Raw genomic sequence first — 70853 nt, forward strand, 5'->3', positions numbered from 1 at the left:
TTACTATGAAGGCACCAAACCAGCCAAACAGAGAGGACTTCGGTTTTACCCCACTGGCTAACCAGAAGTCATACAAGCAATTCCCTCAGATACTCCTGTTCCCTTTATCACCATCAGCACTGCTCCTTATGGGGATGAATGGTTATGAAAACCCAAGTAAAATACCCAAGTAAAAGAAAAGAAAGGGATCTCCTGATCCCAAGGGACCAAGTCCCAAACCCAGGTCAATATACAAGTCAGATCTTACCCATAAATCATGCTTATGCCAATCCTTTAAAATCTGAAGGTTTGTTCAAAAAAAGAAATATAGATGAGAGCTAAAATTGGTCAAAGTAATCAATTACATACAGCAATGGCAAAGTTCTCAGTTCAGGTTTGTAGCAGTGATGGAATAAACTGCAGGCTCAAATCAAGTCTCTGGAGTACATCCACAGCTTGGATGGGTCATTCAGTCCTTTGTTCAGAGGTTCAGTGTAGCAAAATTCCTCCAGAGGTAAGAAGCAGGACTGAAGACAAAATGGAGATGATGCAGCTGCCTTTTATAGTCCTTTTGCCATGTGGCTTGTGCTTCCTTTGTTCCAAGCACAAGCTACCCGGCACATGGCATGGAAAAACTTGAGTTCTGTCCATAGGCATGTCCCTGCATGCCTTGCTGAGTCACAAGGTGTATCTGCCTACTCTCAATAGGTCAGTTGTATAGCTGATGGTCCTTAATGGGCCATCAAGCAGGCTAGGCAGTGCTGATGCCAAATTGTCTGGGGTGTCACCCAGAAGCATAGCACAAGTTTGAAATACAGACAATATAGAGCCAATACTTATAACTTTAAATACAAAAATGATACATGCATAGAGATAGCATAATCATAACCAGAAAATCATAACCTTTTCATAGACACCTTACTTGACCTCTTTTGTACAAGATTTGGTGCAACTATATGACTTTGATTGCAACAATGATCTATACTGTCACAGTTCATGTCAATAATGTCACACGCCCCTTCAGGTAGTTGAAGGCTGCTATCAAATCTCCCCTCACTCATCTCTTCTGGAGACTAAGTAAGCCCAGTTCCCTCAGCCTCTCCTCTTAAGTCATGTGCCCCAGCCCCCTAATCATTTTCGTTGCCCTCCGCTGGACTCTTCAATTTGTCCACATCCTTTCTGTAGTGGGGGCCCAAAACTGGACATAATATTCCAGATGTGGCCTCACCAGTGCCAAATAGAGGGGAATAATCACTTCCCTCACGCTCCTACTTTTGTAGCCAGCATTGCAAGGTATTCACATGCCAGATATGCTAAACATTTGTTTGCCCCTTTGTGCTTTGGCCACCATTCCAGAGGTCATGCTTCCATGCTGATGACGCTCGTTAAAAAAATTGTGTGTTAATTAAATTTGTGACTGAACTCCTTGGGGGAGAATTGTATGTCCCCTGCTCTGTTTTATTCGCATTCTGCATATATTTCATGTTATAGCAGTCTCGGATGATGACCCAGCACATGTGGTTCATTTTAGGAACACTTTCACTGCATATTTGACAGAATGCAAAGAAGGTACCAATGTGAGATTTCTAAAGATAGATTTTGGAAGGCACTTGAGTGCTGTAGCTGAGAGGGACGAGGTGTGGAGTTTGCTTTCAGAAGTCTTAAAAGAGTAACACTCCAATGCAGAAACTACAGAAACAGCAAAACCACCAAAAAAGAAAAGCAACCTTCTGCTGGTGGCATCTGACTCAGATAATGAAAATGAACATGTGTCGGTGCACACTGCTTTGGATGTGATATATATCTACCAATGTGAAATATGCCATCATGTGCCAGCAATGCCCCTCTGCCATGTACATTGGCCAAACCGGACAGTCTCTACCCAAAAGAATTAATGGACACAAATCTGACATCAGGAATCATAACATTCAAAAACCAGTAGGAGAACACTTTAACCTGTCTGGTCACTCAATGACAGACCTGTGGGTGGCAATTTTGCTACAGAAAAGCTTCAAAAACAGACTCCAATGAGAAACTGCTGAGCTTGAATTGATATGCAAACTAGATACAATCAACTTAGGCTTGAATAGAGACTGGGAATGGCTGAGCCATTACAAACATTGAATCTATCTCCCCATGTAAGTATTCTCACACTTCTTATCAAACTGTCTGTACTGGGCTATCTTGATTATCACGTCAAAAGTTTTTTTCTCTTACTTAATTGGCCTCTCAGAGTTGGTAAGACAACTCCCACCTTTTCATGCTCTCTGTATGTGTATATATATATATATCCTCAATATATGTTCCATTCTATGCATCCGAAGAAGTGGGCTGAAGCCCACGAAAGCTTATGCTCAAATAAATTTGTTAGACTCTAAGGTGCCACAAGTACTCCTGTTCTTTTTGCTTTGGATTGTTATCAAGCAGAACCTGTCATCAGCATGGATGCATGTCCCCTGGAATGGTGGTTGAAGCATGAAGGGGCATATGAATCTTTAGCACATCTGGCACATAAATATCTTGCAATGCCAGCTACAACAGTGCCATGAGAATGCCTGTTCTCACTTTCAAGTGACACTGTAACCAAGAAGTGGGCAGCATTATATCCTAAAATAAACTTGTTTGTCTGAGCGATTGGCTGAACAAGAAGTAGGACTGAGTGGACTTTTGGGGTCTAAAATTTTACATTGTTTTATTTCTGAATGCAGTTTATTTTGTACATAATTCTACATTTGTAAGTTCAACTTTCATGATAAAGAGATTGCACTACAGTTGTTGTATTAGGTGAATTGCAAAATACTATTTTTTTTGTTTTTTTTACAGTGCAAATACTTGTAATAGGGTGACCAGATGTCCCGATTTTATAGGGACAGCCCCGATATTTGGGGCTTTTTCTTATATAGGCTCCTATTACCCACAACACCCTGTCCCGATTTTTCACACTTGCTATCTGGGCAGCCTAACTTGTAATCAAAAATAAATATTAAGTGAGCACTGTATACTTTGTATTCTGTATTGTAACTGAAATCAATATATTCGAAAATGTAGAAAACATCCAAAAATATTTAAATAAATGGTATTCTATTATTGTTTAAAAGTGCAATTAATCACGCAATTAATCACTATTAATTTTTTTAATCGCTTGACAGCCCTAATTTCTGTGAAACATTTTGGTTTCAATGAATTGTCATTTTCCAATGAAAACCTCAGAAAATTCCCAACCAGTTCTAGCTGCAAACTCCTTTTCCCTAGGGCTCTGGGAAACAACTTACTTCAGTTTAGAGTCAGATTTGCTGGCTCCCAACTGACCGTCAGTTTTCCTCTCTTTGACTGATTCCAGCTGTCACAGTCTTTTAGACTCCCCACCCTACTCCTGCCCCTATCTCTGGTCCTTCTGACATTACTCACTGTATTCCCCATTCCAGAAGCTTCTGTTCTCTCTAGAACATTGCTGCCAGTCTGCCTCTTATGGGGGAGTATTCAGTATCAAAGTCATTTATTCTCTTTCACTGATTATGAAGCCTAACGGCTTTAAATTGAACTGAGGGAAGAACTGGTCTCAGTGTATTGCTCACGAAAGCTCATATGTTCATTATGGCAAACCTAAAATATGTACTCCAGATATCTGAGGTGTAAGGTTACAAGAAGTGTAAGATTACCAGCACATGACCAGAGTAGTATAGTGACAGCTGTGCTCTACATGGCTAAGTTGCAGAGCTGAGCTGCAGTCCTGACACCCACAGAGAGAATGGTTTTCATTTGGTTTGGGGAGAAAAATAACAGAAGAAAACATACACCGAAGGCTGCATTTTCTTCGGAACTGTTACACTTGGATTTCCTGATATGGTGAACTGCATGCTGAGGTCATATTGAATGAGAATGGCCTTGGCTAAAGTGTCAATTCACTAAAACAGGGGTCAACAACTGGTTATGCCGCTTGATTACCAAATTGATTTGTATGGTTAGAGAGGCTGAAATGTTCTTCCACTGGTTTTTGAATGTTATGATTCCTGATGTCAGATTTGTGTCCATTTATTCTTTTGCATAGAGACTGTCCGGTTTAGCCAATGTACAAGGCAGAGGGGCATTGCTGGCACATGATGGTGTATATCACATTGGTAGATGTGCAGGTGAACCAGCCCCCAGTGGCCTTTGTGAAATGAGCTTGTGGTCTCCATAAATGTGCCAGGGGACAGGTATCCATGTCAGAAAAGGCATAACCAAACCTGGCACTAACTCCAGCATCATTCCTTGTGGAGCATCCAAGGACTGAATGGGCATTTAGAGTGAACTACCTGCTCTCCTCCAAAGGTGGGCTTAACACCTCCCATGTTGGTAGGGCTGTAAAAGAAGTTCGTACTGCTACTTTCTGTACTGTCTGTGGATAAATAAGTAGAACTTAAATCTCCAGGGCTCTCTCTTTAGTGGCCTTCACCAGCACTAAGTTCATGTTTAAAACCTAGTACAAAGAACAAAGGAACATGAAAAGTGAAAAAAAAGTGATGTGAAAAGAGGGAAAATATTTGGCACTGAGTTAGGAAAAGAAATCCCCATCCAGTTGTGAAATCCTCTCCTATCCCCTACACAGGGACCAGTTCCAGAGCTGCTTAGGCTGTTAATGATAGACAGACTATCTCAGCATGGAGCATGTGGCTGGAATGCGGAGCAGCTTAAAGCCAATTCTGCAGCAAGCCCCACTAGTCCCACCTCCCTGCAGAGCTGCTTGAGTGACAATTCAGTGCAGACAACAGTCCATGTATGTCAGACAGAAACCCAGAGGTAAGAGACTGACAATATATCAGTCTACCACTTAATGAAATCAAATGCTGATGGTGTGTAACAAAGGGCTGCTGGCTGGGTGGGTTTGGGGGGAGGGTTACTTGAAGAAAAGCTAGTTTAAATTAGAACTGTGTGAAACTTTTGTAATGAAACTTCCTATCTTTTGTTATAAACCAAAAGGTCAGGCAGAGTTTGCTAAAATGTCTGCCAAGTTCAAAAATCTCTCAGCAAACCTAGTCTGAATGTTGGCTGAATAGTTTCTAGTAAACCTGAGGTAATGTAAGGTTTTGGGTGGAAACAAGTTGGTTTTGATCCATAAATAGGTGCAACTTGGCAATTTCAGCTGATGTTTCACATTTGGTTTGCGGGCTTGTTTAAAACTGGAAACTCAGCTCAAAACTCGATACCCAACTATCTTCAAAGGAGTTGCACGAGGGCTGAATTTGGCCTGTGGGTGGCAGGCTCACACAACTCAAAACTAGAAAGTTTGTGCGAACCCTTGGGGATCCCAAACGGTTGGAGTTTTGCAGAGATCTAATAAAGAACACATATATAGAAGGGGGATTTTGCGCCCTATGGATCGTATCTGATTCCAAACATTTAATGAAATGGGGGGTTTGTTTTAGTAAGTACAGATTAAACAAGGAGTATGGACATCTGGGTTTGGCCCACTGTTTAGGTCAGGAGTGTCTCATCTTTCTTGGCAACTGCTGTTTGGTGGCTTGAGAGAGGATGTCTATAAGAACTATTCCCCCTCTTTATATTAAACAGACCAGACCCATCCCTCCCTTACAGGTAGATTTCTAAGATTCTAGCAAAAATCACCTGCTGAGTGTGTATATATTAATTATTACTATTATAGTAGTGCCTAGAGGTCCCAACTGAGAACAGGACCTCACTGTGCTAGGCACTGCATGAACCCATAGTAAAAGACACTTCCTGTCCTGAAGAATTTACAGTCTAACTGGACAAGACAGACAAAGGAAGTATTATCGCATTTCACAGCTGGAAAACTGAGACCCAGAGGGTTAAGAGACTTGCCCTGGGTCACACAGGAAGTCTGTGAGGGAGCCAAGAATTGCTCCAGACTCCCAGTCCATTGCCTTCACCACAAGCCCATCTCTTTCTATGGAGCTAGCTTTCTATTTAGATATATAATTTTTTTAGAATGAAGGAATAGTTTCACAAACATTAACAGAAGTTGTTCAGAGAAAAGAATAGCTTCTGGAGAAGGACTGAAGGAACTGTTGCTAGAGTTGAACTGAAACTCCCCATTTCCAGCCCTTTGTACCTTTTTACGTAGTGATTACATAAAGTAAGAGATTAGTCAGTCCTCTTGTTTCTGGGGAAGCTAATCTGTCTCTCTGTATTTACTATCTGCCATCTGGCTTTCTCTTTGTCTGCAGGTTTCTTTCTTTGCACATTTTACCATACTGCTTACCACTTTGTCTAAAGCACCCAAAACCCCAGTTCATCTATACATAGGATTTTTCCGTCTGTTAGCCCATCCTCTACAACACATACAACTTGTTTTCTCAATCTGGAGATCACAGGGAGCCGGGCTGCAGTTCATGATTAACCAGCGGTTTGGGAAATAATGTCACTGCCTTCTATACTACTTTCATTTGACATGGCATTGCTCTCCTGACAGTGCCATCCCTGCACACAGCATGATTGGAAATCTGGCCTGTACCTTGGGAAGACAAACAGCTGCTGTGGCTCCTAGGATCATCCAGATGAGAAGATTCCTGCATGGTGAGTAGTGTCCTCTGAAAAAGTCCCTGTGATTGGAACGCAACCGGGATCCTGAACTGGCAGTGTCTGGAAACAATGTAGAGGCAGCTCACTCAAGGTAGCCTGAGGCCTTTTAAAACTCATTTCACAGAGAGCTTCTGTTTTACGGTATTTATAGGAAAAAATATGGGGCAAGGGAACTTCAGTGCATGATACTGTAATATCTTGGCTGTGGTGCTATTTTTAGCACTGACAGTTCCACTCTTTTAATGTGCACACCCTTCTCAAATCATGACAGACTTGCAAAGCCCAATTCTCCTCACACTTACACCAGTGTAAATTGGGATTAGCTCCATTGAAGTCCCTGGAGTTACACAGCTGTAAAATTGATGGTAGAGGATAATGAGGCCCATAATGTTCAATATGAAATTGACTGACAATTGACCTCACAGTTCAGATTTCAGGAGCGGCGTGACTGGGACCCTTCGATGCTAGTTCAATACAAAAAATAATAAAGAATAATCCTAGGATTAAAAGGATCCTAATCACTCTTCAAGCTCTACATTATTCCTAATAAAATTGTTTGTCTAAATTTGATGGCACCTTGGGCATAGATCTGATCTTGGGCTATCTGAATTCCTACCTACGGTGAGTGTTGTAGGTGCTGAGCTGATATAGAATGAATTCATAGCATTCTCTTCTCAAAATTTCCCCTAAAATTGGTCTCAAAATGATTAATTCTTTTCTGGTTTGTGGCACTAAGTAGTATATTTACTTGAAAAGTCTGAATAATTTTAGTAAACCATTTATCTTTAAAAAAATCCTGTAAATTCCATACTGAATTACCATATATGCAAAACAATTCTACATTTGCTCTTTTTACAATCTGATGCCACTGAAAATATGGAATAAGACTCTCTTTTCAGCCCTTTTTGATTCTGTTGGGTTTTTGGTGTATTCAAGAGAGGCATAGGGTTCAGGATTGCAAATGCTGGTGTGTTACCACCTTTCCCATCTTGTTCTGCAGGAAGATAAAAACACCCTGATTGTGTGATGAAACTACGTTGTAAAGCATAGAAGGTTTTTTTTCTTACCCAAATGATTTAATCGTTTCAGTAGGTTTTGCTTCTTGCATGGCTTTGCAGGACACAGGACAGATTCACAAAAATTGGGATTGTCCCATAAAAATTAGGTTGTATGCTCATCCTAGTCTGATCCTTCAACTCCCTATACAGCTATTCCCACATTGCCTAATATAGATCAGTTTGATAAATCAAGAAGTCTATTGTCGCCTTAAAATATATATTATTTTCCTATATTTTATTCCTAGGAACTCATTTCAGGGTTTCATCTTCTGTGGAGGAAGCTCTGGCTGATGGGAGACCGATCATAGCCTTGGAGAGCACCATCATTACACATGGCATGCCTTATCCCCAGAATTTGAGGTTGTAGATTTGATGATTTGATGACCCTAGTGCAGCAAAACTGTACGGTTGTGTCTGATAATCTATGGGCCTGTTTCTGTATTTGTGGTTCACCCAAAGCTGCCACTAAAATTAGTGGGAACTGAGGGTGTGACAAGCGTGCAGAATATGACCTTGGTTACAAAACAGCTGCATCTGGGCTTTCAAAGATAGCAGAACTACATGACAAACCCCAGATTTACATGTACTATACATATCCATCTGTAGCATCAAATCCCTGGCTTTCTTCACAAAGTGGCAGCAAATGATGACATTGCCTTGTCTGGATAGAGATCTCAGGCATTTGTGGCTGGATGGCTTGTGGAGACCTTAAGTACTCATAAGTTTCTTTGGCTACATCTTTTATAATGTAAAAGTTACTGGAATACGGTGATGACCTCTGCTCATCTGTAAATTGACTGTAAATGCCACTACAATGTTCTCCTGGATTCTCTTGCTGGCCTATGCTAAGACAGCACTGTGCCAAGGAACCCCATCTCTGCAACCAACCCTTTACTTGTGGGTACCTTCTATATAAGTATTCCTCTGAGTGACAGTACCAAAAATGTAAGCAATCTCCCATACTTTTGCTTAGTTACTGAGCCACGGCAGAGGAAGGTTACTGTACTGAATTTTCTATTTGTTTCGTATACAGCCATTATTTTTCTCTGGTGCTCAGGGGTGAAAATAACTTAAAGGACTTACTGGTACGCCTTAGTCCTGAGCGGGGGCGGGGCCTCAACTGGAAGAGGCGGGGCCTTTCAAGATTTAACGGCCCTGGGGCTCTGGCTGTGGCTGTGAGCCCCAGGGCCTTTAAATCACCCTGGAGCTACCAGCTGCAGAGGCGGCTGGGAGCCCCAGGGCTCAGGGGCAAATTAAAGAGCCCAGGGCTCTGGCCGCCGCGCAGCTCCGGGCCCTTTAAATCACCCAACAGGGCTCCGGTGGGGATTTAAAAGGCCCTGTGCTCCTGCCACTGTGGGGAGCCCAGGGCTCTTTAAAGCACCGCCCGAGCCCCACTGCCAGAGCGCCGGCAGTGATTTAAAGGACCCGGGGCTCCCCGCAGCGGCTGGAGCCCTGGGCCCTTTAAATCACCGCTGGGGAAGCCGGTCCAGTCCGTCACGGCGCACCGGCTCTTGCTGGTACGCCATACCGGACCGGCTTACTTTCACCTCTGCTGGTGCTGTTCCTTAGAGATCAGAATGCAGTGAGTTCTGTTTTAGTGAGAAGGCAGCTTGAGGCTGTCTAGGGAAGGTACAGAAGCCCTGGGGACAGAAGGACCTGCCAAACCTGCCAACAAGAAATGAAGTGGTCTCACAAATTAGTAAATAAAAAGCCTGCAAAGATGAAGAAGCCCCAACTTGCAGCCCTTCAGTATCCCACGCCTCTCACTGTCCATATCCAAAGTCAGTATTATGAGAGGAGGAATCTGAGTGTCTAATGAAGACTTGGAATAGGCAGCTATCCAGTAAAGATGTACGAGCTGTGACTCATTAGCCAGTTATGCAAAATGTTTTATAAAAAACAATCCCATCCTTCAAGAGGATCATTTACACTAAATACCCTCACTTTTCAAGGAGCTGGCAGCACTTGGCCTACAATCTTCATGTCTTACAAAACATGGCGGGTATGGAGGTATCTAATATAAGCACATACCAGATTATGTGTAATTGCTTCCTTAACATACCAAATCATTACCCTTCATTTCTCCATGATATTCACCTTCCGCTGTTTGGTGGAGAGAAAAGCTGGCAGGGTACAGTAAATCAAGTTAATGGAAACAAATCCCATCCACACCTGTTTGCTTTGTGATGTGGAAAGCCACTTTTAAACAAATAATCTATGGCACAATTTAGGAAGAGTTCTCAGTGTCTTCCACCCACACCTGCTCTAGTTTACCTTTTAGGATGAAGTCAGACCTGATAAGTGACTCGGGACATATAGCACTTTTTTGTTCACTGGCCACAGAATAGACCTGGCTGCATATTAGGGAGGGAAGACTATAATTAAACACCCCGACCACAAATCATATCTCCTCTAATCTATGCAACACAGACAGGCAGGTCAGACCTTCAGACACCCACTGGAAACTAAACATATAAAGGGCCCGATTTTCAGAGCTACTGAGCATTCGCAATGGGAACTGTGGGAAGATCTGCACCTCTGGCAATGAGATCCAAAGACTTCTGCTAGTTGTAAGGAGAGGAACCAGATTTAGCAGAAGTTGAGGGAATGTTATAAAGTAGGAACTGGAACATGGTGGCAGAGAGATCTGAAGATATTTCCCACCTCATCATTTTTCTGTTTTATTTTTTGTTGCTCTGTCTGTATTATTCCAGCATGGCCAGAGAGGTGGAAGAGATTGTAAGGACAAATGGGTCAGTACCTGCAACCGTGGGCATTTTAAATGGCAGGATCCACATCGGCCTCAATGATGAGGAACTTCAGTTTCTGGCAAAGAGCAAAAATTTAGTTAAGGTATCTCGGAGGGATCTTCCCTACGTTCTCAGCCAGGTACTGTATGTAGATCTTCATTGCCATCAAGTTTTCTTTATAGCAATGTTATGCTGCCCCAGCCTAAACCCAGGTGGGAAAAGTACTTCTCAGTGTCTTGGAGAGGTCATATACAATTTTCTATTATTAAGATGACATGTTCACAAAACATGTTCCTAACTAGGTTCCACACTAGTAGATCTAGGAAACCACAATTTGATAGCCATTTCCCCAAGGAAATCATTCCGTGTTGGCTCACAGCATGAAAAGTGAGGCTTGGCTTAGAGTATGCACACTATAGTGAAAAAGCAGTGGTGTGTTGCAAATGATGGCCAATGCAACAACAATGATAGGCCATACACTTTAAACATCCACACAACTGTTAAAGTGATTTTAACTGCTCTGGAGAGTTGCCAATTTGAAAGCCCTGGTGCCTGAAATCTTCTGTTTATCAGCAAAGCACGCATGGCAAAAATGGCAGCAGTACAAGACTCCTCACATAGACTTGCCAATGTGCCTTAATCCTGGTATAATGGGAACACTTCCAGGAATGAAGGGGAGTTCATTTTTTGCCCCCTCTGCTCGGATTGTTAACAAGGGTGCCAATTATTATGGTGGGGTTTTAGTTTTGTTTTTTTATGATGTGGATGACTGTCCACTAGGAATTAGACTGAGACCATCTGCTCATTTTGCAGTGAACAGCAATAAGACAGCAAGTACTTTAGGTTATTTGTCTGGACTGGATTCAGCTTGGTGATGAGCCATTACTAGGATTTTTTAAACAAATATTTACCGTACAACCTCATGAATTTGGGACTTCTTGCTTGTCTTCCTTCCCAATAGCTTGGGCAAAGATTTGTGACACAGATGCTCCATCTGAATAGTCTATACAGGAAGACTCAAGAGACTTCATCTCCATTCATGATGAGAGACTCCTTTCTCTTCCTGGTGTTATTATGGCTCGTGTGTCTAGTGCTGACCTCTGGAGCCCAACATCAGTGCGTCTGCCTGCATGAGCATCTAGAGACCATAGTACCCATGAATAGCAAGAAAGGATGCCTGACAGAGAAATGATAGATCAAATTCTCTGCTGGTGTAAATGGGCACAGCCCCATTGATTCCATTTGGCCTGATACCTCTGGCAACAGCAGCCATGTAATGCTCTCCTTTGGGAGCCACATCATTTCATTACTCCACATCTCATCAGCAATATCTAACAGCGTCTTATCTCAGACCAGTCACAATCATCCCTTTTCTTGTATGAATCATGCCTCATTAACCTTTTTATTAGCCAGGTAATCACTACTGCTATCCAGAGCACAAGCTTACCTTATAATAATAGTGAATACGTCATGAACATGGCAGCAGATAACATCCCTCACAGAAGTTAGACATGGAAAAGTCCTATTAGACCATCCCCTCCATAAAATGCCCTACTCCGCTGAAAAATGGCAAGAGCTAGGCTGCATTAGTTACCCTATCTTTGCAGCTCAGCAGCTTGTGTTTTGTACTGTGTGCCAAATGTAAGATGGCGTAAGACAGACTCTCTTACACTCAAAAACAACGAGGAGTCTGGTGGCACCTTAAAGACTAACAGATTTATTTGGGTATAAGCTTTCGTGGGTAAAAACCTCACTTCTTTGGATGCATATCTCTTACACTCAGTTAGACTTCCTCAGACCTACTTACACCCACTTACTGATATGTTAAGGAGCCCAAGTTAGTGTAATTCACATACTGAGAGGCCAGTAGATACAATAGTATAACTGGCTATACAAAGAGAGGGCTAGAGCAAGAAAAGCAACATCCATCAAGGTGCAAGACTGTGGAAGTTAAAGACACTCTGCAGTGTATCAGTTATATCAAAATAAGTTTCCTCAGCACTTACTTTTCCATCCCAGTTCTTACACTGCACGTACACACACACCCTGTATTATTTGAGTGCCCTTCGGAGTCAGGCTGCGTAAGGAAATTTAAGGTATGCCACCTTACTCAACATCTCTGAGTATGGCCCTATTGTTTATTATTGCAAAGGAATGTTTTTGGTTTTCCCTGAGGATTTGTTAAAAAGAATACTGTAGCAGTACTCTGTTACCTGCAAACTCGGCACAGCAGAATGTTTTGCAACTGCTGGTAGTTTGGCCATGAACATACAGTTCCCCATGTCACCTAGTGTGTGGATTATGACTGGCTGTTCCATGACAGGGTTTGTCTGGCGGTACCACTGTGTCAGGGACGATGATTGTGGCACACAAAGCAGGAATTCCCGTGTTTGTGACAGGAGGGATCGGAGGGGTCCATCGTGAAGGAGAGAAGAGTAAGAGGAGCATTGCACTTCATATTGTCTCTTTGTTGTTGAATTAATGTTAAAGTTTTATTTGTTTATGTCCACCTTTTCCCTTGATTAGTCTGTATAGGCCCACAGTATTCTCCTGCTGGGAAGAGTAAAACAATCACCCCCTGCCTCATTCCAAAGATGGGGATAAATCTACACTAAGGCTCTGACCCCACTATGCTGGGTATCTATAGCACAAAGTTTAATTAGCACACTTCTCAGAAAAATATCCCTGACTACACTGGCCAGGGAAATCATACAAGAACCCTACTAGGAACAGGCCTGTAGACACATAGTTGATGCTAGCAATGGTTTCAGCATGAGTGTCGTCAGGACCTCTGATATTTCACCTGCCTTTCTTTCCAATTCTTTCTCTCCACAAGGCTCAACTTCTTTCTCTGGAACACTTATATTTCCCAAGGGAGGTGGGAGCTTCTCTTGACCTTTCTCCCATCCACAGAACGGTGTGTATACCATTTGATGGTGCTTGCTAGCCAGTAATTCAGTCCAATGGGAGCTGGCTGCACCCTTTGTAGTAGCAAGCTATGCTGCTACAAACTATCAGGGAAGCTGAAGTTATTGGGGATACTGATAAATATGCTTAGCTCTCTGTACTCAGGTGAGACGCTTTTGCAAGCGAGCAGAATTGGGCCCTGGTCAGTGCTTAGGATGGGTGACCCATAAAGGACAACCTAGTATGCTGTAGGAACATGACTTTTTAGTGGCATTCTCCCTTCTGAATCAGTACTGAACCAAATGCTCCAGCATAGTGTTGGAGGCACTGTGCTGCTGAAAGGGCTGCCTTTCGGATGAGATGTAAAACCAAGACCATGATCCTCTGCGGTCAAGAAAGATCCCACAGCACATTTTGCAAGTGAGGGGGTATGACTCATCGTGTTCTGGCCAATGCCCAAATGTAGAGAATCATATTCCTCTTATGTAAAATTTGCACTGCAATTTTAATTGGACGCAACATTCTTCTTCACTTCCATCTCCCCAGCAAGTGAGGAGAGCATGACAATTAGGAATGCAACTCTGTCACTAACACAAAGGCCACTTGTCCCTTAACAGCTATGGATGTGAGTGCTGACCTGACTGAGCTAGGACGCACTGCAGTTGCTGTGGTTTCCGCAGGCGTTAAGTCTATTCTGGACATTGGTAGGACGCTGGAATATCTGGTAGGTAGCACAACCTGTGTGGGTTGCTGAAAATGAGGGCAGAGAACCAGTCAACCCCCTATGACTCCATTGTTCTTGCCAACATTGTCTCACTAAGCCAGATTCTAAGGCCATCACATTTGCCATCACAGTTACATATCTGACTCCTTGCTTTGAAAATTACTGTGCAATATCTAGAGTAGAAAAGAGGATGTGTAAAACTAACCAACTTCTATTCTACAATGTGGCAACTCTTGGCTGGGTAGGTGGGAAAGTAGCCACTGTTGGTGGCTCTTCATTCCATCTGCTGATAATTTGTTCATCTCATCTTCACTGTTGTAGGAGACTCAGGGTGTCTGCGTGGCTGCCTTTGGAGACTCAAGGGAATTCCCTGCCTTCTTCTCCCGCCACAGTGGCTTCCAAGCACCGTGTCAGGTACAGAATGAGGAGGAGGCTGCCAAACTTATTGGTGAGTTTGCGGTGGAGAAAGGCCCAAGCTGTGAAGTTCAGATTTGGATCAAGAGGCAGGGGTTCACACAGATTGCTGTGTTTTAATGATGTACTTTCTGTGTTAATTTCACCTAGAGGGTGGCTGTCCAGAAGAACACCTTTTCTGTCCCCTTGCTTTGGAAGCAGAGAAAGAGAAAAGGGTCAGCCTTTAGATGGAACCAACTAAGCAGAAGTTACATATGCCTTGAGTCAAGGGTGCTGAAACAATTTGTATAGTGGGGGTGCTGAGACCCACTGAACCAAACTGTAAACCCTGTGTACGATGGAAACCACTTCAAGCCAGGGGGTGTGGCAGCACCCCCAGCAGCCCCAGTTCCAGCATCTGTGCTCTGAGTGGCACAGAGTTATTCGTACACACCCTGGCACTCTCACATACATGCAGTTTGCCTGCTCTGAGGATCTGGAGGGGTTTCAGGTGAGCCCCTTGTTAACAAAGCTGGCCTCTGGACCTCAGGAAGGAGAATCACAGCTATCTTTAAAAAAAAAAAAAAAAAGTCTAAATCCCTTTTCATTGTAAAGATGGACTTGAAAATATAAGCTGATGCAAACGGATTGCTACGGCTGAAGGGACTATGCAGCTGGTCTCCACTTCTGGAGCAGGCTGGGAATACAAACAGATTTCCCTCTACCTCCTCCCCTCTCTTCGCGCACGCACGCACACACACACACGGTCTCCACTTCTGAAGCAGGCTGGGAATACAAACAGATTTCCCTCTACCTCCTCCCTTCCCTTTCCCTGCATGCGCGCGCACACACACACACACACACACACACACACCTGCTCTCCACTTCTGGAGCAGGCTTTGGAAATTTTCCGATGGAATGTTTTCCCATTGATTTGCTGAAAGCAAAACGTTTTGCAGAAATGCATCATGTCACCTTTGATGAAAATTAGTTTTGAGACAAAAACAGAAAAAAAAAAGCATTTCAATAAGGTTGAAACATGCCATTTTGATTTTTTCAGAACAGAATGTTTTGATCTTCTGTTTCAAAATGACTTTTTGTTTCAATTTTTTTTCATTTTATCTTAAGAAGTCTAATAGAAAATAAAAAAATTGAAACAAAAAGTCATAAAAAAGTCAAAATCAGAACCAAACTATTTTACTGTGTCAAAACAAAACAGTTCAATTGACTCAAAACACTTTTTTTCTTTTTTGGAATATTTGTTTGTAGGGAGTGTTTTGTGTTTTCAATCCCTTCTGGAAAGAAACAATTTTGAAACTGTGAAACTCCCGCTGGAATGAAAAATCTGGGTCCAGCACAGCTCTAGTGTTTAGTTTGGGTATATCCTGAAGAATCATCTCTCGAACTCTCCCCCAAAATCCTCAGTGCAGCCCCGTGCATGGTATAATTGTGAAAAGAAACTGGTTACATATTGGGGGACAATACATTGTTTTGCAGTCTGTCCAGGAACATGAAGCTGGCTCTGCTCGTTAAACTCTTCAGCCCTCTCTGAATTCAGCCACTATTGCTACCGCAAAGGGAATTCTCTCCTTATGTCCCCTGTCATAAAGGAGAACCCACATGGTCCCTGCAGCCCCTCCAAACTTCCACCAGCAATCATAGAATCATAGGATCGTAGGATTGGAAGAGATCGTAAGAGGTCGTCTAGTCCCTGCACTCAAGGCAGGACCAAGCATTATCTAGACCATCCCTGACAGTGGATGAGGAGACAGGGCCAAGCTGCTACAGCACTGTGTGGGAGTCTTGTGGCCACAGCAAGCTACTATTTTGGCCAGAGATTGTGTGTCTGCCTAGCCTGAAATCAGAAGAACTGGTATTAGGAGGGAGTGTGGAGCCATGTTGTCCCACTCACTCTCCCACCCATCCTCATACTTCACCATATTGGGGAGACCGTCTTGCTTACATACAAACCAGCTAGGAGGGACCTCCAGTGGCCAGGGGAGACCTGCCCACCTTAAGAACCAAAAGGAACTTATTCTCCAACTGACTACCCAGCCCACCGCCAGCAGAGAACTGCTATCCGCCCACTCAACCATCCCACAATCAAGGCCACAGGAAATCTTGTCTGCCAGCATTGCCACTGTGAGCACCAGCTGCCAGGCAAGGGAACTGCTTAGGCAATATGTCTACACTAGCCATTTTCAGGAAATCTCCCACTGCTGCAGCACCACCATTGGCAGCAACAGTGGGAGCACTACAGTAGTCAGAGCACAGACTCACAGGTGTTACCACCACCTACTCATCTAACCCTGCTCAAAGCAGGTCTAGACAACAAGGGAGCCCCTTTTTAAAATGTTGTCTTCACATCTTTGCTTTCCTCACACATATATCTGACATAGACACAGACCTCCCCTCCCCGCATCAGAGTTTACACAGACAACCTACAGGCTCATGTAACTTATGTGTTCCCAGCTGTGCCTAACCCACAAAGGATGTGTGTGTTATAGCCCCCTGCTATGAGGCCTGATTCTTCTTAGCTCAGTCTGCAGAGACTTCTGTTTTCAGCTCTGGAGATCACTGGTTCATTCCTTGATGCCAGGGAACATTCCATCACACTTATGCATGCGCTCTCACTCTCTCTCTCCTATGCCTTGGTGTTTCACAGTTTGATTGGATTATTCAGCTCACACAGACACAACTAACAGCTGTCTCTCCTCTCTCAGCCAGCACCTTGGCACTGGGCCTGGGCAGTGGAGTGCTGATTGCAGTGCCCTGCCCTAAGGAGGAAGCTGCTTCAGGACAGGTCATTGAAGCTGCCATCCAAGAAGCTCTGAGCAACGCCCGGTGAGAAACACTCCAAACTTTGTCCTTAATTTACTCTGTGGTTGAGACCACCTAAGGGGCTCCAGTGCTTATCATAAGTACTCAACTCCTTGGCACAGACCAGGGATGGGCATTTTAAAAGAGAACAGCATTGCCTTAAAAAAAAATTAAATATTCCCATCTCCTCTCCTAAATCAGAATTTATGGGCAGACACAGAAACTTTAAATACATTTATATTTCAAAACAAAAATGATTTGAAAATTAGCTCCCCCTTTCACTTTCCCCTGCAACTATTCATTATGTGTGAAATTCACCCTTGTGCAGATTGCCAAAACAAAATCTATGTACTACTTGAACCCTCTTCTGCAGAGAGATGAATTTCACTCCATATCAGTAATAACTCCTAAGGCAAGCTAAGGAAGTGCAGAAAAATACTGTTCTTTGGAGGTGAGGGAAACCCAGAACACAATTTTTAACAGCTAAGTAAAAGGAGAAAATGTTTTTCTAACTACTTTGCTTTGAAAAGGAGTAGTAATTTAAAATCTATACTTAGATTATGTTGCAGATCTCAGGGGCCCCAGAGTACTCTTGCTGTGATCATTTCTCTAGACTACACTGCAACAAGGATATAGTGCAGACTATGTCCTTAATCTCAGGTCTGGGTGACTCCCTGATATGATTTTCACTATAGTTCTCTGTACTGAGGCTTGTTTACTGGGCCTAGATGGCATGCAGTTATATAGCTAGATTATCTGTTAGTAATCAGTGCGTCCACTCTGATGCCCTGCTAGCTCACTTCTTATCAAAAGGTATTTTCTTTTTGTTTGCAGGTCGAAAGGGATCACAGGAAAAGAGCTGACTCCCTTTATGCTACAGAAGGTGAATGAACTGACTAGTGGAAAATCGTTGGACTCCAGTATCCTTTTACTAAAGAAAAAAAATATTCCGCAATCCTCCCACCCCCCTAAAAAAAATTTAATTGGACAGGTTGACCACAGAATACCGTCACTGTTGTTAATCTGGAAACTTGAAAGGGCAAATACTTTAGCATTTCAAAACAGCTGAATGCACAGAAACAGTTGTTAAACTTGTTAACACTCTGTCTCCCTCAATTTCTGCTGTAAAAACTGGTGACTGGCAAAGAGAGGTGTTCTAAAGCCAAGGCTCTCCTGCAATTTTCAGGACAGGCAGTACACCAAACACCCAAGCTGCCAGGCTCCCTCTGTCTTAGAGAGAAGACTCTGGGCATCATTATTATATGCCACTTGAGTAGCATTTGTGCTTGAGCGTACTGGAGTATGGTCAACCACCCTGCATATGGGGAGAAAAAGGATGGCCCAGCAGTTAGGGAGTGCACTTGGGAGACATGGATTCAACTCCCTAGGGTTACATCTACACTACAGGGGGGAGTCGATTTAAGATACGCAAATTCAGCTACGTGAATAGCGTAGCTGAATTCGACGTATCGCAGCCGACTTACCCCGCTGTGAGGACGGCGGCAAAATCGACCTCTGCGGCTTCCTGTCGACGGCGCTTACTCCCACCTCCGCTGGTGGAGTAAGAGCGTCGATTCGGGGATCGATTGTCGCGTCCCGACGGGACGCGATAAATCGATCCCCGAGAGGTCAATTTCTACCCGCCGATTCAGGCAGGTAGTGTAGACCTAGCCTAGTACGCTACAGACTTCCTGTGTGATCTTAGGCAAGTCAGGTAGGACCAGATCCTCAAAGGTATTTAGGCACCTAACTGTTAGGCTCCCCATCTGATAGTGTTTCCCTGCGTCCGAGGTATGTGGTAAAGATAAATGCCTTTAAAGATTGTGAGGTGTCCACGCACTAGGGGAATCTGGCATATGTTCAATAACTAGAGTGGGGTGAATCAGGACCAAGAGGTCCCCCTGTGTCGTCCCAGCCTCCACTTCCTGTTCTCTTCCCCTTAGGGAAGGGAAGTTCCTACACAGGCTTCTCCCAGACCAGGTTCTTGCCGTTTATTTCTTTAAAAAAGAATTTCCATTCAGATATTGCTCTGATCCAGAACAATGCCAGAGTGGGCAGCCGCATAGCTGTGGCCCTGAGCAAGATCCAAACTGCCACAGGGAAGCGCAACCTGCCTCGGCGTGAGAAAGTAACTGCACTTAGGCCTGTGAGTCCTCTGCTCTTCCGTGTGTAGTGCCTATCTACAAATAGTGTTATAGATAAGTTCACAGCCAGTGTCCGAAACATGATAACTCTTCACTGAGGGGCAAGGACCATCCATTCTGCTGTAAACAGTTGGAGAGTCTCTCTTTGCTCTCTAATTTCCCTCAGGTGCTTTTTAAATCCTCTTCATTCTTTATTTTAATTCCCCCTTTCTAAAAGCTTCTCTGAGCCAGAGTCCTCAGTGATTAGCACTGGCATTGGCCTTAGTCATCAAAGACAACCCCTAGCACATTCAGCTTGGGTTTCCTACAAATGCCTTTAAGGTCCTATCTTGTTTTCACATTTCCCCCCTTCCCCCCACATAGATACCTTTCCCAACACACACATCAACTTAGTTAATGTCAATGCAAAGTACGGTCATGTCTGCACTATAGAGCAGGGATCTCAAACTCAAATCACCACGAGGGCCACATAAGGACTAGTACATTGGTCCGAGGGGTGCATCACTGAAACCTTTTCATACAATGTTACAAACGTATAGTCAAAAATGAAAAAAATGAAGAGTAATATAGTATGCTATTAAAAGTCAATGTATTAACTTTTTTAAAACTGTAATGCAAAGAGGCGTTTTAATAAAATATAAACACTCGGTAATGCACCTCACTCAAACGACAAAACACTCATTTACTTTTAGAATTACTTCGGTTAAAGCCCCCCGCCTCTGCCCCCGGCCCCGCCCCCACTCCACCCCTTCCATGAGGCCCTGCCTCTGCCCCACCTCTTCCATGCCCCCATTCCAACCCCTTCCCCAAAATCACTGCCCCAACTCTGTCCCCTCTCTGCCCCTATTCCAACCCCTTCCCCAAATCCCCGCCCCGGCCCCACCTCTTCTCCGCCTCCTCCCCTGAGCACGCCATGTCCCCGCTCCTCCCTCCCTCTCCTGGAAAGTCCTACGTGCCACCAAACAGCTGTTTGGCGGCGGGAGGCACTGGGAGGTAGGCGGAGGAGTGGGGATGCAGTGCACTCGGACGGGGGGTGAGGGGAGGTTGGCTGCCGATGGAATCAGTGCCTATGGTGGGCCATAGGAAATAAGTCCGCGGGTCGCGTGTTTGAGACCCCAGATATAGAGCCTTGGCCAATATAGCTATACTGGCAGAGTCCCCTAGCGTAGGCACAGTGTAAACTTGCAGAAAGAGTTATTCTGCTGGCATAGCTACACCCCTTCCCCAAACAACATTAGCTAGGCTGACAGAAGCACTCTTCTGTCAGCCTAGTTGCATTTACACTATTTGTTTGGGGGTTTTTAATTATTTTTTCCACACTCATAACCAACATAGGTGTGCCGACAAAACTTTGTATTTTTGGTGTTGTGTGTGCGTCTAATACCCTGCATGCCCCAAGCAATTTATTCTTCTGCGGCTGGCTGTAAGGAGGAGTAGTTCAGAGGGTAGAATTCAGAATAGATTTTCCTTTCTTTCCAAAGGTGCTCTGTGGAAGGACTGTCTGGTCTGGCCTAGCCAGATAAAATCAGGCCTTCACAGTATGATTTTCATCTACTTTGAGAGGTTGGTGGGAGAGCGAGCTTGAGAAAAGCAAACAAAACTCAGCACTTCTTCTGGCCAATTTTTTCCTCCACTCTCCCCCGCCCCTCTCATTAAGGTGGTGATTGGAGGCATCAATGTGGACTTCATAGCCAAGGCGAGAAATACCACCATACAGGTACTGTATCTAAAGCACGCGTAGACACTACCATTCTCAACTACTTTCATGCGAGTTCCAAGCATGTGTAGCGTATCTGAATATGGAAGTGCAGAGTGGGTGCCTAATGTGCCTTTATATATGGGGAGGGTACAGTGTCATGTATTGGTGTGTAATACAGGGGTAGTCAATAGGTGGACTGTGGGTCAAATACAGACCGCCAGATGCTTTTGAATGGACCCTGGAATATTTTTATTAACTTATCATCATCATCATCATCGTTTTCTTTCTTTTAATTATTTTCTCAAGTCTAGACATTGACTATACCTTGACCAAGACATTGGGACCTTGACAAAAGATAATAGTATAATATGTGTATGTGGGCACACGTCATAGCCTAATCTGACCTGCATCCAAGCTGATCTCAGTGTATTTCATGGCAGAAGAGGAGGCACAAAAGTGGCAATATATCTCCTTTGTGGCCCTCATGTTCAGGGGCTGTCTCTGGAGGCTACTCTGACCCAGGTGTGTAAGTTAAGGCAGCTCAAATTTACATCCAGCTGCTCCCAATCCCACGGGGCTGTTCTAGAGTTGCCCTGCCAGGCTCCCATTTTCTCCAGTCATATCCCCGGTACCAGATGCTGGAAGGGAGGTTATGGAATCACAGAACCATAGAACCATAGAATATCAGGGTTGGAAGGGACCTCAGGAGGTCATCTAGTCCAACCCCCTGCTCAAAGCAGGACCAATTCCCAACTAAATCATCCCAGCCAGGGCTTTGTCAAGCCTGACCTTAAAAACCTCTAAGGAAGGAGATTCCACCACCTCCCTAGGTAATCCATTCCAGAGCTTCATCACCCTCCTAGTGAAAAAGTTTTTCCTAATATCCAACCTAAACCTTCCCAACTGAAACTTGAGACCATTACTCCTTGTTCTGTCATGAGGTACCACTGAGAACAGTCTAGATCCATCCTCTTTGGAACCCCCTTTCAGGTAGTTGAAAGCAGCTATCAAATCCCCTCTCATTCTTCTCTTATGCAGACTAAACAATCCCAGTTCCCTCAGCCTCTGCTCATAAGTCATGTGCTCCAGCCCCCTAATCATTTTTGTTGGCCTCCGCTGGACTCTTTCCAATTTTTCCACATCCTTCTTGTAGTGTGGGGCCCAAAACTGGACACAGTACTCCAGATGAGGCCTCCCCAATGTCGAATAGAGGGGAATGATCACGTCCCTCGATCTGCTGGCAATGCCCCTACTTATATAGCCCAAAATGCCGTTAGCCTTCTTGGCAACAAGGGCACACTGTTGACTCATATCCAGCTTCTCATCCACTGTAATCCCTAGGTCCTTTTCTGCAGAACTGCTTCCTAGCCATTCGGTCCCTAGTCTGTAACAGTGCATGGGATTCTTCCGTCCTAAGTGCAGGACTCTGCACTTGTCCTTGTTGAACCTCATCAGTTTTCTTTTGGCCCAATCCTCTAATTTGTCTAGATCCCTCTGTATCCTATCCCTATCCTCCAGCATATCTACCACTCCTCCCACTTTATTGTCATCTGCAAACTTGCTGAGAGTGCAGTCCACGCCATCCTCCAGATCATTAATGAAGATACTGAACAAAACCGGCCCCAGGACCGACCCCTGGGGCACGCCACTTGAAACCAGCTGCCAGCTAGACATGGAGCCGTTGATCACTACCCGTTGAGCCCGACGATCTAGCCAGCTTTCTATCCACCTTATAGTCCATTCATCCATCTCATACTTCTTTAACTTGGTGGCAAGAATACTGTGGGAGACCATATCAAAAGCTTTGCTAAAGTCAAGGAATAACACATCCACTGCTTTCCCCTCATCCACAGACCCAGTTATCTCTTCATAGAAGGCAATTAGGTTAGTCAGGCATGACTTGCCCTTGGTGAATCCATGCTGACTGTTCCTGATCACTTTCCTCTCCTCTAAGTGCTTCAGAATTGATTCCTTGAGGACCTGCTCCAAGATTTTTCCAGGGACTGAGGTGAGGCTGACTGGCCTGTAGTTCCCCGGATCCTCCTCCTTCCCCTTTTTAAAGATGGGCACTACGTTAGCCTTTTTCCAGTCATCCGGGACCTCCCCCGATGGAACAGCTATGCTACTTCTGCAGCACCCTAGGATAACCCTTTTACACTGGCACTTCCCAGGAGGAAGTTTTTTGTCCTTTTTGTTGCCAAACCATAGCGATGCAAACCAATGGGAGCAGGAGCCAAAATCTAGTCCAGTGTCTGTATGTAGAGTAGTGAGGGTAGGTTTATTTTTATTTGTGTGTATAGCGCATGTCAGTGTGTCAAATTGCACAGACTATAGCGTGGCGAGTAAGTGTATGATGCAGTTCTGGGGGTGCGTACAGGAAGCCTGTGTGTATGAGTAGAGAACATTTACACAGGGGGAACTCCTATCTGTGCAGAAACAAATCTTAAGAAGTCTTTCACAAAAGCTGTGGTGTTACAGTTACAGCCAATCTGCTTAACTAACTTGGATTTGGATGGGAAATCACTTTCAGTCTAAAAAAAAAGATGAAGTTGTAAATGTCACCAGCAACTCATTCTCTCACTTTTTTTTTTTTTAAAGGAAGTATCTTTTAAAATCTATTTGGTGTCTCAAGAGTTTTGTCTGGAACAGAATTGTGTCATCTCCATTTCAAAGCATGTCTGCTTGCCTTTAAAATGTATGTGTACTTTTTATTTTTTTGTTTTCTGATGGGAGGTAGTATACAGTACAGCTGAATATGGCTTTATGCATTTATGTGAGGTTGAGTGGGACTCCTGGCTTAAATTACAATGCACTGATTGCTGAATTAGGGACTGGGGCAAAATCCTGCTCTCCAGTATGGTATCCTGCTCTCCGCACCTGTGCAGGGGAGTAATTGCTGGAGAAATCCAGCATTCATAGCTAGGGAACATGAACAAAGAGGTTATATTGCACACAAAAGTAATAAGATGTGGGCCATGCCAGATCACTGAGAGTGAATTCTAGAGCTGAGAACACCCTGTTGCTGGTCCCCAGGAGTTTTATCTGGGAACTGACATCAGAAATAGCCTTAGTGACAGCAGCTGTGACAGGGCACAGAGGAAGAAGCCAACTGTAAAATACAAGATCCCTAGTCTATTTAGGCTTTTAGGGTCAGATTTTTAAAAGAGCTCTCATTGTTCTGCATTGCCTATTCATATCAGAGCACTGGTGTGATGCACTCTCATCATGCTGTCCCTTTTAACAAGAAGACAGCTGCATTCTGTACTGGTTATAGCTTCTGAGTGACTCTCAAGGGTAGCCCAAAATAGAGTGCTTGAAAAGGAAAGTAATCTAGCCTGCGGCAGAATGGCCACAATTTTTTGGCCAGATAAAGATGCAGGGGAGGCAATGCAGCTACCATGGTATGTGGAAATCCAGAAGCAGAGAAGAGTCTATTCTTTCCCCCAAGAATGCACATCACCTTGACAAGAGGTGGATAAAGGCCCTCAATAACAATGAAATCATAGTCCTTATTTAGTTCCCCCAAATGCTTTCTCCTGCCAGCAAGCATCACCTCTGTCTTGTCTTGAATAAGCTCAAGTGAGCAGGTTTTTATCCAGTTCCTATCTTAAAAAAACAAAAGGAAACAGGCCCTGTCAGGCCTCAGCAAAAAAAAAAAAAAAAAAGAGAGCGTGCTGAGTATCACCCTCATAATTGTCAAGGAGGTCCAGAACCTGTTCCACATGGAGTCATCTGTTTTTGCTGTGAAAGCAGGTTGCTAGTTTTCCATAACAGTAATCACCTGCTGCTTTCAAAAGATGTTCTGTTTAATTTCTCTCCGTTGCTGTATGCCTGACCAACCTTAGGGGGGTGACAAAGCTTCACATGCTCTGATCTATGCACAAAGTGATGGTAAAAGAATTGTAGTGGCCGCACTCTGTTTCAGAAGACTGAACAATACCAGGAATTTGCAGGGTTTGCTGTGATGAGAAGAAATCTATGTAACTGGGATTGCTGTAAAATGGATTATTTCCTTTTCAGTGGACTCACACTGCGAGCAGGTTGCTTTAACGTTAACATAGGGATGAGTTTTCAAAGCAGTGCCCTTGACTCACTCAGACAGGCACCCTGGCTTTTAACTCCTTGGTGAGATTTTTTGAGGCTACATCTATTGCTGACAGTGGGTGTCAGAGTTAAAATAGCCACGCTTGGTGCTTAGAAAATCTGCTGCTGTCAGTTGGGGCTATGTAAACCTTGCAGCATTCATATAGGCAAGCGCTTAGAGAAAGTAGAGGAGGAAATTCTTTACTCCTGGTAGTGCTGAAAGCAAGCAGGAATTCACAGGTACCAGTGACTAATTTAACCTATGGGCCAGGTGGGTCAAGGCCAGAGGCAATAGTAAATGAGGGAAAACAATCAATGGTGAGGGGAGAAAGACTGAAGGGATACCCAGGTGCTTTATTATAAAATGTTTCCATTTTGATTTGACTTAGTTGTGTGTTTCTCTACACTAACCGGCTAAGTGTGAGCGGGGGAATGGACCCGCTATTGTGAGGAACTTTCCTGGCTTATACACTACCCCAGTGAAATGGGTAATGAAAGGATCTGAGTCCTCGCTCCCACTTCCTTTACCCAGAGGCCTGCCTGACCTCAAGGGCTCCCCTTCCATTCTCCTGTGGGGCAGAGTCCTCGTAACCCCAACAAGGCTGGGCCCAGGATTTCTGGGGGGCTTGACCTCCAACCTTGTGGTCACTTAGGGCAGGGACTAGGGTGTCCCCACTCCGGGGTGCTCTCTCTGCATTAGATGCTTCCCTGACCCACTGATCATTACATACAGTTCAAAGCAAATACAATTGATTAAACAATCAATTAAAAAAAATAAGGAAAAAATGGGAAAGGTTAAAGGAAAACACGTCACCCCACTCTGTGGCACAGGGACATAACAACCAGCATCTCTGGAATGTAGGGGAAGTTCAGTCTGTTCCTCACATGTCCCAGGCCTCCTGCCCAGGCCCGGGCTGTGCTGCAGGGATGCTGCAGGTTGGACACTTGCTCTGGTGGTGGCCACACGCTCTCAGGCTCTAGGTGGCAGGACCCTTCTCCCCAGCGTCGCCCCTGCCCTGTCAGGGTTACAATCCCCCTCCAAGTCTGGCCTGCAGAGCCTCTTGGCTGAGGGCATCTCCCTGTGCTGGGCCTGCTGCCCAGGATCCCCCTCGCACTCTCCAGCTGCTCACCGCACCCAACTCTGGACTGCTCCTACTCCAGCTCCACTGTGCCTCAGCACGGCTGCTGCTGCTGCTCTGCCTCCAGCTCCCTGGGCTGCTTCTCTGGCCCCTCTGGCTCTGGTTGCTGCAGCTCCCCTCCCAGCCCAGGTCTGCTCTGTGGGCTGCTTCCGTGACTCTGCTCCCAGCACTGACCTGCTTCCGGGGCTGCTTTTCTGGCCCCTCTAGATCTGGCACAGCTCTGCTCCCCCGCTCAGCTTGGGCCCCTGCTTTCTACTTAGCTGGGCCCCCTCTGTCTGACCCAGGCAATTCCAGTTCACATGGAGGACAGACCCCCCTGATTAGCCTGCCCGCCCTGTCAATCAGGCTGACGTGGAGCATTGGTCTCTCCCCATTGTTCCTGGGCACTATCAGTCTCGAGGACCTGATTTCCCATCGACCTTTCCCCTTTCTTTTGGTACTGGGAGCTAGCCAACCAAAACACCCCCCAAGAGTCCCCTTACATAAGGCTCTCTGATCTCTGGGACAGCATTCAATACATACTTGTGAATATGTGAAGTTTTGACTGTTTGCCAGATCCGATGCTGTGCTCTCAGGGACAATACTTTTACATCCCAGCCTTATACGTTGTGGGGGGGGGAGGGGAAGAGGGGCAGAGGAAAGGAGCAATACTTTTAGACTAGGCGCAGAACAACTGAAAAAGTGTAAATCTCTCATTGATGGGCCCTGCATTCTGACACCATTTCCCTGCAGGAGTGAAGTGCCAGCACTTTCTTTTAAAGTACTGTAAAACAGTTTTATTTAAAATGGGGTCAAAATATAAAAAAAAATACAAAGATGTAATAGATGCCAAAGGATTAGGTCATTGCTGGGTTGGTCATTGCAGCTAGGCAAAATGAGCATTTGCTGTTCGGTATATGCTATGGACAAGACAAGAGTTTCTTTCCTTTTAAATAACTGTTTGTGTGTGTATTACAGGATTGTACACAACTGAGAAAGCTGTTAGATTCACAGACTATACAGGCAGTTACACAACTAAATGATGAGAACAGGTAGTAACCCCAGGGTATTAACAATTTATTGATACTGGCTTTTTTCCAACTTCCAGTATGCATAGTGCAATAGAGCACGGACTGGTAAACAAGTAGCAGGCAGAAATGCAGGTGACTGAAAACTTGGGAAGGTAGGGTAGCATTGTGATTACACCATTGGCCTAGAAATCAGGAGATAAGAGTTTAATTCCTTGAGTCTGACACAACCTTAATTTCTCTGTGCTTATTTCCCTGTATCTAAAATGAGGATAATAGTAATTCTTTCTTCCTGCCTTTCTTTTTCTCCTGTCTAGTTTGTAGTACAATGGGGCCTTGATTTCTGTTGGGATATTTTTCCTGGAAGGCTGGAATTATTCTGTGTCGTATTTTAGTTTGAAATTATATGATTTTTCTAAAGCCCACTTTTCCTTGTATGTTGTGTAGTCTCACCTTAAATCATAAGATTCTTTTGTGAGCTATAATATAGCGATACATTTGTCAACAACTACTGTTGCTATTGTGAATAGGGGCATTCTGCAGTGGGAAATACTCCATAATATTACATTCTGTATTTGGAAATATTTCCCTGAATACAGTAAGTTGGATTTGTATTAAACCACATGCTAAAGGTATAACACACTGGCTACGTTGTGTCCATCTCTAATGGCTGCTCCACATAGAGGATGAGTCTACTGTTTCTCTATCAGTTAAATGAATAAATCTGGTAGTTGGTAGCAGTAATAGGCATTTACAAGATAAAAGCCTACTTGTAATACCAGCTAATGGCATTACATGTTTAGCTCATGTGGTAGGTGCCTGGCTTTTGATGCTGATGCTACAGATTCAGTCCATGCGAATGACCCAATGTGAGGATTGTTACAAAGGTATTTTTCAGGCTATTTATGTGACATCAGAAAGTTTGGTTCCAATGGCAGTGCCAGGAAAATGTGTCTAGTAACTTCTCTGACTGCAAGCATCTCCAGCAGCCACTGGGAGGCTGTATGAGTTCATTTTGTTAGTGATAACAGCTATGTAGCCAAATTCTCTCTAAGGTGGCAAAGACACGGTGGTATGAAGATGACTGTGTATCTTCTGGAACTCGATTGCTTATTTCACTTTTATATGCAGCAAACTGCCTGTCTCTGCATCATTGTGGGCTGCATAAAGTCTGGCTATTAGTCCTTCAGTTCATCCTCTTTGTCTGAGCCTTTGCAGACAATGTTTCCCCACTTAGAGCTACAGTACAGTTGGTAGAAATATTTATGAAAGCATGACCCTTCTAGTTTGTTCTATTAAGTCAGACATTCGAATGATTGCAGATGCTGCAGGCACCTGGGGTTCAGCGTGGGGAGGTCAGTCATGGCTCTCCGGGTGAGGGCAGGGTTCTGGAGCAACCCTGGGGTCAGCTTAGCGCACCAGCTGTAGCCAGGCCTCCCAGCTCAGGGGGAAAGCGATGCAGTTCATTTGCAACCCAAGGAAGCTACACTGCACCTCAGCCAGGGCTCCCCAGGATGCAGGATCACTGGGCGGTGGGCAACTGCCCTTCCACCTAAATCGTGCCCTATGAGCATTTCAGGTTTTTAAAAAGGGGTGGGGGCAGTGGCCCTTTTGCCCCCGTCTCCGGCGCCTATAGGGGGCTGGCTGGGGATGCATTTTGGCACTCGGCACCCTGTTTAAACGTATGCTTGGAAAATATTCCTCCCCTCCTTGAAATCTCTAGGATTTCCAGAGCAATGATAATCCTCATGACCTCCCCCGAAAGAACAGGAAAACGTGTTGTTAGGGTTCCCTCATCACTCTGAACTTTAGGGTACAGATGTGGGGACCCGCATGAAAGACCCCCTAAGCTTATTTTTACCAGCTTAGGTTAAAACTTCCCCAAGGCACAAATCCTTTCCTTATCCTTGGATGGTATTGCTGCCACCTCCAAGTGATTTAGACACAAATTCAGAAAAATGGGGAAACAGGGACTCCAAGTGGCCCTGTTTCCCCAAAATATTCCCCCAAGCCCATTCATCCCCTTTCCTGGGGAGACTTGAGAATAGTATACTAACAAATTGGTTACAATGTGAGCACAAACCAAACCCCTTGGTTTTTAGGACACTGAAAATCAATCAGGTTCGTGAAAGAAGAATTTTATTAAAAAAAAAAAGTAAAAGAATCACACCTGCAAAATCAGGATGGAAGGTAACTTTACAGGGTAAATAAAAAGATTTAAAACACAGAGGATTCCCCTCTGACTCTGCTTTCCAGTTACAAAACAGGAATGAAATTACCTCTTAGCATAGGGAAAATTCACAAACTAAAACAAAAGATAATTTAATGCATTTCCTTGCCTTACGTACAATTTTTGTAATCTTAGATGCTAATTTCAGGTATGTTTCCAGGAGATGTTTTTCCTGCCTGGACCCTCTCTTCGTCCAGAGAGGGAACAACCAAAGGGAGCATAAGCAAAACTTTCCCCGCTCCCCCCCCCCCCCCACTTGAAAGTATCTTCTTTCCCCATTGGTCCTTCTGGTCAGGTGCCAACTAGGTTAATTGAACTGATTAACCCCTTACAGGTAAGGCAATTCAGTACAGCTGCCCTGTGTATATTTATGACACATGTTTCTCTGGTTCTTGCGCTAAGAGCTCTAGGACTTGTTGATAATAAGCGATGACACCCCAACTGACTTGAGAGAGATCTTTCACCTGCCAGGTGGGGTGAGGCAAGCAGCCTGTCCTGTTTCTAGCTGGAGGATTTAGGGCTGCTGCATCTCAACAGGAGCCAGGTGAGGTAATGTACTGGTGGGGGAAAGCAGAGTTTGTTCCACAGCCCAGAATCTGACCATGTGTGTGACAGACTAACAGAGGACTTTAAAGAAAGCAAGATAAAGTTGAAAGAATGGGCAGGAGGAGAGAGAAAGCAGCAGCCAGACAGATGGAACAGAAGGGCATTCATGAGGACGGAGACATTTAGGAAGAGAATGGAGGGGGAAAGGATATATAGATAGTGACGCAGACACTTCTGGGGACAGAGAGAAGGATGCACAGCACAGGCAGACATTGCAAAGCAGAGGTTTAATCCGACGCTATCTATTAAATGATTTAAGAAGGATATTCCTAAACTGCCTAAATTAGGGTATGAATGGGTTGGAGGCTGGTAATGGAATACAGAGTCTGTTGCCCGAGGGCCAGTGGTCCAAGTCCAGTCTGAGTTGGTCACTGTCTTAGTACAGAACTGTTCAGATCACATAAAATACTACAGTTGGCATCCTTGTAAGTAATCTCAGCACATAAGGCCAATATATTCAATGAACTAGGAGCATGAACTGCCCTCTGACCTACCCCCAGAAGTGGTCTTTTCGGCTCAGAGTTGAAGCAGGTGGGTAGGATAAGAAAGCTTGCACAGTTTTCTGTTCTGAAGCTAGAGGATGTCAGTCTCCACAGCTGTGTCAAGCCTACCATTTCAGAATCATTCAATTCACTTTAAATATATTCAGAGAAATTCTCTCTGTTCTATTCAACTTTCCCAACTTTACTAACTTCCGATTTACTCTTTCAGGCTGGCGGACAGACAAACGCTGGGCAAGTGAGCCAATCTTTCGGAGGTGTGGGGAGAAACCTGGCAGGTGCTTAGTGGTGGGTTTTGTTTGTGGTGGCATGCAAGTAACGGTTTATTGTGTATTGTTTGTATTGCAGGAGTGACTAAGCCCCAATCAGGATCAGAGCCCCACTGTGCTAGACACTGTACAAACACACAAGTGGATGCAGTCCCTGCCCTGAAGAGCTTACAGTCTATTAGGAAACCAGATGCAACAAGTGGACATTACAAGAAATAGAAGGAGAGGGCTGGAAGGCAGGCAAGGGAAATGAAAATAAGGTCTTGCAATTACATGCAGTAACTATCTCACAGTGCAATGGCTCCAAATCAGAATTAAACCAACAAACATCAGTCTTCCCTGATAACTGCTGCAAACCTAGTCAGCATTAGTTAGCTGACTTCCTACAGGAGCTACAGTAGCTTTAGAGATTAACTCAGGGAGGACGTTCCACGCATAAGGGGCAAGCATGGAAATATTTGTGGGAGATGCAGACAAAGGGACCTTCAAGGCTGTGATCATTAGGGGGACATAATAAGATATGTGCTGTGAAGTCCTTGGCACCACTCCAATAGCTCAGGTTTAGACTATTTGAATGTGCCATAATGAGCAGAGCTTGATATTTTGTTTATTTGGGGAAAGGAGAGAAGGTTTAAAGAAAAAACCCTAACGTATCTCATGTAGGAGCAGAGAAGTTATTTCACCTCCGTATTTGGCATGAGTTCGACTGCTGCTGGAATACTATGTCCAAAGTTTTGGTGTCCACAATTCAAGAAGTATATCGATAAATTGGAGACAGTTCAGAGAAGAACCATGACAATGATTAAAGGATTAGAAAATGTGCCTTATAGTGATAGATTCAACAAGCTCAATCCATTTAACTTATCAAAGAGAAGGTTAAGGGGTGACTTGATTTAAAAATTGCCAGTGGTGGAGAATCCACCATAACCTTTGGTAAGTTGTTCCAATTGTTAATTACCCTCACTGCTAAGCATTTATGCCTTATTTCCAGTCTGAATTTGTCTAGCTTCAACTTCTGACCATTGGATCCTGTTAGACCTTCTCTGCTAGATTGAAGAGCCCATTACCAAATATTTGTTCCCCACATAGGTACTTACAGACTGTAATCAAGATTGGATGTTTTTCTAAAAGATCTGCTCTAGGAATTATTTTGGGGAAGTTCTCTGGCCTGTGTTATACTGGAGGTCAGACTAGATGATCACAGTGGTTCCTTCTGGCCCTGGAATCTGTGAACCCTGGAGTTAAGCTTTGAGGTCAGTCCCCAAATCTTGCTAATGTGAATCTACCATCACCTCAGAGCAAGGAACGGATGGGCTTAAAAAAAACCCCTCCATGCCAGTGAAATATTTGTGATAGTTTGGGAAACTCATTCTCCACTAGGAGTCAGTTCTAGTCCAAGGTACAGCTGGAGCAGTGGAGTGGGAAGCCTAGTGGTGATAGGGTATGTCTACACAGCATTTTGGAGCGAGTCTCCCAGACTGAGCTGATAGATTCAGGTTAGCGGGGCTTGCACTAGTGCTCTTAAAAATAGCTGTGTAGACAGCGCTCTGAAGGTGCAGCTCAGGCTGGAACTTGGGTTCTGAAGCCCATCCCCTTCCATAGGCTTCAGAATCCAAGCCACATCTTCAAAATGCTGTCTACACAGTCATTTTTAGAGCACTATTCCGAGTCTGTTGACCCAGGCTCGGAGTGTAGACAAAATGCAGTGTAGACGTATTCACAGAGTCCATGCATAGAAATGATGGGGGGGACTCTGGGTTGCACTTCTGCAGGTGGGATCCCAAGGAAGAAAGGTGTTGATTGGGGGTGTTTCTTCCTTGCCCACCTCTTCACTTCCCCCATTACCAATTCAAACTAGCCACACAGCCAGTAGTTTCTGTGGCAGAAGACCAGCATATCAACTTGTCTTTTTCCCATGCCAGACAGACTGATGGGCAGCCACAGGGAGCCCTGATAGACAGTTCTGCTGAAGACGTACTAGCAAGGGACTGGTGGGTGGGGAGAAGGGCACCAGTTTTTCCAAGAAGGACCTTCCTACAAATGTTCAAAGATTTCACCCTTCACAGGTTGGAATTTGCGCTCAAGCACGCGGTCCTCTGCTGGGATTATAATCTTGCTCCCTTGCCATTTATTTTTAGATTGTTTAAGCCGTCTTGGGAAGACCCCTCTCTTTATCTCAGCTCTGGGGAAGGATGAACATTCAGAGTCCATCTTGCGTTACTGCCGCCACATGGTAGGTCATGCAATGACAGTTCCCCAGAGGAACAGAGATGATAACTGAACTTCTTTGGTGTACAGAAACTCCAGAGTTGCATGTGTATAATCCCCTATCATCATCCAAATGTACACAGCTCTCTAACCTGTGCCATTATTCTCCTGAATGCAGGCAGAACAAATCTATCTGGGCGGGGCCAGCTCCAGCTTTTTTGCCGCCTCAAGCAGCGAAGCCAAAAATATATATAAATAAATAAAGCCGCGATTGGCGGCACTTCGGCGGCAGCTCTACCGCACCACTTCATTCTTTGGCGGCAATTCGGCAGCGGGTCCTTCCCTCTGAGAGGGAGTGAGGGACCCGCCGCCGAATTGCCGCTGAAGACCCGGACGTGCCGCCCCAAGCACCTGCTTCCTTTGCTGGTGCCTGGAGCCGGCCCTGTACCTGGGATAATAGCTCAATGGTGCTTGCATTAGAACATTGGACCAAAACTGCCAGGACTGGGAGGGAACTAGCTGGCTTTCTTCAACTCACTAACTGTATTGTGCATCAGTGGGATGTGTCTGGCTGATCATCCATATAAATACAGGAAGTCAAAGACCCCCTTCCTTCCTCAGGCAGAGCATCAGAAGAGGTGGGAGCAGGGCTCTACCAAACTCTATTGGAGAGATCTGTCACTTCCGTTTACTAAATAATGTATTAGGCACCCATCTCCATGGAGCCTGGGTGCCTTACATCCATTAAAAACAAATCACCAACCAGTATTGTCCACATTGGGTATTATGGGATTCCTCACTGATGTTGCTCAGCTCAAGATAGGGAGGAAGTGGAACCGAGAACAGATAGGTGGGCTGCCACGAAGCTGTCTGCTGGGGGAAGCGAAACCTGAAGTCAGCTGAGTGTGGCAGAGAAGGGACATTTACTCCATTTATGACTCTTCCTCCTGTTTTAGGACATGGCAGGAGTCCTTCAGCTTGCGGGGCACAGTACAGCTACCTACTGTGCAGTGATTACAGGCAGCGGGGAGCTCAGCCTTGGCTTGGGAGACATGGACATCCACCAGCAGATAACAGAGCAATACGTAAGGACGCCCTCTGACCTATGCTCCTTTATTCATGAGGAGGAGCCTGGATGTGTGACAGCAGCAAGCATCTAGTGCACGTGTGCAAGATAATGTGCACACGCGCTTGTGGGTGGAGGATGCCTAAATAACATCATTATACGTTGCAAGTGCGGCATACTGAAAGCAGCATCAGCCTGTGGAAGCCTAAGGGTAGCCTCAAACTTGGTTCAGTGACATGGCACTGCAGCAAGCTGCTGGTCCGCCAAAGCTACTTATTTCCAGCTAGCCAGATGGAAACGGAAAACGTTCTTTTTCCAACTGAGGGTCATCAATGCTGCCCTATCCACAAAGTCTATGCCACCGACTTCTCGAGAACTAATCCAAGGCAGCCTATTTCTCTAGGCCCCTTTTAGCCCTCAGTAACTTCATGCCCACCGACCTGGAGATAGTGTTTCTCCTTTGGAAACCAAAATAGGTAGCATGGATAGAGCCCCGAAAGCCCATTTTCCTGTCCCATCACCTTCTCTCTACTCCCCCATCCTCTCTGTTTCTACATGCTGAGCTATTTAAACACAGCTAAACAGATCCTGCTTCTCAGCCTGGTGGTTAGGGAAGGTTTCAGGACATTAATGGAAGTGATGTTGATTCAAACAAACCCCCACAGCCCTACCCGCTTCCCCCACTAATTCCACTGTTGACAAAACAAGAGCCTGTACTTAACAACTGATGGAGATTTGGAAGGCAAGTGTAATTTACTTAGCAGCAGGGCCCCCAGGGGGTTCAGAATTCATAGGGGAAAAAAGTGGTCACTGCTCCCACTTCCATCTCCACCCTTCCCCTCCCTACCCCTTGCCATCAGACAGGAAAACAAAACCTTTACGTGATGGGTTAATCCTCACGAGCTTTGCAAAATAACCAGTGGAAACTCTGAGCCTAGCTACTGATGAAAGCTGCATTGTGGTGATGTTTACTTCAAGGAAATTTAGCAGAGACCTGTGAGAGAGAGAGAGAGAGACTGCTGGAGTAGGGATGGAAGTCTATGGCACGTGGGTGGCAGCCATTTGTGCAACGTGTTGTCACGCCAGCCACCAAGAGCCACAGCAGGGCTGGGGGACACATTACCACAGTGTCTCTGAATTCTGTACGTTTGCCTCAGGGATGCCAGGGTTGTGGGAGATGGCTACTGTGATAGGAAGCGTTTGCTAAAATGTTGTACCTTAATATTTCTAGCTAAGTAACAAGAAATGCTGGGCTGCTTACTTAAGTGATCAGTCCCTCTGCTGCCATTCACCCCTAGGTGGTCAAGATCTGGAAGTACTGTGGAGACAGTATCTTCAGCCTCTGGGACAGGGAAAGCTTGATCTCACACCTGTGACCCCTTTGGGTAATTAGGGAGCAGCAGAGATGATGCATGCTGAAGAGAATCTCAATTCAGTTCTCACTGGAGGGAAAGATTGCACTGAGGTGAGGTCTCAGACCTAAGAGATAAAGGCAGAGGGGAAATAAGATTCCCTGAACGGATGTTTAAAGGCCAGTTAACAGGTTATGCATAAAAAATTGGGGGCATTTGAAGGCCTGCAAATGGAGTAATAGACACAAACACAGAGAGAAGGGGAATGATTTGAAGACCCAGGAATATAGAAAGTTAAGTATGAATATGGGAGTTTGAAGGCCTGTGAATGGGATATGTTCAGTGTAACACACAGGAGCTCAAAGGCTTAAGACAGTGCTTAAAGTTAGGCTCCTGTGTCCATATTTAGGCCCTTCAAAAGTGGTCTGACTTTCCAAGGTAGTGAGCACCCAGAGGCTCCCATTGGCTAACTATGGCATTTGGAGCCTAACTTTAGGCACCCCACTTCTGATTGGCTAGAAAGTTCGTCTGGTTTTGGTGGTTTCTCCTTGGCCTTCATAGTGTGCAGGCAATTTCTAGCTAGCTCCTCTCCCCAAATGGGTTGAATGCGAACCTCTTTTCCTTCTGACTTTCAGCACAGGCTTCATATGCAGGTAGTGCATTTGGTAGGATTTCCTGGGTGGCAGGTACTCATTATGATAAAGGAATTTGGGGCTAGACTGATGGCTGTGTCACCATTATATGTTGGGATGTCCTCTTCTAACTCAAATCAGTCTTTTGTCACCTTTGTACTCATATCTTCTATTTATACCGTCACAAGGTTTCAGAGAGATGAGGAAAACATGTTGGGCTGAATTCAGACCTGGCGCATTTGTTTATATCAGGTCTGAATGTGGCCTGTTATTTCTATTGTTTTGGTTTAGAACAGTTATTGAAAAAGGGCCAGATCTCAAAAGGTATTTGGGTATCTAGCTGCCATTGAAATAAAATATTTTCAAGGGTCTGAGTAAACTGCCCTCTCTAATCATTCCAGCTTGACCATGAGACATGTTGTAAGTTTTAATGGCTCCTCTCCAAGATAGTACTGCAATTTAGTGTTGGTACTGCAATGGACTGACACATGGGGATCTGAGAATGAGATTTGGTCCCTTGCTCCCTGGTCTAGCTGAGATTAGGAGCTCTGTAGAGGCACCCCACTGGAACTCAAAGGGGAGGAAGCATCTCATTTTGCTCACTAGAGACCTTCAGTTGCTATAGGAGCAGCAGTAAAGATCTTGAGGGGGAGCCACCAGCAACCTTCCTCTGTGAGGAGGACAGGCTAGTCTGGTACAAGGCTTGATAGTGGAGGATGGGAAAGAGAAGGAAAAAAATTTAGAACCTGTAAGACCTGCTTTCTCTTGGAAAATGCTGTTCTTGATTCATGTCAAGCCTGCGTCAAAGAGTTTCCACAAAAATTGATATTGCAAATACATCCTAGCCACCTGAGTCTATCAGTAAGATGTGCTAGGTTCGCATATCTCATTCTTGTCCATTTGAGTCAAGCTGGATCAAGCTGCCCCTGTTCTATGTTCTGTATTTTCACTAGGTGTCCAAGTTCAAGGAGAGTCTGTGCTTGGCCCCACTGGTATGTATTGATGGGAACGTGCCAGTTGCCACCATTCAGTACGTCTGTGAAATTGCTAGAGAGCACCAGATAGCAGGTAAGGAGATATCACTGCGAGTGGACCCTTTGGGGCATAATCCTGTGTGTTCTGAAACATGGCCCGCAAGGTGCTGAGCGCCGTCTGCTCCTGCTAACTTCAGTGAGAGACTGAGAGTTGACTGCACCAACACTATCTTGCATCAAGTTATTCCCCTCTTTCCCCATGTTTTTTTTTTAAATATATGAAATATGTTTTCATATATTCTTAGTTTTTCTTATTCTGCAGCTACATCAGATTTCTATTGGGGCAACATCTACAGTCCTGCAAATGTTAAAGGGGAACTGAAAAGCTAAGCTGAAAGCTGAGGCAGGCACAGACTTGTATGCTGTATGCCTCCCATGGCTTGTGGCATTCAGCAAAGCAATACATTTTAACTTACCTATTTTTAAAAACCATTTGCCGCCCCTGCTCCCTGTGAAAATCTTGGTTTGCTGAAGACTCTTCACAACCTATCTTAAGACTTTAGAATTGTTCCCCTGCCTTCTTCAGAAGTAAGCTCTGCAGGGGGAGACAGTTCTCTAGACTCAGCCAGAGAGCAGAGACTACAAAGATAGTTCCGGCTGGCTGGCTGGCTCACTGGCCTGTCTATCGAACTAAATGCCCATTCCTGACTGTGCCTCTCATCACATCAGCCCAGAGCCAGAAGCAGTTTAATCATTACTGTTGCAGTAGAAAGGGAGGTTGAAGATAGCGTATCCTTTCCTGGCTATAATAAAGTGTAGATACCAAACACTGTAAAAATCACAATGAGCATTCCAAATAGCTGTCTGTCCTGAAGCCGAGAGATTGTTACACCAGCTAACCAACTACAATGTTTTTTTGAAGTGTGCTATGAGCCAACAGATGAGAACAAGGCTTCTAAGCCATTCCTTTCAGACAGCTGGAAAGCGCTGACCTACATCTCCCCCAATCTGCGAGAACTAAGGGCAATAAATCGGACCCTGGGGCACCCTGTGCTGGCAGGTACAGTACATTGAAGTGGTAACGAGAGAGAAATACTTTCAGATTAACCTAGACACTGCATAGGGAGCTGCGTTTTTCCCACCCCTGCCGCCATTTCAGACTGACTGCTCCCGCTGACCGCAAGTCCCTTGCTGTGCTGAACCAGCACTTCTAGAAGCAGCAGAGCTGTTTGTCATAGTGCTGCCTCCAGAAGCGTTAACTTTGGTTAACAAAACAGCTACAGCAGCTGGAGATTTTACAAAGCCCAAGAATCAGGGAAGGCCAGCTTTGGGCAGGGGAGTGATGAACTAGCTTAGAAGCTGCAGTTCACTGAAGCAGAGGAGCTGGTGACCACTGGTTGTGTTCTGAAAGAACATGGATTTTCTAGGGTTAGTACACAGACTTGTATTTGAATTAATTTCTATTTCAGTCCCTTTTTGGTTTTTTTGTTTGTGTGTGTGTGTTAAAACAAATGCACTGAACCTAAAGACCCTGGTTAACTAATGAGGCACCTGAACCACCTCACAAAATCTCCACAAGTTCTAAAACTTGATTCAGATAAGGCAAAAAACTAGTCCAGCAGAGAGTGCTCTAGGTTTGGGGTTGCTATGTAGCCTAGAGTTTGAGTCACTGTTTTTGTCATGCACGCTACAAGCCCAAGGAAATAGGATCACTAGTTTATTTCAGATGCCCCAGTGAAGCATCACAGTATGACGGTATTTGTCTTCAGACTGTGACGCTGTCTCTATAGGAGATGAAACATCGCCCTATGCTGACACCAACACAATGGCATTAAGATACCGACAACGTGACACAGTTATTTTGTGCCCCTGTGTGCATACACAGGTGTAAACTCATGAGAGGTGGTACCCTCGTTTCAGAATGGAGGTGCACTGGAGGGGCTGTGTGGAAACCCAGGATTGGAATAGCAGGTATGGGGAGGGTTGCAGGTCAGGAGTGAGAAGCACACAGTGGAGCTGTGAGTGGGAAGTTTGCATAGTATGTCAGTTCTGCGGCTGCCTCTGGCCTATGCTGTCAGCGTTTTCCATGAGCATTGTAAACTCCCGGCTAGACTTTGAAAACCACTCACAAATAGGCCAACATCCCATGACATGGAAAGCTCAAGTCAGCAGTTTTGTGATCTGAAGTGATGTTGCAGCTTTTCTTCCATTGCTGTCTAAAGATCTGCCATCCAGGCTGGAGGATGTTGTCAGGACTGCGATGACCCTAACCCACCCCTTGCTGACACAACTGCATTGTGTGGTGGTGACACTCGGCATGCATGGAGTCCTCTTGTGTGGCAGGAGAGTGGAAGGGAGTGTCTCGCTGTGCCCTGGAACTCGCAAACAGGTAGGCAGCTCAGGAAGACCAACTGAGTGGCAAGGAGTTCTCATTCCCTTGTGCCTGGGAGCACTGGCATAGTAGTGACTCTTCAAGCCTCTCTCACCAAGGTTGATGCTGCTATACATTTACCTGTCCCTGGAGGACTGGACGGCTCTGAAGATTAATAATGGAAATTGAGCCTTTCTTTCCTATGCCACTGTGTGTCAGAGGGTGGCAAAGGAGGCAGGTCCAGGTCCACTGTGCCAGAGCAGGTGCTCTCAGTTTGGTCAGTTGAGAGGCTGAGGCAGCACTTGGGACTATAAATAGTGCCCTACCAAATTCACGGCCATGAAAAACGCATCACGGACCGGGAAATCTGCTCTCCCGCTGTGAAATCTGGTCTTGTGTGCTTTTACCCTATACTATGCAGATTTCACAGGGGAGACCAGCGTTCTCAAACTGGGGGTCTTTCCCAAAAGAGAGCTGCAGGGGGTCGCAAGGTTATTTTAGGGGGCTCATAGCATTGCCACCCTTACTTCTGCACTGCCTTCAGAGGTGGGTGGCTGGAGAGTAGCGGCTGTTGGCCAAGCGCCCAGCTCTGAAGGCAGTGCCTCGCCACCAGCAGCGCAGAAGTAAGGGTAGCAATACCGCAACCCATCCTACAATAATGTTGTGACCCCCCTCCCCCACAGCTCCTTGACCCCTACAATTACAACATTACAACATTATGAAATTTCAGATTTAAGTAGGTGAAATCCTATGATCGTGAAATTGACCAAAATGGACCATGAATTCGGTAGGGCCCTAACTATAAAGGATCCAGGAGAATCTGAAAGAGGAAGGAGACTCGGTGAGTGAAAGCGGTCTTAGAGCACAGACTGAGTCAGTCAGGAAAAGGGCAAGTGAGAGCTTCCACACACCAGGGGAATCGTGGAAGGTCCTGCAAGGAAGCTGTAGTTGGTTCCTGGGAAAAGGCTAAAGACAGGAGAACAGCAAGAGGGGTTTGGTGGCTGGCATGTGTCCCTAAGCCAGAGGACCAAGGCTGAAGGCCAGAAAGCAGCAGTGGGAGTTGCCTGCTGATGTCTAAGCTGCAGTCCAGGGCATTAGAGAGGGCTGAAGATGGTAATAGCATCAGGGCTTACCCCACTTCACACTGGAGAGCTGGCCCCAGGGAAGCAGCGAGAGGGCCGGGGGAGTGAGGGATGCTCCCCTCGTAAGGCTCTGGGGGTTCCTGCTGGGGAGAGTAGGGCTTACTCTTGCCAGAAGGGCTGGGGTGGCTGTCTTGGCAGAAGGACCGAGGAGGACTGACAAGAAGTCTAGGTGTGGTGGAAAATTCTGGAGTGTAGTATTTGGGGTGGCATGTTGTTGGATTTCTAAAGACTCTAAGTACTGGGATGTGAGAAATGGACTATGTTTGGTACTTTTTGTTTTGGATTATTTGAAATATGTTTTTGGTAATAAACCACATCAAAGGACTGGAGGATAAGCTTGCAAGGAGTTACTGTGGATTCTGAAAGGGAAACTGAGGCAGGTGCCTCAGTCATGCTGTAGCTTGCCATAGGAGGGTGCTCCAGGAAGGGCCATCCTACCATACAGTGATTCATATCTGTGGAGTGATCACAGAAAGTGATCATTTAAAATGTGCTTTCCCCTCAGTAATTAAGAATGCAAGTTTGAAAGACACTCTCCATGGACCTACATGCTAGTAAAACTTAGTTGCACAAATCTTGGTGGAAAGCGAACCCCAAAAGGGTGCAAACATAGGCTAAGTGAATGTGATTCAAAATGTAAAGAAATAGTATTTGGATTCTAAGTATTGAGGCAGCTGTGGGCAAGATCAGCCTGGTCCAAATATTGCTTCTAGACTTCGGTGAGTTCCCAGTAATGCCACGCCTCCTCTCCCTCTCTACAGAATGCTGCAGGCGAGCTGTGTGCCACCCACTACCCAGCAATCCCCATCTCCAGGGAAGAGATAGTGAATGTCTCAGGAGCAGGTGACAGGTATATTACTAATTACCCAGAGAAAGGATGCAGTTATGGGATTCCTTTATTTTCTGCAGCTGAATTTCAATCTGGAATTTTTAACACTACCATGAAGACAGATTTCACTCTGATTCTTGGGGAATTAACACTAAACAGGGCCGGCTCCAGGCACTAGCTAAGGAAACAGGAGCTTGGGGCAGCACTCTATCCGCTATTGGGGCAGCCGTCCGGGTCTTCAGCAGCAATTCAGCGGCGGGTCCCTCAGTCCCTCTCTTCCTCTTTGAGCTGCCGCCGAAGTGCCGCCAAATAGGAAGAGAGGGAGTGAAGGACCCACTGCCGAATTGCCGCCGAAGAATGGAGCGGCGCGATTGAGCTGCTGCTGAAGTGCTGCCGATCGGTGCTTTTTTTTTCCGCCGCTTGGGGCGGCAGAAAACTTGGAGCCGGCCCTGACACTAAATCCACCCGATAAGGAGTAAGGAACATAATTCCCCACAGTGTGTACTAAGAATTTGCCCATAACAGCTTAATGTCTATTGAAGCCAGTCTGGCCACTCATCTTCCTTTTCCCAGAACTGTCGTGAACATATGCTACAGCATTCTAGGTCCCAGCAGTACAGCTACAAGTTCTGAATTACTCTGGGCTGGGCTGCCAAACTCCTTGAAGTTTATTGGCTATTGAAGTACCATGGCAGTATCAAAATAAAGTAAACTACCTTAAGACAAAGCTGAATCAGTTTCTCTACAGTGGAAGTGAGACTTAACCTTCATTGTAAGGTTTGCTAAAAGTGGGACCCACCAGAGCCAGGAAGTGCCTTAAAGGCAGGAGTTGCCATACAAGTCAAAAAGAGAACAGGAGTACTTGTGGCACAAGTACTCCTGGTTCTTTTTTTTTTTTTTTTTTTGTGGATACAGACTAACACAGCTGCTACTCTGAAACCATACAAGTTCAGTTAATCAAATCCAGTTTTCTGCCTGTGGGAGTAGCTGGTACCTTATGCTTTGAGTTCTCACCATACCTTACCTAATCATTGATGCAATGCTGTACATTGGGGTCAGAGGGGACAGGCATTACTTACTGACCCCATAGTGATCAACTTACATCTTCATTATCCTCCTTGTTTGTATAACTACATGTGATACAGTCATAATTATCCAGACCTTTTTTCATAAACTGCAATGACTGATATTTTACTGCAGTGAACTGTCTGGGAAGTCTGTATGAGGCAGATTTTTCCACATTTATTTGCCACTAATTTAAAGGAGTGATTAGCCTCCCACTTTCTCATGCTGGCGGACAGCATAAAAAGGGACTGGTTAGTTTCATGGGAACCTTAGTAATTCTGAGTACTTCAGTCAACTCTCCTCTACTTTATCCTTTCCAGACTAAATAATCACAATGTTTCTGATCACTCCTCGTATGTAAATCCTGCCATATCTTTATCCCTCTAAGCATTGCATTTCTCTAGACTTTTTCAATCTCAGCCACATCTTGAAGGTGGGGTGACCACAACTGGGCACGATACGTTGAACAATGACCTAACCTCCTCCAGAATAATTGTTATAATTGGCCTAATATCTTATCATTTGCTCTCTTTTAAAATTTACCTAAACTTCCTATTTGTTTTAAGCTGCTCCCCTGCCAGACATTGACCATGATATGTCTGATGACACCTAGCTTTTTCTTCCTGGAGGACCCTGAAAGTTCGGGCCCATTAGTATCTGTATTACTGTAGTCCTATTAAAGTTAAACTGATCTGCTCTCATGAAGCTCAGTTTCTCTGAGTCCATTTGGCATTTCTCAAAATCTTCTAGTTTCTATGGTAATTTCCTTCTCCTGCTGTCTAATGGCTGTTCCTTCGCTCTGCAGAAAGCCTCTGTTTCATACAGTGCTGGGTGCAAGAACAGACTCCTTGTTGCCAGGCCTTTAAGACCAATGCTCCCACAGGCTATGTGTGCTGAGAAACCAAAGCGTACAGGGTGGCGGTGAACAGTTTCAAGGGATTGAACAATGGAATCTAACCAGAAGTAGCCAACACATTTGTGTCTCAATTAGTTTCACCTTCCAAATTCTGTGCTGGGATCCAGTAAGGTTCACTGTGCTGTAGTTAATGGTGCCAAAGCTCTGACTTGGGGAAGGTACTCAGAGCTACTCCAGTCTCAGTCTCTCCCAGCAGGAGGCACGGGAGGGAATGGTGTAGGTAGAGGCACTGGCTCAAGAGGAGTGTGCAGCTCATTTGTATCTTAAGGTTCTCTTGGAATCCCTGCCCAGATGGCTGGGTCTGCTGTCAGTTTGTGGAAGTTGTTTGCACCCTGCACCCTGGTTGCTGTGACAACATAACAGTGCGTGCACATACACAGCACTGCTAAGGAATAATCCCCCCCCCCCCCAAATATTCATTCCAAGTCTCAGGAGCTGTTGAGAGATTGAAAGGTCATCACAAACCACGATGTTCTGTGCCTTTTGTTAAGCAGAAACTGAGGTAATTCGTCTAAGTAAGAAATGGAAGTTTTTCCTTCCCATCCCCTAGGATGTAGAGAAGCACCTGGAAGCTCTTAGCAGTAGCCGCTCTCCAGAGGCTGGTACTGAGTGTAAATCTCTGCTGGCCCATAGCTACCAGATCGAGTGCTTGCCTGCACAGGGCAAGGGTAGCCAAGTGTAGCTCCCCGGACCCGATGAGGCCGTAGCGCTAGATGCCACCTGCAGCTGCTGTTGCCTTTACTAGGCAGATGAGGCCTGCAGAGACCTTAGATGAACCGCAGGCTGCAAGTTGACAGGAATACTTTATCTGTAGAGGACTTCCTCCCTCTGCAAACATAGGAGCTCTGTTTTAGAGCCCTAAGCCCTTCCCCTGATATTAGTGCTCTCTCTCTGCTTTTTTTAAATATCTCCTCCATTCTGCTAGGACTTCCCATTCATCTTCCCCACTCTCCATTTCCTTCACGTCACCACCCCTTTTTTCCTCTTATGATCTCCATCACCTTCTCTCTTCCTCGTCTTTCCTTTTTCCCTTCTTCCTCGTCTTCACTGCTGTTTCCTCTGTCTCGGTACTTATTTATTTAGATGTGTACAAATGCTAGAAAGAGGCTTCTATCCATATACCCAGATGCCCGTGATAGAACTTGAATACATCACACGGAATGCCCCACATGCAGCAGCAGAAGTCAATAGAACCAGCCACCAGCAAGTCAGGCAGCTTAGAAGCTCATACTCCCATCCCCCATCTTCCAACTCCAACAATTCCCCACCTTTATCCTAACTATTCCCCACCCCCCTTGTTAAATGCCTACGGGGGGGGGGGGGAGGGGGAGATCTTGAATGGTCTCTTGCAACATGTGGTAACTCCTTATACTAAGCAGTCTGTTCCACCTTGTACTTAGCTGTGATGCTGGGAGTATCTTTCCCAGATCTGAAGAAGAGGTCTGTGTAACTCCAAAGCTTGTCTCTTCACAAACCGAGGTTGGTCTAATAAAAGATATTACCTCACCCACCTTGTCTCAGAAAATTAAAAACAATTTCACAAACATCTCAGAGGCAGTGCACTCTGCCCCAGGAGACTGGGAGTAGCCAGATGTGCGCATGACAAAGGAAGGAATCTCCTGTTAACTCCTCTGTTACAGTAAGAAACATCACTCAGAGTCTCTAAAGGAAGTTCTGTCTCTCTTTTTCACATCTCAATGGTACTGGGAGCTTCTTAAATTAAGACACTGAGGCTCAGTAGTGAGCTACATATCAGGGGCGCTGGAACAATTTGTATAGTGGGGGTGCTGAGAGCCACTAAACCAAACTGTAAACCCTGTATATGATGGAAACCATTTCAAGCCAGGGGGTGTGGGAGCACCCCCGATTCCAGCACCTATGCTACATATTCTGAGCTCTACTGGTCATGTCTGTACTAAGTAGCCATACAGCACTGACTAACCTCCCAAATAGGGCTGCTAATTTTGGTTGGACATATTCCTGGAGGTTTCATCTCATGACATAATCTTTAATTAAAGATTAATCTTTAATTTTTGGAGACTCCAGGATAATCCTGGAAGGTTGGCAACTCTATTTCCAAAGCCAGTGGCATGCCGGGACAGTATAAAATGAGGGGGCACTCACTGTTTTAAAGTCTTGTCACGAACCTGGGAAGGAACATCTCCAGGACATGATACCCATCACCATTAAAAGGTGAATGTCTGTGACCCAGCGTCCTGAGGTTGGGACACGACAAGAGAGGAGACTTTCAGTCTTCCTTAGGGATACCCAAACCTCTTGTTAGACCCTCATCTCCCCCATCCCAGTTTCTGTTGCTTGTAGGTTGATTTGCTGTAGGGACTCTTAGCTTTGTTTGGTGAGTAGAGACACTTTAGTCTCTCTTTGGGAAGGCAAGGTCTGCAGAATCAAAACCATTCCCCTGTGTCCAAAGCTGCATTTTCTTTCTCTTTCCAGTTTAATGGCAGGGATAATCGCTGGGCTACTTGCTGGGCATGACACAGATACCTGCGTCCGGATGGGCCTGCTCGCTGCCTGCCTCTCCCTCCGTTCATACGAGCCCATCTCCCAGGAGATCAGTACTGTCAGCGTGAACCTGGAGCAGGTCAAGGCTAGGAGCTGGCCAGAGGTGAAGATGTGGAAGATGAATTAGAGCTTATGCTCTAGAGCTCTAGCAGATTTTACCTCCCCATTCCAACCACACCTGAAGTGCAACATGACTTCAGATTTCCACCCCCCACTGTCAATCCCCCAGTGCCACACAGCCAAGATCTGGTACTGCACCTCCCAGAAAGCAAAAAAAAAAAAAAAAATCAGGGTGCCTAAACAGCTTGGGTTGCACCTTCCAGAAAAAGCTTGTATTTCTTCCTCCCGTCTTCATAGTGTAGATGCCAATCAGCTGTTCCTCCAGCCCAGAGAGTTGAACCAAACTCCTTTCAACAGCCCTGCTCAGCTACCACTTCGGCAAAACAATGGATAGCTCAGACAATATGCTCATTATATATGGGCTGGCCGAACAGCAGCCCACTGGCACACAGTTCTAGGAGATGGCCCAGTGATCAAAGTAGAGCATTGTATGCTGGGACTTAAATATCTAGAAACTTCTATAGCCCCTCTGCAATGTCCAGCTGCTTCCAAAACACAAATGAATGTAACCTCACATCTCCTCACTGAGGTGGGGAAGCACTGTACTTGTATTACAAATGGGGGATGGGAGGCACAGAGATTAAGTGACTTTCCCAAGGTCACAGTGAGTCTGTGGCACAGCTGGGAATGGAACCGAGAGTTACCCGCTCCCAGCCCAGTGCTTAACCACAAGACCATCCTTCTACCTATGGCTTTTCTGGCATCCATCTTTTTATTACTGAGGGCAGTAACAATTTGCACCATTAATACAAATTAGATATAGTCCTTCGGCTGCTGGCAAGTTGCTAATCCTCTGACCACTGAGCAAACAAACCTATGAGAAGTAGGTTTATTCCATCTGGCATTGGGGTGCTCTAAGGGTCACATCTCCCCCCCTTATAAAGCTGCAGGAGGGTTAGCCACTGGCTGACCCGGAGGCAGCAAGTCAGACCCCCTTTCCTGGATGGGACTTCTGCCACCATATTCTGTTCCCTTCATTTGGAAAAAAGATGTGTTTTGTCTCCTTTGTCCGTTCTGTCCCCAAGACATAATATCAGAGAGGATCTATAATCTCACCTACAGTGCTGTTACAAACATTTCACAGTGACATTAATGACCAGTGTGTTAGTAGATTTCCAACAATATATTACATGTCACCTTTTATATAAATATAATTGGTGTGAGAGGTGTATGAGGTTGTCAGGCCTGACAAGAGTCACGGAGACAGAGTAGTGAACTACCGCTGGGCCGCTGTGTCACAGGAGCCTAAATACCTCAGAGGACCTGGGGCTAGGTACCACCACTCAAACCATTTTCAGGTCACAAGTGACAATGAAGGTGATGATTTTAACCCAATTCCTAGCTCACCTCACAAGAGCCACTATGCAAGTCCATGTGCTTGCAGTTCCAAATGCTCAGAAGACATCCATGGGGTTTTACAAGTTAGATGGAAGTATACGGTTAGCGAAACATCCTGTTATTGTTTCAGCCTGAACTTGCTGGCAGTGCTTAAAGTGGTCTTCAAAAAGTGGGAGGTTTCACGTAAGCTGGGAGCAGCAGCAGAGGTAAGACAGTGCTTAAAGAGAGAGAGTGTGTGTGTGTGAGTGCGTGCGCCCTTCAGTGATTCAGCTTGATTTTTCTCTCACTGGGTCTCTAACCCCCAACCTTGCAACTTTAAGCACTGCTCCTTGGGGTTGTTCAATTTTCAGCTTCAGAGTTCAGTGGACTGGTGGTTGTCTGTGCAATTAAACCTCCTTCACTGGTGCCCTTATTGATAGAGAGCAGTTGGGGGGTGGGTGTATAGCATTAGCCCTCCAGTATTACTGTGGTCCAACCTTCCTCCTCTTCAAAATCAGCGGGTAGTGTTAGCAATTCATTGGCTAAATTCAGCAGCAAGGCCAGCTAAGGTGGATGGTTAGCTTTTCTCTCACCTGTGAGCACTGGAAGTTGTGCTTTGCACCACAGGAAACAAAGCAGGAAACTTCTCTGCCTGTTATACAGTCTCAGGGATATTCATTTTTCACTAAGGCTTTGTCTACACTATGATCTGGGGGTGTGATTCCCTACTTGTGTACACATACTTGCACCAACTCCCATCGAGCCAACACCTTTTCCCACCACCTTTGTGTACTCAGGGGGCAACCTCAGCCTAACCAAAGAATGGGCGTACCAATGGTCTTTCCATTGGAAGCAGTGAAAGAAACACATACCCCCAACATTCCAGTGGTGAAAGTGCATAATCAGTCATCTAAGGGATTTAAAGATGTATGGTTGTAAAAGATGCCTTTGAGACCAAATTAGCCCCTTCCTCTCATGCACCTCCCTGCACCTGATGTGCACTGTTTGCCAGCAGATCCATTTATTTATCTCAATCCTGCCTGCAAATAGTTTAGCCAAACTATTCCATGATCACAACTGGGAAAGAACACTAGACACACACAGATACCTTTGAAAAGAGGAGGGGAGGGGGTGTTGCTAGTGGGAGGGCTGTGAGAGAGTTTGGGGGAGGGGGAGTTTCCCAGCAGTAGCAGCCAGGTTTGCAGGTATAAGAGGAAAGCTAGAATTTCAGTGTCATTGACACCCAGAAAGAGGGGTGGGGTGGAGGAAGATCTCTGCTTTATAAAAGGGTTTCAGCCGCCTACACTGAGCAAGAGGCAGTTCTGGTCCTCCCTACAAGCACCTGGGCTGAGCACAGGAACACACAGTAGCTGAGAAGAAACCAGAGCCCAAGGATGAAGGTTTATGCAGTAACCACCATTGCTGTCCTCTCGATGCAGCTCTCTTTCATGGTTCAGGCTGGGGATGGGAAAGGGTTGGTAGCTCCAGAGAAGCAAGTGGGGGCTGAGAGAGTGAGAAAAGCACCTCAGCCATCAGATGGAGGAAAGAAAGCACCAGAAGACAGCTCAGTGAGGTGTCAGCTTGCTGCCAGAGTGCAGAAGGCAGCAGGAGAAGCTGGAGTTGGAGCAAGGTCCCACAGCAAACTGCTGAGCAAGCCACAGCGAGAAAGCAGTAAACAGAAGGCCACTAGCAAGCAGCAGAGCCCCCAGCTGCAGCCCCCCAAGAGAAAGAGCCCAGGATCCAGCAACCACTTGGAAGGCCACGGGAAATTCAATACTGACACTGTGAGTATAACACCACACCACTGCCCTCCGCCTCTATCTTGCTTCCACCTCAGACTCTGTCCCTGCCTAACAGCTGCCTCTGGGGTGGTGGGGAAGTGACCCTAGTTCATCTCATCAGAGGGTGAAATAAAAACCAATGATTAAGGTCTGGGGAGACAACAGAGAATGTCCTCTTCCCCCAGCCATCCCATCCTGAAGGAGTCGCATACTGAGGGTTTGTGTGGGAGAGTCGGAGCGAAAGAGTTCTTGGGGGGTCTCTGCCTGGCTAACAACCAGCTAAAGCCATCAAGGGGTTCTCCTAGTCTGTGTGGTATGTGCGCATACAGTTTTGTGATCCAGTATAGCTACTCTGTCTGCAGGGCTTAAAGTGGTGTCACCGAAGATCGGGGTCTGTCATTCACTAGCTCATAATCAAATTACAGCTTTTTTCCCAATATTTCTGGGGAGATTATCTTTAATACTAAACAGCAGCCATAGCTCAGATAGCAGTGTGAGATGGCCTGTCTTTGTCAGTCAGGAACCTCGACACCCTGCTCGTAGGGTAGCCAGGGATGGGTGCAGAGCACTGACACAGCAGAGCTTGTCTCTTCTTAGAGTTCAGCATAAACAGACGAGCCCAGTTCTAAGCTGGAAATGCAAGAAGAAGTGTACAGAAATCTCATTCCCAGGCCATTTGTTCCCTTCTAAACAAGAGCGTTATGATTAAAACAAAGTGAATAATTTGATTTTTCAATTTGGTGCTGAACCAAACCCCCAAATATTCGGTTTGTTTTAAACCAAAACGAGTTTTTTTCCTCCAGTGTTCCCTTGCCAAAACAAGACAAAAAACACAAATTTTCTTCTGGTCGAATGAAACATTTTGAATGGTGATTCAAAACGACATTTCCTAAATGACATGTTGACACAGTCCAGTTTGAAAAATGTCAGAAGGAAACTTTCAACATTTTTGAATTTTTTTTCAGCTGAAACTATTTGCTGAGTTCACCTCAAATTCATGAACAGTTTTGGGGCCCTGAATATTATTTGGCAAATTTACTATTGGTTGAAAAAAATTCATCTCACACTAATTATGTCACCATTGCTGGTACCATTCATCAACATATTTTCAAAACACAGGTGTCTGGAGCTGGGCAACTAAATATCAACTTTAAGTGTCTAAGTTTAAAAATAGCATCTTGACAGAGCAGGTAGTTTATAGGGGCTGTAGCCCATGGGGGCTGAGCTCCACCTCCAATCAAGGGGTGCTACTATGGACTCACTGAATACCTGACTTGTGTTACTTCTCACTGCAGTGGTCTTAGTTCTGCCACCCAGGCCACTTTAAACTTTGGCCAAGGTTTGATGACTCACATTAAAACAGATACCAATCTATAGCATGGACCTCGATCAGCACCTCATCATAAGGCTGGGAACACAGCTCCTCCTTAGCGCCTATGACATAGTGTGATGGGGCTACTACCCCACACTGGCAGAGAAAGGGTTAACAGAGCCCTGGGGAGGCTGCGTGGGAAACAGCCAGTAGGAGAGGGACTGGGAGGGACAGCCAATCAGGGCCCAGAGGGTCCATATAAAAGGGAGTTGCAGGGTAGGGGCAGTTGCTGCTGGGAGCCCAGGGAGCAAGGACTGTGTTCCTGGAGGGCTGAGTGAACTGTAAGCATCAAGTTTGGACAGAGCAGTGACTAGTTCGTGGGACTGAATAGCTGAGGCTCTGAGATTAGGGGCTGGGGCCATGGGAAGTGGCCCAGGGAAATAGATCAGCATTGACCAAGGTTACAGAGAAGCAACACGAGGCTGCTATTTACAGGGTCCCAGGGTTGGGGCTTGGAGTAGTAGGTGGGCCTGGGTCCCCCCCCCCACTCACCAGAGGGGAAGTGGCAGGCCTGTTGGACAGAAATATCCTCCCCCCCACACCTTGGAAGGGGGGAAAAGTGGATGGCAACTTAACCGGGGGGCTGAGTTGAGAAGATGACACTGCGATTCTGGGAGCTGAGAGAGGAGCCATAGGCAGGAGCAGAGACAGAGTGCCAGTGTGCACACCACAGACGGGGACATTGGTCTCAAGTTAATTCCCAGCATGACCAGGAGGAGGCGCCAGTGACACATAGGCTCTGCTGTCTGTCAATAGCTCAAACTTATCCTACTCAGTATTAACAGTCAAAGTCAAATTAGAGTTCTATTTAAACAGGATACTGTTTAAGAGAATGAAGAAATGGATAAACCAAGAAATACGATAAAGAAAAACATCTCCTTGAACTTTGTCTAGGCAATGACTACACAAACCCAGCTGCAATGGGTCGTAATTGCAAAAACTAAAGGGTGGTAGAGGTAGCTGTACAAGCCAGAGTCCCCTGTCTGCACCCTTTGCTTTTCCCCCTTTGCCCTCCCCCGTTCAATGGCAGGTATCCAGGAGAGAGCTGATCAACAACTTCTCCCTCAACTGCATGGTCCTTCTTTCTGGAAGGGACTGTTTCTTACCTAATAAAACCCAGCTCATTGTCCATGTCCTTGCCCTGAGTGTCCACATGTACTATTTTCAGTTCATCCAGGCCTACTCAGACTTCTTCCTCCTAGCTCTCTACATTGGTGCTCAACTCTACAGAGAAATGGGTGGTTTCTTCCTGCAGGTTCATTCCAGCAAATTTCAAATGGATGAGGAGAGAGCAGAGATCTAGTACCAATGGTCCTTCCTTCAGTCTCAGTTGATTTATGGCTTTTAGAATTTTTGTTTTGTTTTGCTTGTTACGTTTGTAAAAATGGAACTGAAGCCCCCGGACCTTTCTAGATCCTTGTAATCTACCATTTTCTGTCTCTAAATAGAGCCAAGGTCTAGCTAATGTAGACTGTACATCCAGACCATTTAAGAAAAATGAAGCGAGGAGCCCAGAACAGGCAACAAATGCTCATCACATTACTTCATAGTCAGCTTTGCAACTTGGCTTCATTTTCTCCTGGATTCATTAAAGATCCCTCCAGCTGTCTGGGAGAGATAAAGTGGATCTTCTGAGCTCACCTAATTTCCAAACGTCCTATTGCTGTCAATTTGCAAGTGCTGGAGACAATGGCACACGAGAAGTGCAATCCCTGAGATGGACTGACTGACACGGATAAAACTGAATAATGAACTAAATGGCTTTTTGCAGCTCAGTTTAGAAGCCAGCCCTAATTAGTAATGGCACAGTAGCCGTACAGCTTTAAACAGAAGCTCCTTTCAGTGGCTTTGGGGTCGATTTTTTCGAAGGCACAAATGGCAATCAGGTGCCTACCTGCCCTTTAATGCCTGTGAAAAGTCTATCCTTTTGCCTCTGCCATGCACCTCTGCCAAGAAAGTAGTTCGCTTTAAGAGAAGCTGCTGTCATGTTTCAGCCCAGGGGCAAGTAATTAAATGTGGTAGTTGCTAAGCCACCTACACAAGATAGGGCTGTTATATAATTTGCTAAATTAAAAACAGGAAGGAGATGATTTTTTTATGAAGTCCCTGTGGAGCTAGGCTTATTAGTCCCTATTATTGATTTGCAGCTATGCCTAGAGAAGAGGAGAACTTTATTTGGATGGATCATTATTTGCACTGCTGTAGCTCCGAGAGGCCCCATAGTGCTAGGCACCGTGCACACTTTAACAAAAAGATAGTCCTGGCCCAGATCAATCCAGGTTTAGAGGACTCTGAAATCCTCACCCTGCAACTTTAGAGAGTTTAAGAAGAAAGTGAGCACCACCAAGGGGAAAGAGGGAGGAATCAGGAGCTCAGTTCCACCTCACAATGTTTAACTATTAACCTGAAGTGCAGAGATGGGCCTTAACTAAACCTCCAACTGTGGAAACCCCAGACTTTGGACTGAAGGGTGCTTCGAAATTGGACCCTAGATCCCACTGTCATGGCTGTTCCTCAGTGCTAGAGCAAGTCAAACCAAACCCCCAGATCGAAATACTGGGGGTAGAAGGAGGAAATGAAATTTGGCTCGGGATCCACACTTTCATGGGAAAAGGCCTATGCAGAAAGTAAATGTTTATGTATAGAGATAACCCTCCCCTCAACTGGGGGGAATTCAGTGCATTTACTAGTGTAACCACTAGAAACCTGAATTAAAGTTCAGTATAGTTTGAGGGTGTGGGGATCACTTGGGCTGGGAGTTGGTTGCAGAGGGAGTGTGTTGGTATGACAGCCTCTCTCTCCCTTTCTCCTTCCAGTATTCCTGTCCTGGGATTCAGTCTAAGACTTGCCAGAAACCCTCAGATTGTGATGGCTGCCTTGGCCTCTACACCTGCAAACTGCCTAGGGGGAAGTGTGGTTTGAAAGCTGTTTCCAGGAAGACAGGTACTGCACAACTCTCATGTCAGCCAGCCCAATTCAGCAATGAATGCGTCAGGGGTCCATTACAGATGGCCAGACGGTAGGGGCTTTATGTATGTCACTTAAAAAACCCAACACCAAAATGCCACATTGGACTTTTTCAAAACCTCTCTTTGTGTTGCACATATCTCCTCCAAGCTTCAACAAGTGAGCTACAGGCAGGGAAGTAATGGGGCACTAACTAGCCTCCGTTAACTCTGTATTGAAGACAAGCCCTGAGTGATTTAGGTTGCAAAGTTAAACACTCAAGTTAGAAAATGCCAGAATTAAGCTTGTGTGTGCAACTACCATTAAGCCCCCTTGAGCATATGTGCACTAAGATACAGCTTTTAAGTAGGATCACATACTAGTTTTTTCCTCAGGCTGACTGCTACATTAGCTAACATGATTGTAAATGTGTTACACTGCATCTAGCTTAGCCTTAGCTGCTAATTGGTGTTTCAAATGGGGTTAGTTACCCTGAGGTAAATAAAACAAAACCAAACAAAGAAAAACTCCAATCAAACAGACCACCACCTTTTTTCCTGAGCCTGGTTTACACTCTAAAAAAGTATACTAAGGCCTGGTCTACACCTAAAATTTAGGTCAATCCAGCTATGTCACTCAGGGTTGGAAAAAATCCACCCCCGACAGACATAGTTAAACCAGCCTAAGCCCCGGCATAGACACTGTTACTTTGACAGAAGAATTCTTCCAATACCTTAGCTACCACCTCTTGAGGGTATGGATTAATCACAGTGATGGGGAAAAAACCCTCCTATCACTGTAGCAAGTGTCTACGCTATGGTGCTACTGTGGTACAGCTGCAGCACCATAGCTGTGCTGCTGTAGCATCTGTAGTGTAGACAAACCATACGAGTGATTTTAAACAGATTTAATTAAACCAGTGCAAAACCCTGTGTGGACACTCTAGTCCAGACTACCAGAAGACCCACAGAATCCCGTGTAAGTGTTCTTCGTGAAGCCATAGGAACAACATCAGGAGACCTTAAACAGCATATCTATTTACTGTCATAATAAAATGTGGATATTCTAAAACCTTTTCTGTGTGGGAACAATTTTTCTGTGTAACCTAAGGTGTACATTTAAACCAATATAGTTACACGGACATAACATCCCTCACCCCACCACCATGTGGACAGTCTTATTCTAGCAAAAGAGCACCTTTTTTCAGTTTTTCTTTATGATGCTTAGAAAGGGGATTAAGCTAAACAGCAAAAAGCCATCCCTATACTAGTATAAACACACAGGGGTTTATACTAGTATAACTATGCTATGGCAAAACTTTCCCATGTAGACAAGCCCCAAGTAACTGCATTTAAGATTTTAACTTAGATTATTCAAACTATTGAGTCCTCACCCTGTGCGATTTAGTGTTGTGTATGGTGCAATCCTGACTTGTGCCTTTAGAGGGCAGTCTTTTGGGGGCAATTTGACAGATCAGTTAGGGTAAGTCTATACTTGGAGCTTGGGGAGACACACCCGCGCTAGCTTGATCAGAGCTAGTGAGCTAAAAATAGAGCATAGCTGCAGCGGCGCAACAGGCAGCCACCCCAAGTACAAGCCTATTGTCTTGGATGGGGAAGTACTTAGGGCAGCTAGTCCATCCCACCACTTGCACAGCTGGCGGCCATCCTATTTTTAGTATGGTAGCTTAGCTTGATCAGAGCTAGCACAAGTATGTCTCCTCAAACACCCCCACCCCAGCTCCAAGTGTAGAGTAAGACTCTGCCTGGCTAGGTGGAGTGTGCACAGCCTTGTGGTGTTGCTTTATTGAAAAACAGAAAAGTAAATGTACAGAATGTCCTGTCCCTTTGAAGGCCAAACACAAAAACAGGGGAACCTCAGCTAAATTGATGGCATAAGGCCTGGCTTGCTGCAACCAAGTCCAAAGAAAGATCTAAAGTCCTGCTCCGCATATGCTTATTAAAGGGTAGTGAGGGAACTGATTAATTCCCCAGAGCTGGCTCAATCCTGCTCGCCTTGCAAGTGTCTGCACTCAGGGCAGCAGAACTGCAATCCTTTATTTAACATGAAACCCCTTTCCTGTCAACCCCTGGACCAAGTCTGCATAGCCTGTCACAGGCAGGGACCTGCACAGGCAGGGACCTGCAAAGCACAAATCTATTCTGTAAGCGCCCCAACCATTCATAGTGCCATATAAATCAATTTTTTTAAAAAAGATCAGTGGAAAGATACTGCTGTTTTCCTTAGATTTGTAATAAGATCTCAGATTTGTCCTCTGACCCTCCATCCCATCACAAGATGCTAAGCATATCAGTGTAAGCAAGATGAGGGGGAAAGATGGTCTCAAGGTTTAGACACTGGAGTAGCAGTCAGGAGACTTTGGCTCTAGTCCCAGATCTGCATGGGGGTCTTGTGTGAACTTGAGAAACCTCTCTGTGCATCAGCTTCCTCATTTGCATAATGAACATAAAACCTGCCTTACTGCATGGTAGGAAGCTTAATTAATTACTGATTGTAAAGCAAATTGACATTAGGGGATGGAAAGCATTATAGAAATGCTGAGTGTTATGAACACACAGGCAAACAATGTTGTCTGTATGAATTTGCTATAGGTGTTTAATTAAGGATAGATGTTACTAGAGCTCATTTTTTTTTATTTTAACTTATTTACATATTGACTGCTTCTGTTTCTTTGACTGGCAGCTCCATTAGCTCTAAACAAATCAATACAAGCCCCAAGTCTGAAGGAGGAATACAACTGAGATTACAGCTAATCAATCCCTCATCACGCTTATTGCGTTGTGTGTTTTTTTCCTCTGTAGGTGGATTCTACCAAAGCGTACAAAGCACCTGAGGTACTTGGTCCTGCTAACTGTTGATTGACACAGCACGATCTCAAGCTGGAAAAGTCGTACTGCAGCCTAGAGCCCCAAACTTTTTGTATTTCTTCATAGCTCTCATTTTAAATGGAAGAATTCCATACAAGAAACATTTCACAGTCTTGCTTTTTAGTCTTCAACATTCCATATGGTACATAGATTTGAATTGCTCTTTCCTTAAGACTACCAATGAAACTATTTCAGTGGCTGCTGAGCCCCTGGGCTCGAGGAGCACATTTACATTAGTCTTACTAAACCTAGGCCACAAAATAAGAGGAACATGGCTGTAATTATTACTCCTGAGGGAATTCTGCACCTGAAAATTATGTGCACAATATTTTAAATTTCTGCAAAATTCTGCAAATTTTATTTGTCAATAAATAAATGTGGCTCCAGCATGGCAGTGGGGAGCACAGGCCAGTGGCTACATTGAGGGGGGAGATCACCCTAAAGCCACCACCTGCCCTGGTACAGGAATTCGGCCGTGACGCTTCACCTGACTGTGACAGTGCAAGGGCTGGGCCTGCCCCAGAAACACACGGGGGCTCAGCCCCTCTGCGCCAGGCACACCAGGTGTGAGTGGGCAGGCTCAACTGAGCAGAATCCAAGTGTGGGGGGGCTGAGGGATCCAGGTGTGGGATGAGAGGGTTCTGTGTGGGCCAATCTGGGTGCGGGTGGCTCAGTGGGAGATCTGGATGCACAGGGGCTTGTTGGGGATTTCCAGGTGCAGGCACAATGGGACTCTGCAGAGGATCCAGGTGAAGGTGGTTGGGGCTCAGCAGGGGGGCTGGGTGTGGGGGGCTCAGTTGGGGGCTGCAGGTGCTGGGAGAGTGGGGCTTGATGGGGTGGGGGTCCAGGTGCAGCTGGTTGGGGATCAGTGAGGTGGGGGTCCGGGTTGGAAGGCTCATTGGAGGGGTCCAGGTGTAGGGCGGTGGGCCTTGTTAAGGTGAGGGTTCGATGGGCCTGCTTAATGGGGAAGCCCCAGCGGCTGCCAAGGGGACGCTGCATGCCAACCTCCCACTTCCCCCAGCAATTCTTCAATCCCCTTTTCTTCTCCATCCCCCTCCCTTCACTCTAGTGCCATAACAAGGGCAAGGCAAGTGAGGCACTTTCCTCGGGCGCGCAAAGCCAAGGGGCGCAGAAAAGCCCCGGAGCATCCGTCGGAAGGAAAGCTGCATGGCTTTCCCGGCTGCTGCTGCCTCTACGGCAACAAGAGACGCTGGCCGGCCGGCAGAGGGCTGAGGGCGAGCAGCCAGCTGCTGCACGTCAGGAGGGGGAGGGAAGAGGAGGCACACACGTGCTTCACAGCCCTCCCCTCCTCCTGAACCCACCTGGAGGAGACGCTGAGGGGGCTTCCGGTGGGAGGCAGGATTATCTGCAGTGGACCTCACTCACCGGAGCAGCTGCTGGGGCTTCGGTGCGTGTTTGACCCTGTGATCCGCTCCCCCTTCCCCAGCCATCACTCCTGCAAACTGGGCAAGGGGCAGCCCCATCCCCCACCCCCAGTGAGGCTATGGAGAGGGGCAGCAGGGGAGGAAGGAAGCCACATGTGATGGCAGTCCCCTCCCCCCCAGCATCCACCATCCCTCCCAGAGCCCACACCCCCTCTCTGGTCCCCAAACTCTGTCCCAGAGCCTGCACCCAGCCCTCCACACTCCCTCCCAGAGCCTGGACCCCTCCACCCATCCTGCACCCCACCCTGTGCCCCAGCCCAGAGCCTGCACCCGGCACCCAAACTCCGTCCCAGAGCCTGTACCCCCACACCCCCTCCTGCACCCAAACTCTGTCCCAGAGCCTGCCCCCAGCACCCAAACTCCGTCCCAGAGCCTGTACCCCAGACTCCATCCCAGAGACCAACCTCTCAACTGTCCTACATCCCAATCCCCTGCCCCAACCCAGGGCCGGCACCCCAGACCTCCTCCCCCCACCCAAACTCCCTCACAGAGCCTTAGGCAGATGGGGGGCAGAGTTTGGGGGAGGGCACTACCAAAATTTCTACAAACCTGCCGCCCCTGATACTTGGAGGGGGGGATGCAGAGGCGAGCAGCGAGTCGGTGGATGGAGGGGGGCAAGTCTCCCAGATTCAAAATCTGGGACTGTGTCCCTTGGTCCTTTTTGCTACTTTTCTCTGGGCTGGGGGTTGTCCCAATGCTGCAAAGAGGGTGCTCCCAAAGGAAGGTGCTTGCTTCTAACCCCCTAGGCCATCAGTATGTCTGCTCTTCTCTAGTCAGCCCACTTGACAAGTTTGATTGTCCTTGGTCTGGCTCCCAGCCCCTCTCCAAGGGTTGCAGCTGTCTGGAGGTGCTGCCTTCCATGCCTTCCTCATTCACACCTCATTCATTCAACAGGGCAATTGATTACAAAGTGGGGGGAAGATCTTATTCTACTTCTAGCAAAAAGACATTTTTCTTTTACCTTAATTATACTACCTTAGGGGCCCACTATAATATATTATCAAGGTTCAATACAAAGTCATATAAAAGTTATACAAAAATGCATAATGCAGAGATTTATCTACAACTGCATTGATTGACTACTGTGTGCAGTAATATAGTGACCCCTGGGTTTTTGAATGAGGCTTTATACTTGGGGGGGATGGGGGCGAGCGGTGAGTCGGGGGCGAGCGGGTGGGCAAAGAGGCGAGCAGTGAGCCAGCAGTGGTTCTAGGGGCGGGCATAGGGGTTTCTGGCAGGAGAGAGAGAAGGTGAAAGGAAGCGAGTGGGGGGGGGGGACTGACTAGGAGGGACGCAGCAAGCCAGCGGGGGGGTAGGGGGTGAAGAGGGGTGTGATGGTGGGGCCAAGTGGGGAGGGGGCGGGGTCCTATTTTACTGCTGTGATCTGGTCATCCTATGTGTGCCATTTCTTCCCCCTCCCAAACCTTCCTTTTCGGCCCACAGCTGTTTTGGCGGGGTGGCACTGGGGAAGGAGGGTTTGTTTCTGCGGGGCGGGCAGTGCTGGGGGGGGCGCAATTTTATATTCTTGCCTCGGGTGCAAAAATAGCTAGTTATGGCTCTGCTTCACTCCCACATTCCCCTCCCCCTACCCTATTCCACCCCCTTCCTTCCCCACTGCCTCTTCCACCCACCACCTCACCCCTTCTTCCCCCTCCCCTCTTTCCCCTTCCACCTCCCCCCCCCCGCCCCCCCGCTTACCCAGCCCCACTGCAGGCACTCACTGTTGCAGAGAAAACTGGAAGGCTCCCACCACACAGAAGGGGAGCCCAACTGGCACTAGGACCCAGGAGGCAGCATTCAACTGCAGAGTCAGCAGAGTGGAGAGGCAGCCTCCTTCAGCTGGACAGCTCTGTGCTAGCAGAAATGGGGAGGGGGGGGCAGTGGCACGTAACCCTGTGTGCCCCCACCATGCCTCACCTCTGTTGGAGGGGCAACCCCCTCAAAAAACACTGTGCCCCTGGGTGTCCCACCCCCACCCTCCACACAGCTTCCCTTTGCTTCCCTGCCGTTTTCTGCAGGTGTGCAGTCATGCAGAATCCCCCCAGGAGTGAATTATGGCCTGTTTTATTGTGGCTACTATCAGGGGTGTTTCACTAAAAGCTGCCTGGTTCACAACACCAATTTCAGCATGTCCACATGCAAAATAAACATGAATTTAGAAGGCAGTTAGTATTTTGAACATGTCTGGAAACTTTCCTAGTTCTTCCCCCACTCTGGCTCCAATACAGCAAAGTACCCAAGCACGTGCTTATGTCCCACTGACTTCAAATGTGCTTTACTCAGCTAAGCATTTGTGATGTGTAGCAGCAACTCTGGTGCGTCATTGGGAGCGGAAACATAACTTGAGACCTCGGGTTCTAACAGCATGAGCCTCTATTACCTGTGCTAAGAGACCCAGATTTGTTCACCAACGCCCTAGCATGTTCATCAACCTCTGTATGTGGCCCTGACGCCCCTAGCGGGGAACAGAACACTATACTGCACAGGTGTGGATTAACCATGTGCTTTACTGCATCTGTAAGTGTTTGGCTGGCCTGGGGCCCGTAACACTAGTTTCTCACCATTTATCTATCATTACATTTCCCTGACCCTTTTTTTTTTTAAATATAAAGAAACAGCTTTAGGTTAGTGAGGACAAACTGTTCCGTGGAAATCACCACAGCGGGAGTCCACCAAGATTTTTGGTAGCTGCAGAAACTACTCTTTACAAGTCACAGAATCACAGACAGATAACAGAGTTGTTAGGGCTGAAGAAGGCCCATAGTCTTGATCCAATTGCACTAAAGTAAGCCAGAGTCTTCCAACTGACTTCAGCAGACAGTGGATTGGCCTCCTGGTGCCTCATCCCTGCTTTCTGTGTTTATGTTCACACATCGCTAATATCTGTCAAGTCCTTGCAATAGTCACACACTTGGATTACAGATCTGGATTCTGAGCCCATCCCCCTCCTGTCCACACACAGAAGGTTTCAGGATGTTTGGACTAAAATGGTTGAGGTCTCCCTGTAGTTGACTCTAGAAATGAGTGCACTGTAAACAATCCCAAGAATGCTTGGTTTCTTTGGTTTACAATGAACAGGGGACTCTCTTTAGGCCTTTGCAAATGATGTTATAGCCAACAGTTGTGTCTAACTTTTTTCCCCCTGATTATTTGTTTGATTGCATTATTGTGCACAGCTCTTGCAATACAGAACAAAAACAGTGACTTCAACTGAGCCATTCATCTAACCCACTAGAAGTCACTGCTTGCAAATGTCATTGATTTTCAAGTGGTAGGTGGAAGATATGTAGCTTACCTGCCCTATACAGAATGATTGTAAGTGACAATACTTGGAAGTGGAATCTGACATGAAGACCAAGGGCATAGATTTGTGCAGGTCGATGGAAAAGTTTCTAAATAAAGCAAAACGGTAAATGCCACTTGCTGTATTTATTTTACATTAATTAAGTGAATTTAATGCTGGTGAAAAGTGCTATGCCACAGATCGGCAACCTTTGGTACGCGGCCCGCCAGGGTAAGCACCCTGGTGGGCCGGGCTGGTTTGTTTACCTGCCACGTCCACAGGTTCGGCCAATCGCGGTTCCCACTGGCCGCGGTTCACCGCTCCAGGCCAATGGGGGCTGCGGGAAGCAGCGGCCAGCACATCCCTCGACCCGTGCCGCTTCCAGCAGCTCCCATTGGCCTGGAGCAGTGAACCGCGGCCAGTGGGAGCCGTGATCGGCCAAAGCTGTGGATGCGGCAGATAAACAAACCGGCCTGGCCCACCAGGGTGCTTACCCTGGTGGGCCGCGTGCCAAAGGTTGCCAATCCCTGTGCTATGCTGACAGCTCTAGAGACAGAAATTATCCCCAAATCAGAGACAGCAGCAGTTGATATTGATTCAACCCTGTTCTGGAGGAACAGCACCTAGCAGAGAAAGGGGAGTTCAAATCTCCATTCTCATTTGGCCCCCATCAGCCTGTCTGCTGAGGCTACTGACAAGGCGGCCAACAAACCACAAATGGATGGTGGGGTTTGTGATGCTGGCAATTGACCGCTGGAAACTGGGCTGTTACATGATCGAGGTGGGTAAAATAACAAATGGAAAAGATCAGTTGGGTTCTCCTCTCTACCTGCTTCTAGAACAAAGCACATTCAATTTAATTTGTAACTGATGGAAGGAAACGGGTATTTAAAAAAACAAAAAACATCTACACATAATTAACCTTACATTATGCAGCGGGCCCCACTGATTTTTTGTGGATGCCACTACTGGCTTCTGAGGAAAACTGGAAATTAAGTAGCACTGAGTTTAAGCGGAGCGTACAGTACTTCTGAGAGCCAGGTGCCGAGTGTCCCAGCTTGGACACCCTAAAATAGCAGCACTGAAAGCGGAGGGGATGATTAAGATGATAAGCCTCTAGCAACTTTGAGCCTGGACTGCAGGCTCTGTGGCTTCAAATTCCTGCTCTTCCCATTCCACCGTATGCAGAAGGCTGATGCCAGTCTTCTCCACACGAAGAGCAAGCAGAGCCACATCGTGCCCATCCTCAAACAATCCCATAGGCTCATTATTCCCTTCAAAACTGCCTGTCTTGTTTTTAAATCCCCTCACAGTCTTGCTTCAGACTACCTCAGGGACCCGTTCTCTGCCCCGTTCCCTTCTCATATCTAGCAACAGCCCCCTCTCACATTCCTACTGCATTTGATGCAAGAGCCTTCTCCTCCGCAGCTCCTACTGTCTGGAACAGTTTCTCTATGGCCTCAACGCGGCCTTGTTTTATACCATTCGAAAACACATCCCTTACGCTTGTTTCAACTTCTGTCTTCCACTTCTCATCTAACTCAGTAAAGCATTTTGAGAGAGACACCCCGATAAATGAAATAGTATTGTACCGAGGTTGGTAAAAAGTCAATAACTTTAGATATAGTTAGTGTTACTAAACTACCTCTGCAAATCCAGTCTCCCAGGGGAAGGCTCTTTGGGGGTCTTAAAGGTCCAGCTGAGAATCAGCTGGTTTTACCCTGTTTTGCTGCTGCTCTAGCCCTTCCTGACATCCAGGGTTCCACTTTGCAGCTCTTAATGAAGTTTGTCTATTTATCACTGTCCCCATAATAATCATACTTGTATCTCACATTCAGGGCCAGCTCCAGGGTTTTGGCCGCCCCAAGCAGCCACAAAAAAAAAAAAAAAAAAAAAAAAAGCCGCAATCGCGATTGCGATCTGCGGTGGCAATTCGGCGGAAGGTCCTTCACTCCAAGCAGGAGTGAGGGACCGTCCGCCAAATTGCCGCCGAATAGCTGGACCTGCCGCCCCTGTCCGGAGTGGCCGCCCCAAGCACCAGCTTGCCAAGCTGGTACCTGGAGCCGGCCCTGCTCACATTTATACTGGGTTATTGCCCAGAGGCCGACCAGGAAGGAGGCCCAGTTATGCTACACATTGTACAAACATAAAGAATATATAAATCGCTAAGCACCATACAGACATTAGCTAATTAACACTCACCCATCTCTCTGAAAGGCACCTGTCCATCCCGCCCACCACTCACCCACTCACTCTTTGCACCCACCACAGCTCCTTCTAAGAGAGGTGCCAACATTTGAAGAAGTTTTGCAGGCACAATTCTCCAGAACACAAGGATCAAAGACCACCAGCCCCCCAGGTGCTGAGAGGGGACTTTCATATGCATGACTCTGGTGAAATGTAGGCTGCTCTTAAGCTGAATATATGAATTGTCAAGGCCCTTCCATGGTCTGGGGGAGGGGTGTCAGATGAATATCCAGGACTGTAGGTGCTTTTCTGACTCTAGGGATGTCCCACTCCCCCATAATCCACCTTCCCCAAGCACCACCATCCCTAAAGCTTCCCTTACCTGCGTGCATCCTCAGGAGACATCTCCACTCACCCTCTTTCTCACAGAAGGTGGATGTGGGGCTTCTCTCCTCTTTCCAGGGAGTAAGGCTTGGGGCTCCTCCCGTCTGGCCTCTCTCCAGGGAGCAGGTGAGCTTCAGGACTTCCCATCCCTCCTCATCTGGGTGTCTTCATGAGCAGGGGTTAAAAGGCAATTGAAATAGGAGAGGGGAACTCTCATGCCAGCCAGGGAAGAACTTCTAGCAGCACATCTGCTTTGGTATATGCCCTGTATTCTCCTATGCTTCCCTCCCCCACAACCTTGAGAGAGAGAGACAGGGTAGGACAGAGCATGGCTCAGCAGATGATGTGGAGGGAAACAGCTGCTGCCTGGAACCAGCAGAGCAGGAGAGGGGAGGGGAGCAAGAACCAGCCTCCTGCCCACTCTTCACAGCTCCCCCTCATGGTGATGGGGCTAAACATGTTTTTTTTTTTTTCCCTCTTTTAACTGCTAGGCTGGTACTTGGGACCAGGTTCAAAATCCCAGGTGAAATAAGGCAGTCATGTGAGCCACATACAAACTCTCCCACTCCATCCCGCCAAAGAGCTCTCCTAGTCCAGCATGTGCAGGTGGAGTTAGTGATTTTATTTTTTCTCCCTTGATGTCTCTAGTTGTAGCTTGTAAGTTTTCAAACATCACATTGATGGCTAAAGGGACACTTTGGGTCAAATCAGATCCCAAATGTAGGTTTTTTTAAAATGGATCTTTTAAGAAAAAACAATAGACACATTTTGCATCAAATAAGACATATCCAATGAAAACAATTTGCAAAAAAGTATCGCCATTCCCCTGGCAGTGTTTACAGTCTGACATTGCAGCATTGGGCTAGGGCCTAAAAATCTAAAAGAGAAATTAACTAGAGATCCATTCTAAACAAAAGGGAAACTGGCTTGTCAATTTTCATTGTCCAAACTGAGCGTAATGCAGAAAATAAACACCAGAAATAGTGAAAGCAAATTAGATTATAAAATACTTCCTGCTTTCATAATTTGCTTTCATTGCTAACAATTTTTTTTAAAAATATGGTTTTAAACCTAACAGTGTCCTCCTAACAGTCTATATTGCCATGTTAGAGGCCTGGGTTTGATTCCTGGGCCTACACTCTTGCTTCCTTGGCTAGCAGAGGGTGAGAGTGCTGCAGAAGCGCTTTGATTAACACCCACAGCGTGTTTCACACTGAGCCATCCAGTATCTTGCTCTTGTGCAAGCTCGGGAGGGAATCCTACCTGAGCCTGTTTTATATGGGATCATATAGGTGTAGGGTGTAAAGTGCAAGGAACCAGTGAGGAGATCCCCAGGGTTCTGACAGGGAACTGGAGGACCTGTAATAAACCCCCAGCCCCATGAGTCATCAGCAGGGTGACCAGACATCCCATTTTTAAAGGGACAGTCTCATATTATCCTGCAGGTGTCATGACTTTTTCTAAAAAACGGACAAATTGTCCGGTATTTTCTGTCTTCTCCCCCCCATCAGTACTGGTGGGTCCTGCTGCTGGCCGGATCCCTGCTCACTAGCCGCCTGCCGACCAGTGGTGAGTGGAGGGGTCCAGTGGCTGATGATGGTATGGGTGGGTGTGCAAGGCTGGTGGCGAGGCAAAGTTGTAGTGCACGGGGCCGGCTGCTCCCCCTGCTGGTCCATCAGCGCAGCCTCCTCTGTGTGCTGGCTCTTGGCCAGCAGGACCCCGCCCCCCCCATCCCATTTCCGGCCCGCCCCGGCTGCATGCTGCAAGCTGTGGTGGCTGGTGAATGTGGGTAGGCGCCAAGTGGCAGCCGGTTAAGTGTCGCCTCTGCTGCCCATCCATCTGCCCTTTACGTGCTCCCCCCACTCGCTGTCCTCTCCCTGCTTTTCCCCTTCACCCCCTCTCCCCTGCTTCTCCTCCATATCCCCCCCACCCCCGGTGGCATGCATCCCACTCCCAGCGCTGTGCGGAGAACCAGCCCCTGGTCAGAGTACTGAGCTCAGGAACAGCCTGGCCAGCAGGCTCCTTCCTTCCCCCACTGCCTGTGACTGGGCCGCCACCCCGGGAAAGCCTAAGACCCTCTGGTCTGGGGCGCTGGCCAGGAGGAGCTGAGCCCTGCATGTGCAAAGCCCCGCACAGCACTGGCACGGGGAATCCTCACAGGGTTTGCACAGAGAACCTTCAATGTCGCAGCACAGATCTCTACCACATCCACAAAAGGAGCCACCTCATTAGCTGGGAGCAGTAATAAGTTGCTATACTCTAGTGGACTAGGAACGAAAGGGGTCATGAAACTGGTTTTGCCAGTGACCCACATAAAGAAATACAAATTCTAACACCACAACATCCTACCTTCAAAGGCTGAGTCCTAAAACTTTTTATTTGCCTTGGACACAGTTGGCTGTTCGCTCCAGGTGCGCCTGAGGTGGTGAACCCAATGGCAGTGCCCCTTCTTTGCCATCAGCCATGTCCTGGCATGCCACCACTGCCAATCAAACACTGTGTAACACTTAATAATTAATCACCCACATTAAACATGGTAACTTTCCACAGAACATGGCAGTCAGATCCCATGTAAAATGCAAGAACCAGTCAGGAATTCATCAGCATCACAAGCTAACTACAACAGACACTGCCTGTCTTGGCAGAGCAGAAGGGTTTTAGCTTTGGCTGAGGGGCCATATTTTGTGCCTGAGCGGATGCCCTGTCAAAGTTGGGGTCTGGAAAAGGGAAACCCACTTGAACTTCTGGAAGCCTGTTTCTAAGGGTTGGACGCTGGGCAGGGCTCATGTTGGAGAGCTCTTTGGTGGGCGTTATATGAAAGTGAGAGACATAAGAGAGTTGTAACAGGAGTGCTTGAGCATCAGTGTGTGGGTGGGTGGATAAACAACTATTCGATTTGACCACTAGATGGCCCTGTTGACCCACATACAAAATGAGGCAGAAGAACATAATAACGGCCATACTGGGTCAGACCAAAGGTCCATCAAGCCCAGTATCCTGTCCTCTGACAGTGGCCAATGGCAGGTGCCCCAAAGGGAATGAACAAACAGGTTATCATCAAGTGATCCATGCCCTGTCACCCAATCCCAGCTTCTGGCAAACAGAGAGTAGGGACACCATCCCTGCCCAGAGGCAGGGCTGGGGTGGAGCAGGGGCAGGGGCCCTGGGGAAGAGGCAGAGCAGCGGCTGGAGCAGCATGCAGCTGCGCAGGGCACCAGGAAATTTGGGGCCCCAAATTTCCTGGTGCCCTACGCAGCTGTGTACTTTGCGTATGGGTAAGGACGGCCCTGCTTGAGTGGTAACAGCTAATTTAGACCCCATCATTGTATATGTATAGTTGGGATTATGTTTTCCAGTGTGCATTACTTTGCATTTATCAACATTAACTTTCATCTGCCATTTTGTTGCCCAGTCACCCAGTTTCGTGAGATCCTTTTGTAGCTCTTCGCAGTCAGCCTAGAAGGCTAAAGAAAAATATCTATAAATGAAGCAGCGGGTTAAAAAAAAAATCTATAATTCTCAGCAATAATTCCCAACTGATTTTCTTTTTACACCACTCACTTTTAATTACATTGTGTAAGGTTCTCAACTTAGACAATACAAGGAAAGGCCTCTCCACGAGGCCTGTGACACAGCTGCCTTGCAGAGCATAGCGGTCGATTAGTTGGCTGGCATATCAAGTTCTCAGTAGGTTTAGTGGTTCCCCCTCCACCTCCTTTCCTCATTCGTAAGCACAACCTGCCCATGTCCTTCGGCATCCCTACAGTCCTCAGTGTCCTCATTTTTGTCAAGACCTATTTTCATATGTTTCCTCTATTTCTCTCCTCCTTCTGTCCTCCTTCGTTCTCAGTCCTGGGTAATACGACCCTTTCCCCCCAGTCTCCATTATCACATCCAACAGTGCCACTCGGAAAGGAGGCAGGGCATGTGTCAATGGTTAATATTTTTCCTAACCCCAATATAAATAGAACAAAAGTATAATAACTAAGAAATCAAATCCATTTGGAGGTCTGCAAAATGCTACTGCAGAGTTTAGAGTGCTTGGTCCAGTGCATGTTACTGTAGGAGTCCAGAGACCTCTCCAGGCTGCTCTACCGCCATCTGTTCATCTCATGGGGCCACTTTCACACAAGAGCAAATTCTGGCCTTTCTGCCTCCAGAGCTCAGCATCCAGGGCTTTCACCCCCTTGGGAGCAGGCTAAGTGGGAATGGTTGGTAACAGTTCATTTTGTTTCTGCTGAATTTAGGGTGACCAGATGTCCTGATTTTATAGGGACAGTCCCAATATTCAGGGCTTTTTCTTATATAGGTGCCTATTACCCCCCACCCACCGTCCCAATTTTTCACATTTGCTATCTGGTCACCCTAGCTGAATTGTAAAATCCTTCTATTCCATGGAACGATGGTGCTCGTGACTCTTATTTCTTGTGGAGGAATTTCATTTTGCTACCTGATGGAGATGAAGTGAGGAAAACGGCCGTTACATAGCGACATATACAGTGGAGAAAGTCTGAGCTCCATCTCTCACCCCCAGAGCCAACTGGAGCAAGGACTGAGGGGGAGCTGCTGCCTCGGAATTACCACCCCACCCCACCCCCAGCAATGCTGGGTCTTGTTCAAGAGCAAGTTCTCCCTCCCTCCCTCCCCCCAAGGAAGGAATTGGCTCCTGCTGGAGCTAGGCACTGCATGTGTCAGCCGGACAGGGGCGATTTGAAAGGGACACAAGATACGACCTTCTCCCTCCTTCCTCCTTAGGCAGGAGTTAAAAGTTGTGCTTTCAAAGGACTTCCAGCCCTCTTTCTCTCTGTCCCTCTAGGTACTTACATGGTCTGCACTACTACAATAGCGGAGCGCCTTACAGCTGTTAATGGATTTATCTTCACAACACTGCTGGGAGGTAATCTCCTCATCCTCACCTCAGCAGAGAGGGCTGAAGCACAGGGGGATTAGCTCACTTGCCCATGTGGGGCTCCAGTCCATCCCAGTGCCTTAGCCCACAAGACCAGCCTTCCTCCTTTGGGAGTCAGGTAATGAGCTCAGGGTCCAAACTTTGACACACACACCCCACCCCCGCCTCGGCAATGCAGCTCCCAGTGCCACTGACATACGTGTGCGTTAATACGTGGCCCAACCCTGACCACTGACTGAAGGCCCCGGGGGAAAGCAGATTCAACCCTCGGGAGAGTGGAGCTACCTAAAATAGCATCTTTGTTGCCAAATCACTGAGCTGGTGTTAAGAGTAACTTGCAACACAACCACCATGAAAAGTCAATGGTTGCTCTGGTATCTTACCGAGTCCTTTCAGGAATTTATTGACTCCACTCTGCTCTCCACTGGGGAGCGTTTCCAGGTACTCCTGGGCACGTACCTCAAACAGACCTGCGGCAAAAAAGACCCACAATCCTTTCGGTTCCAAATATATAACAATAATACCTACCTCTTCATTAGTAGAGCTAGAAGCACTTTACTAAGGAGATGAGTACCACTATCCCCATTATACAGAGGAGGAAATTGCAGCTCACATAGCAGACATTGACTTGCCCCAGATTACCCAGCAGGCCAGTGGCAGACCTGGCCTCCAGAGCCACAGTTCAGTGCTCTATCCACTAGGCCTCACTGCTTCCTCATACGGGCATGACTAGCCAGACTGAGCATCTTTGCTTTGTGGAGGGAATGGAGGAATCTTTTTAAGAGAATTCTCTTGATCTCTCTGACAGGGAGTGAGCTGATAGTAGAATGTGGAGCCATTTGAGGAATTAACATTTGGGGGCCACATTTTCACCATCTAGGAAAAGCTCTTTGATCCCTCTGCCATTTCCAATGTCCACCAGTCATTAGATCTTTTGAGGAGCTGGCTCAACCAGCACTGACCAGCCGTTTGGATGAGACAGGCCCCTCAAATCAGTGGAACCTTAGAGGCCACAGGACAGTAGTTAAGAGCTCCTCAACACCCTTCTCTCAAATGTCTATCCCCAGAAGGAGGCATTACGACAGTAAATACATTATACATCAATACACTGGAGCTAATGCTAGTTCTGTAGCATCCCTGGCAAAAACTCAACATAGAACGGAAGAGGAACCACATGTGACAGAAACTAGTTATGCGGCTTAACACATCATGAGAAGGTGCTCACAAGCTAAGAGAAGCACCTCTAAACTGCTGCTATTTCCCAGCATTCATTAATAAACTCATCACTTCAAAACACTTTGCAAACATGAACTAAGCCTCACAACACTCCTGTGATGTAAGTAATAGTTCCCCCAGCTTTACAGATAGGGAAACTGAGGCAGAGAGCATTTAAGTGACTTATCCAAGACCAGAGATAGAGGCTAGGAATGGAACCCAGGAGTTATTGGCACCTGGGTCTATACTCAAGCCACACTTCTCTCAAAGAGGGATGGGATCACTGCAATCTTTCAAAAACACATGGTCATCATGGCCTCACCCCAGAGCTACAGCCAGTGCTGCTCCAGGGGACGATGCTGGCTGCTCAGCCACCACTCCCAGGGGACCGATGACAAAGATTCCACAACCCTAGCTGGAATAAGAAGAAGAGCCCCAACCTTTGACCCCCTGTTTCCGCAGCTCCCGTTCCTGAATGAATCCTCCAAACATCTGGGTTTCCATGAAGACCTCCAGGAAGCGTCGAAGGCTCTTGGAGGAGACAGACTTGCGGAAGGCCTCCCGCTGTAGGGTCCGCTCTTCTCGCTCGCTGGGGGTCAGGAACAGGGAGTAGTGGCCCATGATCTCCACAAAGAAACGAACAAAGGCTTCAGACACCACTTCATTCAAGGGGCTGGACTCTAAGGAAGAGGTGGGGGAGAAGCAGAGAAAGCCATGAGGTGACGGTGGTGCTGGTGGTGGAACTGTGAGGATGCACTAGGCGGGAAGGGTCACACCCTGGTTTACTTTGAAGTTGCATTCCTGGCTTTGGTACCACACCACCTTACTAGCCCTGCTGGCCTCTTTAGGAACTGTGCCCTGCCCGGGTCTGAGAGTGAGCAGCAGCTGTGGAGAGAGAACACCTCAACATGTACTTTCCACTAAAAAGCTGGGAGTGGGCTGCCACTGCTCCCAGGAGCACTACGTAGGCTGCAGGCCCCTGGCAGGTGATCCAGCGTGGCACATGCACAAGGTGCAAAACCTCAGTGTGGCCCCCCCATCAACCTCCACTCCAAGGTGCTGTTTGAGTCCAGTGGCTAA

The 70853-nt window shown here is 46.5% G+C and overlaps 2 protein-coding genes across 8 annotated transcripts in view; one reads left to right on the forward strand and one right to left on the reverse strand.

The window, feature by feature from the left end:
• Nucleotides 1-4579: 4579 nt before the first annotated feature.
• LOC117881731 (pseudouridine-metabolizing bifunctional protein C1861.05-like) lies at nt 4580-56661 on the forward strand. Of its 5 annotated transcripts, none has more exons than XR_004646857.1 (21): nt 4580-4758; nt 6410-6513; nt 7823-7937; nt 10292-10466; nt 12651-12762; nt 13852-13958; nt 14280-14406; nt 17075-17195; nt 18006-18091; nt 19193-19317; nt 20973-21032; nt 30791-30857; nt 32987-33081; nt 34013-34141; nt 37060-37174; nt 38003-38140; nt 39303-39469; nt 41355-41443; nt 45858-46029; nt 47515-47590; nt 53333-53424. XR_004646857.1 is itself a non-coding variant. In XM_034779366.1 (21 exons), exons 1-21 carry the CDS (start codon nt 4598-4600, stop codon nt 56314-56316), a joined length of 2424 nt encoding a protein of 807 aa, XP_034635257.1. In that variant the 5' UTR covers nt 4580-4597; the 3' UTR covers nt 56317-56661. The 5 variants fall into 5 exon arrangements, 4 of the variants coding, with proteins under 4 accessions (XP_034635257.1, XP_034635246.1, XP_034635275.1 ...); XM_034779366.1 differs by lacking the exon at nt 47515-47590 and adding an exon at nt 56285-56661 and having other exon boundaries at nt 53333-53459; XM_034779355.1 differs by lacking the exon at nt 47515-47590 and having other exon boundaries at nt 53333-53599.
• Nucleotides 56662-67189: 10528 nt separating this feature from the next.
• The window catches only part of DENND2A (DENN domain containing 2A), a 91192-nt gene continuing 87528 nt past the window's right edge, over nt 67190-70853 (reverse strand). For all 3 annotated transcript variants that reach the window (XM_034779405.1, XM_034779396.1, XM_034779415.1), the window contains exons 18-21: nt 70214-70453; nt 68942-69028; nt 68025-68099; nt 67190-67892 (exon numbers count right to left, since the gene is read on the reverse strand). In XM_034779405.1, coding sequence (XP_034635296.1) covers nt 68068-68099; nt 68942-69028; nt 70214-70453 — 359 coding nt within the window. In that variant the 3' untranslated portion in view covers nt 67190-67892; nt 68025-68067. The remainder of the gene's footprint in view (nt 67893-68024; nt 68100-68941; nt 69029-70213; nt 70454-70853) is intronic.

The sequence above is a fragment of the Trachemys scripta genome, chromosome 1, assembly GCF_013100865.1.
Source record: "Trachemys scripta elegans isolate TJP31775 chromosome 1, CAS_Tse_1.0, whole genome shotgun sequence".
Taxonomy (NCBI): domain Eukaryota; kingdom Metazoa; phylum Chordata; order Testudines; family Emydidae; genus Trachemys; species Trachemys scripta.

What these genes read in the sequence shown, in the direction of transcription:
- LOC117881731 (XM_034779355.1), top strand. Translation starts at nt 4,598, where the DNA reads ATGATAGACAGACTATCTCAGCATGGAGCATGTGGCTGGAATGCGGAG. An exon ending in CCTTATCCCCAGAATTTGAG is followed by an intron (nt 7,938 to 10,291) that starts GTTGTAGATTTG and finishes GTATTATTCCAG; the next exon opens with CATGGCCAGAGAGGTGGAAG. An exon ending in AGGCTAGGAGCTGGCCAGAG is followed by an intron (nt 46,030 to 53,332) that starts GTGAAGATGTGG and finishes TTCTCCTTCCAG; the next exon opens with TATTCCTGTCCTGGGATTCA.